The 72,089-nt window shown below is 42.5% G+C and overlaps 2 non-coding genes and 2 pseudogenes across 2 annotated transcripts; 2 read left to right on the top strand and 2 right to left on the bottom strand.

Annotated features, from left to right (window-relative positions):
• Positions 1–21,336: 21,336 nt before the first annotated feature.
• TRNAH-GUG lies at positions 21,337–21,408 on the top strand. Its single transcript has one exon. It is a non-coding gene; the product is annotated as a tRNA-His (tRNA).
• Positions 21,409–28,055: 6,647 nt separating this feature from the next.
• On the top strand, positions 28,056–28,213 carry LOC112614833. The gene has a single exon (XR_003117154.1). It is a non-coding gene; the product is annotated as a U1 spliceosomal RNA (small nuclear RNA).
• A 2,432-nt stretch (positions 28,214–30,645) lies between these two features.
• Positions 30,646–31,910, bottom strand: LOC112618527 (annotated as a pseudogene).
• A 9,959-nt stretch (positions 31,911–41,869) lies between these two features.
• On the bottom strand, positions 41,870–56,148 carry LOC112618536 (annotated as a pseudogene).
• Between the last annotated feature and the right edge of the window lie 15,941 nt (positions 56,149–72,089).

Genomic DNA, 72,089 nt, shown 5'->3' on the forward strand with positions numbered 1-72,089 from the left:
GTGTGTGTATATATATATAATAATAATATCACACCCCATAAATGTATACAATTATGATTTGTCAATCAAAAATAACTAATTTTTAAAATAGTTTTTTTGAAGTTTATCACACTTTGACTACTAATGTCTGTTCTTTGTATTTGAATCTTGATTTTTTTTCTTTAAGAGGTAGGGGTCTCATTATGTTGCCCAGGCTGGCCCTGAACTCCTGGGCTCAAGAGATTCTCTTGCTTCAGCCTCCTGAGTAGCTGCAACTATAGATGCACACTACCTGGGCTTGAATCTTTATTCTTGATTAATTTTTTCTCCATTACAAAAGTTCACATAAAAATGCAATGGTTGATTACTCTAGTTTCTTTCACAGCAATTTCATACATATTTATGATAGATCTTACATCTGCGTGAGAATAGAATTTTGTGGGAGATAATCTAGGGAAAATTACTATCATGGCCAGACTTGAGGCTTCCTGAGGTGGCTGAGTCCAAAAAGTAAGGAGCAAGCAACTTGCATTGGCCAAAAGGTGATTCTCACCTTGGAAGAAAGACAAGGTTGGATGTGTCTGTTAGGGAAAGTGTATGAATGCTTGGAGTAGGAAGGGAGCTTGGTGTCAAGCAAAAGTTTACCTTCCAAGGACGTAACAAGGAGAAGCTCAAAATCTACCTTAAGGGGCCACTTCCCTGGAAACAAGCAAACAAATTTTGAGAATCTGGACACAAAACAGTTATGGCAAAGAAAGCTTTATTTAGCTGGTAGCAGGAGAGTCACAACCTCAAACTCCAGAAAAGATGAAGTAAATTTGCAATGATTTCATACCCCAAGATTCCTCCTACCCAAAGCTGAAGATGTATTTTCGAGGAAAGGCGATAGAAAGAAAAATGGTGCTTACCCAAGAGATTCTTCCATCCAGCAGGTACATACTTTGTCTATCATGAGTCAAGCCCTGATCCAAAGGCTTGTTAACTCATAATTACACTAAGCATGTCTCTTATGCCAAGTAATGTGGCAAGTATTGTGAGGGAAATACAAATGCCCTAATGTAAAATGTTCATTCCAGGGTGGACTGACCTTCTCAAAATGGGGTCTGGTCAGATTCTCCATTCTAGGCTACAGGAAAGAAGGCTGAAGAAGAAGCAACTTTACAACTCAGTTTGCCTACAGTTGAGAATTAGAGCAAATGACTTGCAATACCAGGAGTACTTCAGACCATATCAATCAGAATCTGACTGTCTTCATATCTGTGTCTCCTGTTCATTTATTCTGAAGTTAGTCCTGTCCCACAGTCATTATAACCATCAGTGACCAGCCAACCTCCCAATCTAGCTGTCTTAGAGTAGACATTTGTTCATCCTGCAGGTCCCTCTCTCTCACCCAAGATCCTCAATGAAATCAGAGAGTGAGGACACAGGGATCTGTCTGGAGGGACAGAGATGTATATAATTAAAGTCACAACCATCGGTAAGAAGGACTCAGGAGAAGTTATTCAAGTAAAAGAAAAAGTGGAGCTCATGCAAGCACTCAAGGGAGCAGGGAAGGTTGGGTACAGCTATAGCAACAAGAAGGTTAATCCTACTACAAGAAGGTGATCCAACTACTATAAAGAAACTGTTGAGAACATGACATATCCCAGACAACTACTCATGTCCCCAAGTGCCAAATCCCAAAAGATTTGAGGACGCTCATTTGGGCTCTTCTTATTGGTTGATTCGATGTCTCCTCTTTCTCTTATGCAGAAGACATACAGGCAGACCCAGAAAGCCTCATTTCTTGTATAGTTTTCCTAAAAACCCCAAGAAAGCTGTCACTGGAAAGTCCAGCTGCTTGTGTGGGACACCTACCAATGATTCACTTTCTCCTTAAGAATCATAGGCACACGAGATGAGAGAAGAAGGCTTCAGTCCATCAAACTTCTCAGAGCTAAAGGAGGAATTACGTACCCAGCACAAAGAAACTAAAAATCTTGAAAAAAGAGTGGAAGAATTGATATAATTAAGTAATTATATCAATTAATTAATTGCAGAGAAGGTCATAAACGAAATGTAATTAATGCAGAGAAGGTCATAAACAAAATGAAAGAGATGAAAACCATGACACGAGAAATACGTGACAAATGCACAAGCTTCAGTAACCGACTCGATTAACTGGAAGAAAGAGTATCAGTGATTCAGGATCAAATGAATGAAATGAAGCGAGAAGAGAAACCAAAAGAAAAAAGAAGAAAAAGAAATGAACAAAGCCTGCAAGAAGTATGGGATTATGTAAAAAGACCAAATCTACGTCTGATTGGGGTGCCTGAAAGTGAAGGAGAAAATGGAACCAAGTTGGAAAACACTCTGCAGGATATCATCCAGGAGAACTTCCCCAACCTAGTAGGGCAGGCCAACATTCAAATCCAGGAAATACAGAGAACACCACAAAGATACTCCTGGAGAAGAGCAGCTCCAAGACACATAATTGCCAGATTCACCAAAGTTGAAATGAAGGAAAAAATCTTAAGGGCAGCCAGAGAGAAAGGTCGGGTTACCCACAAAAGGAAGCCCATCAGACTAACAGCAGATCTCTCGGCAGAAACTCTACAAGCCAGAAGAGAGTGGGGGCCAATATTCAACATTCTTAAAGAAAAGAATTTTAAATCCAGAATTTCATATCCAGCCAAACTAAGTTTCATAAGTGAAGGAGAAATAAAATCCTTTACAGATAAGCAAATGCTTAGAGATTTTGTCACCACTAGGCCTGCCTTACAAGAGACCCTGAAGGAAGCACTCAACATGGAAAGGAACAACCGGTACCAGCCATTGCAAAAACATGCCAAAATGTAAAGACCATCGAGGCTAGGAAGAAACTGCATCAACTGACGAGCAAAATAACCAGTTAATATCATAATGGCAGGATCAAGTTCACACATAACAATATTAACCTTAAATGTAAATGGACTAAATGCTCCAATTAAAAGACACAGACTGGCAAACTGGATAAAGAGTCAAGACCCATCAGTCTGCTGTATTCAGGAGACCCATCTCACATGCAGAGACATACATAGGCTCAAAATAAAGGGATGGAGGAAGATTTACCAAGCAAATGGAGAACAAAAAAAAGCAGGGGTTGCAATACTAGTCTCTGATAAAACAGACTTTAAACCATCAAAGATCAAAAGAGACAAAGAAGGCCATTACATAATGGTAAAGGGATCAATTCAACAAGAAGAGCTAAGTATCCTAAATATATATGCACCCAATACAGGAGCACCCAGATTCATAAAGCAAGTCCTTAGAGACTTACAAAGAGACTTAGACTCCCATACAGTAATGATGGGAGACTTCAACACTCCACTGTCAACATTAGACAGATCAATGAGACAGAAAGTTAACAAGGATATCCAGGAATTGAACTCATCTCTGTAGCAAGCAGACCTAATAGACATCTATAGAACTCTTTACCCCAAATCAACAGAATATACATTCTTCTCAGCACCACATCGCACTTATTCCAAAATTGACCACATAATTGGAAGTAAAGCACTCCTCAGCAAATGTACAAGAACAGAAATTATAACAAACTGTCTCTCAGACCACAGTGCAATCAAACTAGAACTCAGGACTAAGAAACTCAATCAAAACCGCTCAACTACATAGAAACTGAACAACCTGCTCCTGAATGACTACTGGGTACATAATGAAATGAAGGCAGAAATAAAGATGTTCTTTGAAACCAATGAGAACAAAGATACAACATACCAGAATCTCTGGGACACATTTAAAGCAGTGTGTAGAGGGAAATTTATAGCACTAAATGCCCACAAGAGAAAGCAGGAAAGATCTAAAATTGACACTCTAACATCGCAATTAAAAGAACTAGAGAAGCAAGAGCAAACACATTCGAAAGCTAGCAGAAGGCTAGAAATAACTAAGATCAGAGCAGAACTGAAGGAGATAGAGACACAAAAAACCCTCCAAAAAATCAATGAATCCAGGAGATGGTTTTTTGAAAAGATCAATAAAATTGACAGACCGCTAGCAAGACTAATAAAGAAGAAAAGAGAGAAGAATCAAATAGATGCAATAAAAAATGATAAAGGGGATATCACCACCGACCGACCCCACAGAAATACAAACTACCATCAGAGAATACTATAAACACCTCTACGCAAAGAAACTAGAAAATCTAGAAGAAATGGATAATTTCCTGGACACTTACACTCTTCCAAGACTAAACCAGGAAGAAGTGGAATCCATGAATACACCAATAGCAGGGTCTGACATTGAGGCAATAATTAATAGCCTACCAACGAAAAAAAGTCCAGGACCAGATGGATTCACAGCTGAATTCTACCAGAGGTACAAGGAGGAGCTGGTACCATTCCTTCTGAAACTATTCCAATCAATAGAAAAAGAGGGAATCCTCCCTAACTCATTTTATGAGGCCAACATCATCCTGATACCAAAGCCTGGCAGAGACACAACAAAAAAAGAGAATTTTAGACCAATATCCCTGATGAACATTGATGCAAAAATCCTCAATAAAATACTGGCAAACCGGATTCAGCAGCACATCAAAAAGCTTATCCACCATGATCAAGTGGGCTTCATCCCTGGGATGCAAGGCTGGTTCAACATTCGCAAATCAATAAACATAATCCAGCATATACACAGAACCAAAGAGAAAAACCACACGATTATCTCAATAGATGCAAAAAAGGCTTTTGACAAAATTCAACAGCCCTTCATGCTAAAAACTCTCAATAAATTCGGTATTGATGGAACGTACCTCAAAATAATAAGAGCTATTATGACAAACCCACAGCCAATATCATACTGAATGGGCAAAAACTGGAAAAATTCCCTTTGAAAACTGGCACAAGACAGGGATGCCCTCTCTCACCACTCCTATTCAACATAGTGTTGGAAGTTCTGGCTAGGGCAATCAGGCAAGAGAAAGAAATCAAGGGTATTCAGTTAGGAAAAGAAGAAGTCAAATTGTCCCTCTTTGCAGATGACATGATTGTATATTTAGAAAACCCCATTGTCTCAGCCCAAAATCTCCTTAAGCTGATAAGCAACTTCGGCAAAGTCTCAGGATACAAAATTAACATGCAAAAATCACAAGCATTCTTATACACCAGTAACAGACAAACAGAGAGCCAAATCATGAATGAACTTCCATTCACAATTGCTTCAAAGAGAATAAAATACCTAGGAATCCAACTTACAAGGGATGTAAAGGACCTCTTCAAGGAGAACTACAAACCACTGCTCAGTGAAATCAAAGAGGACACAAACAAATGGAAGAACATACCATGCTCATGGATAGGAAGAATCAATATCGTGAAAATGGCCATACTACCCAAGGTAATTTATAGATTCAATGCCATCCCCATCAAGCTACCAATGAGTTTCTTCACAGAATTGGAAAAAACTGCTTTAAAGTTCATATGGAACCAAAAAAGAGCCCACATCTCCAAGAGAATCCTAAGTCAAAAGAACAAAGCTGGAGGCATCACGCTACCTGACTTCAAACTATACTACAAGGCTACAGTAACCAAAACAGCATGGTACTGGTACCAAAACAGAGATATAGACCAATGGAACAGAACAGAGTCCTCAGAAATAATACCACACATCTACAGCCATCCGATCTTTGACAAACCTGAGAGAAACAAGAAATGGGGAAAGGATTCCCTATTTAATAAATGGTGCTGGGAAAATTGGCTAGCCATAAGTAGAAAGCTGAAACTGGATCCTTTCCTTACTCCTTATATGAAAATTAAATCAAGGTGGATTCGAGACTTAAATGTTAGACCTAATACCATAAAAACCCTAGAAGAAAACCTAGGTAATACCATTCAGGACATAGGCATGGGCAAAGACTTCATGTCTAAAACACCAAAAGCAACAGCAGCAAAAGCCAAAATTGACAAATGGGATCTCATTAAACTAAAGAGCTTTTGCACAGCAAAAGAAACTACCACCAGAGTGAACAGGCAACCTACAGAATGGGAGAAAATTTTTGCAATCTACTCATCTGACAAAGGGCTAATATCCAGAACCTACAAAGAACTCAAACAAATTTACAAGAAAAAAACAAACAACCCCATCAAAAAGTGGGCAAAGGATATGAACAGACATTTCTCAAAAGAAGACATTCATACAGCCAACAGACACATGAAAAAATGCTCATCATCACTGGCCACCAGAGAAATGCAAATCAAAACCACAATGAGATACCATCTCACACCAGTTAGAATGGCGATCATTAAAAAGTCAGGAAACAACAGGTGCTGGAGAGGATGTGGAGAAATAGGAACACTTTTACACTGTTGGTGGGATTGTAAACTAATTCAACTGTTATGGAAAACAGTATGGCGATTCCTCAAAGATCTAGACCTAGATGTACCATATGACCCAGCCATCCCATTACTGGGTATATACCCAAAGGATTATAAATCATGCTGCTATAAAGACACATGCACACGTATGTTTATTGTGGCACTATTCACAATAGCAAAGACTTGGAATCAACCCAAATGTCCATCAGTGACTGACTGGATTAAGAAAATGTGGCACATATACACCATGGAATACTATGCAGCCATAAAAAAGGATGAGTTTGTGTCCTTTGTAGGGACATGGATGCAGCTGGAAACCATCATTCTTAGCAAACTATCACAAGAACAGAAAACCAAACACCGCATGTTCTCACTCATAGGTGGGAACTGAACAATGAGATCACTTGGACTCGGGAAGGGGAACATCACACACCGGGGCCTATTATGGGGAGGGGGGAGGGGGGAAGGATTGCATTGGGAGTTATACCTGATGTAAATGACAAGTTGATGGGTGCTGACGAGTTGATGGGTGCAGCACACCAACATGGCACAAGTATACATACGTAACAAACCTGCACGTTATGCACATGTACCCTAGAACTTAAAGTATAATAATAATAAAAAATAAAATAAAATAAAATAATAAAAAAAGAAAAAAAGATTCATAGGCACAGTCCATCTAGGAGATGAGATTGCTAAATGGCACGGACAAAGTGGAGACATTATAGGAGTTCCAGTGACTGCTTGTGGGATCACCATTGGTGGCTTAATCTCTGAAGTCCAGATTATTCACTCTTGTAACATGCTAGTTACATCTGCACTGATGGTGGATGGAAACAATGTTTCAGCCTCAAGTTCTGAGGTTTGACAGGGGATTGCTGTTGAAGAACCATCTGCTGATCATTGAGTCACCATGATCTCAGTGGTTTGTCAGGTTGCATAAGGTTCTCTTTGTATAATGAGATTTCACTGACAAAGACCCTTGCTTTGGAAGCATTCCAGTCTTCTTAGAGTTTCTTCCCAAGCAGGTCCTTCACCCTGCCACCTCCCCGAGCAGCCCTTTGATGACTCCCTGTCTTCTGTGGTGCTTTTCAGTTACAAAAAGCCCAAGGGGAATGTGTCCATCGTTTTTCAAGTAAAAATTCTTCTGAAGCTATAGCTACAGAGAATAAATAGAGGCAAAGGTGGGTAGGAAGGGGCAGGAAGCAGAAGAAAGAGATACAATACAAATCAAAGGGCAAATTGGAGAGAAAAATGGAGTGAAGATATGGGTTGGAAAGGGAGCTGGGAAGCTCAAGGAGAATAGGAAGATGACTGAGAAGTGGTTTATATAAAAATATATATTCTCACTCTAAGTCCACAAGGGCTGCAGGAGACCATCAGACCTCAGAAGGGCTGTGTGCCATCCACCCTGGAAGCTCCAGACCCTGACACTGACTTACTTGCTGGTGACTATGGTGTGTGGCCTCCTCCTCAATACTGTCAGTGAACTCAGTGCTTGCATCTTCCGTGTCATCCCCTGCAGCTGCACCTGGAAATAAGTCCAGAAAAGAAAAGTGATTCCCTTCACAGATGGCTTCCAGACAGCAGGTTAAAGTATATTCTTTTTGCCAGCTGCCTCTGATTTCTTCCTTTTCTCCATATACATGGGGAAGAAATTCTCCCTAGCCAGCAGGGCTGGCAAGAAAAATAGAACTTTTTGTATCACAGACACTTTCTTACTCATACTCAAGCCTGAGCCTCACAACATAAGCTGACTTTGCCTGCACAGACCCATTTCTAAGGAGCCGACTGTCAGATACACTGGTTAACCCACTCAAATGTCAAAAAAGCCTGAATTATTCCCCATTGCCTGGCAACATAAAAACTTTCTCTTCCACAACATGAATCCAACATAACTAACCCTTTCCCACCACTGAGTGCCTGGAGATTAGAGCTGCCCTGATTCTCTAAGAGGTATCTATTGTTGGGATCATTTGTGCGTAGGGTGACAATCTCTCTGAGGAACTTCCCTCTGGGAGCCCTGTGTCCTCGTAAGGTTCAGGTCTAGTCAAGATTCAAGACACCCACTGATTCAGTTGTTCCCTAATTTCTTCCTCTAACCTCCCTTCCTCCTCGCCTCTCTCAAACTCTTATTCTATGCAGACACCCTTTGCCTGAAGGGTTTCTTGCACTGTTTTATCCACATGCGATTTAACCCATCCTTTCATTCTCCAAAGATGGACACAGCAACTCTAGGGCCCAAACATCTACAGCTTGCTCTAAGGTACAAGTAGCTGCAGTTTGCGGTATGGGCAAAGGTCTAAGGCAGCACTGACCAAGAGGACTTTCTGCAATGACAGCAGTGTTCCATGCCAGTGTTGCCCAGTACAGTGGACACAGTCATATATGGCTATTGAGCATTTGAAATGTGGGTAGTAGAGCCCACATTTCAAATAACTGAATTTTAAATTTTATTTAAATTAACTTATATTTAAACGACTACATGTGGCTAGTGGCTACCCTCCTGGACAGCACAAATCTAGGGTGTTTCTTCCTCCTTATATTGATTAAAATTAAGACTATTCCTACATTTTAAGACCAAGAGCTATGTTTTACATTACTGTATTTTTTGGGAAGTGTAGAAATTTATTATGATTAATTTATCAAAGAAAATCTACTGTGACACACACTATGTCTTAAAGAACCTCCCCAACTTAAAGAATCTTGAAATCCTTTTCTGATCCTAGCCTCAGAAACCAACCAGTCACAACTCCACTTCTGACCACTGATTAACCTGGATCTCAAACAGATTAGATGGTGAGTCCAAGGTTACACAACTAGCCCTCACAAGAGCTGTGCCAATAAGTCCAGACTCTGGATTCTTAGATAGAAGGCACTCACTTTTTCTTCTGGTGACAAATCAGATCTTTATCTTTGCTTCTTCCTCCAAGACCAAAGAACCTTCCATTGAGTTCAGACATCAGCATGAAAGGCTCTGCTTGAATCATGAGCATTCACTACCCAATGCAGGTAAGGTAAGCGGGGCAGTTCACATCTACATGTTTGCAATGGCCCAGGCTGATCTCATGGAAGTGCTAAGAGGTAGTAAGTTAGTAAGTATGCTGTGATAACAGCTTAGGTTTCCTCATCTACACCATGAACTTTGTGTTAACTTTGGATCAAACAAGGGTCTTGTTCAGTGAAGCCCCTGCCACCTCTACCACTCAGCATCTTTAGAGGTCTGTGGCAGACAGTGTACAAGAGGAATTTCCAATACTTACTCATTCAAACCAACCCCAGAAACCATCTCACTCAGGATGCTAGCTGAGTAGAGGGGTATGGACACATTCCCTAATCTTTTGCTGCTTTAAAAACTTACTGAACCCAGGATACTAATTTACCTAGGACACCCATATCATGTTATGCTTACTTTGGAAAATCTTTCCCTGTACAACAGTAGTGATCACAATCTTTTATGTTTTTCCAGCAAAGGAAATGAATTGTCTCACTCAGTGACAGAAAACAGACTGTTCACATTGTTTTTCTTTTGAACATGGGGCTGGAGAAGGATCCTGTAGTTGAAGAAAGCTCAGCTCTGTGAGGTCAGGATCCTCATCCCCTACCATTGTTGCTGGGTTGTGTAGTCAAGCTGGGCCCACATCCCAGGACCATTCCTGCCAGGTTCCAGAAGTGAGAATTGAAAAGGGTGACTGTCACTGGTCTTGAAGGTTTTTATCTGACACTTTCTGCCCTCCACTTATCTTGGCAGCCTTTCTGGTGCCACGTCTGCATTCTTGGATAATGCTCCATCTCATTTCACTTAAGAGCAGGATGCTATGGTTCTGGCTTCATAAGAAATTAGATGGAGACAAATAAATGTTCATCTCATCTCAACACTCTACTACACAGGGGTTTTGTTTCTTCCCTTCTTTCTCTTTTTTAAGCTAGCTCGCAGTCTTCTTCCATTATGGCAGCTTTAAGGGTTGCTCAGCCTTTTACCAATTTGAATAAATATGCTGAAACTTTTTCTCCCATGTTTGAGGGGTAAAGCTAAAAAATTGATAGAAAATATGGGAATAAAAGAGTAAGTTATCTCATACAAGGTCCCATATATAAGTTTACATTAGACATATTTTATCATTTTCCATTTTTTAAATTAATGATAGAACTTCTCTTTTGTGAGTGATACCCTTTTCTAAACATTTACAGCACAACGAAACATTGTCTTCAGAACTAACTTGGAATACTTTGAATTTCTAATTTAAAGGTACCTATGCTTTTGTATTGATGACTCTTTTGCTTATTTTTTGATAAAATATAAAATAGTCTGCCACCTTTAGATTCTCTGGAAGCTTAAGAATCTGTTCATTTAACTTGCTTCTTCGAGATTAAGTTTTACATGTTAGACTGGCAATTTTATCAAAAACTTTTATTTGAGGCTTCAATAAAAGTTCTCAACTTGTGATTCTTGGAAGTTTCTAGGCTTTGAACAATACAAAATGGAGGTGATACCAAGACATCCCTTATTTAGATTTAGAAAATTATTTTCTATCAGCTATCTAATTCTACAAAGTACACAAAAATAAGCCTCTAAAACATAAGACCATAAAATCCTTGGGTGAAATGTAAGCATTATGCAAATATAAAGTATTCTTATCACTGAGGCAAAAATTCATACTGTTGTAGAACTTTTTAAATTGAGTATGGCATAATAATTAAGAACATGAACTATGGAGATAGACTGTCTAGATTTGAATTGTGCTTTATTTTGTTAGTTATGTCACTTTAGGCAAGTCATAACCTTTCCATAACTAAGTTTCTTCATTTATTAATTAGGGTTAAGAGCATTATCCACTCCAAACTGTTGTGAACTTTAAAGGGTTTGCTGATTTTGAAGTGCTTAGAACAGTGGTTGGTACACACACAGTGTGTACTCAATAAATATCATCCTTAAACAATATTATTATTATTATTGTTATTGTAAGTAAACTGAAGTGGTCCATTGGCTTATAAGTTGAAGGCTGAGAAAGTTGAAGGCCATAGAACCTAAATATCGTCAGCAGAAGGAAGTTTTATACTTGATGTTATTATCTGAAAGATCTTGATGGATTCCACCTGCACTTCTTCATTTCTGAATACTTGTTTCCCCAGCAGGAGGCTTGAAATGACACTCTTTGCTCTCTGCCTCACAGGACATTGAAAAAGTAAAGAGTTGTCAGTAAAGTAGGTTGAACTCTTTGTAATAGGCGCCTAACAAAAAGGATTAATCATCATTAAACTGTCTTAAACATCATTAACTGTCTTAAACATCATTAACTGTTATCATTAATTAATGATTAAACATCATTAACTGTCTTAAAACCCCAACATGCATAAATAAGCCTTAGGGGAAACTTCATGACCTCTTTTTTTGTTTTGTTTTATTTTGCTTTAGAGATGAGGTCTCATTATGTTGCCCAGGCTGGTCTTGAACTGCGGAGCTCAAGGGATCCTCCCACCTCAGCCTCCAAGTAGCTGTGACTACAGTTGCATGCCACCACACCTGGCTCATGACATGTTAATTCTTTAGTAACTAGTCCAAACTGGGTGGAGTCAAGACCATTTCCCCCAAATTCTACTCTGTTGTCATTATTATCTTCCTTTAAGCCATTAATATGGGATCAACAGAAAAGGAGTGATGATTTTCCATATAGTTACTTAGAACATGGCAAGAGATCATATTTTATTAATTTTAAAAGGTGATCTGAAGAACTAAAACTTTAAGCATGAATAAGTTGGCAGTGCCAAGTGTTCTTTCCTTCGGTACTGGGCCCTTGTGTCCAATACTCTCAGCCCCATCTCACTTTCACTCCCAGGTACTCTGCCATGCGTTCATTACAAGAACGCTCACATTTTCATGTCATGAACCAACTATTGCTGACTTTAATATTATGGTGCTGTATGAGAGAATCAAGGAAAAGAGGCCTCCTATCAAACTACAATTGCACACTGCCCAAGGTAATAATTGCATACTGCCCAAGGTAATACTGCCCAAGGTAATTTATAGATTTAATGCCATCCCCATCAAGCTACTAATGACTTTCTTCACAGAATTGGAAGAAACTACTTTAAAAAGTTCATATGGAACCAAAAAAGAGCCCGCATTGCCAAGACAATCTTAAGCCAAAAGAACAAAGCTGGAGGCATCATGCTACCTGACTTCAAACTATACTACAAGGTTACAGTAACCAAAACAGCATGGCACTGGTATTAAAACAGAGATACAGACCAATGGAACAGAACAGAGTCCTCAGAAATAATACCACATCTATAACCATCTGATCTTTGACAAACCAAACGTGACAAAAACAAGAAATGGGGAAAGGATTCCCTATTTAATAAATGGTGCTGGGAAAACTGGCTCACCATATGTAGAAAGCTGAAACTGGATCTCTTCCTTACACCTTATACAAAAATTAATTCAAGACAGATGAAAGACTTCGATGTTAGACCTATAGGCAGAATATTGGGAAAAAAACTGAATTTAAGACATCTGTAACAGATAAGAGAATCTGAAATAGGTTCTGCTAGAATAGGTTCTGCTAGAACTGTGAGGCTAAGGTGTTAAGATTCTGGTTTGAATTAGTATAACAAATGTCTTTATTCTTGGATAGCTGCTTTTTAGGGCTTGATTGCTCTTCACTCAAACATTTGTGTGGTTTGCTCCCTTCAGGTCTTGGCCAAATGTCACCTTATCAGGTTGGTCTTCTCTGCATATCCTATCCAAAACAGCAGTCTTGCTGGCCAAAGGGTACAAGCTTTCAGGTATAAGATGAATATGTTTTGGGGATCCAATGTATAGCATGGTGACTTTAGTTAATAATACTGTATTATTTACTTGAAATTTGCTAAGAGTAGATCTTAAGTGTCTTCACCATACATAAAACGTGTAGTGACGGATGCGTTAATTTGATTGTGGCAGTCATTTCACAATGTGTATGTATATCAACACATCATGTTGTACACCTTGAATATATACAATATTTGTCAATTATACCTCAATAAAGCTGGGAAATTTTTTTTTTTTAAACCCAGCAATCTCTTCTCTATCTCCAACACCCCTTACTGTGCTTAATTTTTTTTAATGCACTTACCGTTATCTAATCTCTCTCTCTCTCTCTCTCTGCTTCCCCTACATGGAATGTAAGTTTCCTAAAGACAACTTGGTGCTGAATCTCAAGCACCCAGTACAGTGTCTGGGACATAATAGACACTCACTATATATTTACTGAATGAATCAATTACACACATAAACATTTTTATCAGACCACATGATTAGGAGGATCTCAACCTCAAAATCACCAAACTCAGCTTGTTTCATTTCAAATCCCAGTTTTCTAAGACAGATGATGACACAATAAGGGAAAGAGCTAGAACATTTTTTTTTTTTTTTTTTGAGACAGAGTCTCGCTCTGTCGCCCAGGCTGCAGTGCAGTGGCGCGATCTCGGCTCACTGCAAGCTCCGCCCCCGGGTTCACACCATTCTCCTGCCTCAGCCTCCCGAGTAGCTGGGACTACAGGCGCCCGCCACCGCGCCTGGCTAATTTTTTGTATTTTTAGTAGAGACGGGGTTTCACTGTGTTAGCCAGGATGATCTCAATCTCCTGACCTTGTGATCCACCCGCCTCAGCCTCCCAAAGTGCTGTTTTTTTTTTTTGAGACGGAGTCTCGCTCTGTCGCCCAGGCTGGGGTGCAGTGGCCGGATCTCAGCTCACTGCAAGCTCCGCCTCCCAGGTTTACGCCATTCTTCTGCCTCAGCCTCCTGCGTAGCTGCGACTACAGGCGCCCGCCACCTTGCCCGGCTAATTTTTTGTATTTCGTAGTAGAGACGGGGTTTCACCGTGTTAGCCAGGATGGTCTGGATCTCCTGACCTCGTGATCCCCTCCCCCCGCGCCCCCCTCTCCCCCTCCTCCGTCTTGGCCTCCCAAAGTGCTGGGATTACAGGCTTGAGCCACCGCTCCGGGCAAGCTAGAACATTTTTAACTATTAATGCACAGAAAGTCTACATTTAAACAGAAAATCTGGAAATCATAAATTGATATTAAAATTACTGAGGGTATAAGATGATGAATCGTAACACCAACTGTCTCTGAGGAAAAGTACTACTGTTTTAAGGGAGAAGCTGACCTCTTGTCACAATTTCTAAGGGAAATATGAAAAAAAAACTTCAATTTTTCAGTAAGTAAAATGTGGGCTCTTTGGAGATTTGAATATAACCATTTTAGAAGTATCAGTATATTATTAAAGTACCTTAATAAAAATATCTGTGAAAACTGTGGGAAAAAAACGTAATAAATAACATACAAGACATATACTGTGCTCTGTCTGCCTTGGTGCTCTTTTTCTGGTAGGATTTAAGAGTTTTTAGCAGTGCTCCTCCAGTGCAGTCCATGAACCTGCAGCATCACTATCACCTGGAAACTTGTTAGAAGTCTTCCTCTGTTGTCCAGGTTGGAGTGCAGTAGCAGGATCTTGGTTCACTGCAACCTCCACCTCCACCTACCAGGTTCAAGTGATTCTCATGCTTCAGCCTCCCAAGTAGCTGGGATAACAGGTGTGCACCACCACCCCCAGCTAATTTTTGTATTTTTTGTAGAGACGGTGTTCGGCGGTGTTAGCCAGGCTGGTCTCCAACTCCTGGTCTCAGGTGATCTGCCCGCCTTGGCCTCCCAAAATGCTGGGATTACAGGCATGAGCCACCACACCAGGCCCTCTTTTCAGCTGTTTTAAAACAGCATAATCACATATTTCCAAAATTGGTTTCTACTGATTACTGATTAGGTCACTTTCACGACGAAAATCTTCCAACTGGTGCAATATTTGTACATATTTTGTTTTCAAGCACACACATGAAGTCCTAACAGTGATACAAGGCTTGGGTTCAAAATTCACTAGAAATTCTCACATCATTTTTTTTATTACCACTTAATCCAAGTGAATGTCACTTAATTTTAATAATGGTAAACACACCTAGGTTGAGAGAAATCCCAATTCATATAATTTTCTAAAGGACAAGGCCAACCTGTCCCGAACATGGAAACTTTGTACCCATATCAGAGTTTTTCTTCATTAAAGTAAAGGATCTGCAACCAATTCAAATGATTGATCGAAACCAACTCAAGTTACTGATTGCATTGAATGTGTCCCAAACCTCAGTCCATGGGTGCCTGAGTCCTAGTGTTCCTGTGACATCCCCTTGGGGTGATGGAACTCTACCTTTCAATGACGAGAAGTCTTGGGAAAGAGCAACTCTCCTCTCCTTGTCTAGTATAGACAGCTTTTGTGTCTAACTCTACTCAGCAGGTGACCTGTACCTGGGGCCAAGGGTAGGAAGTGTTCCTTCCTCCAACATCAGTAGCAGATGCCTTTTGTTTCATGTGAGAGAAGCGACCAGGTATTGTGTACAGAGTACAGCTCTGGTGGTGGCTGATCATGACTTATATGCCTACACCACTGAGGGAAGCTCAGGAAATTCTCTTTCCCTGCCACATGTTTCTTGTTAGTACTCAGGAAATGTGGGAGGAAAAGACTTGGTAAATGGGCAAAAACATGCTAGGTATCTGGGACTCACGTAGATTCTAAGCTGTCACAATAGTTCACACTTGGCCTTTAAGAAATGATGAAAACTTCAGTGATTTTCTCCAACCAAGATTTATGGCTGCCATCTTTTTCTTCCATTATCTGGAAGGAAAATGGTTCATGTGTTTGTCCCTCTTTAGTGGGGTTTCTCATGCTTTGGACTTCAGTTGATCTAGTGGCCTTGCAACTTCAGCTCTCTGGTGGGATCAAAACAAATATGATTTTGCAGACCATACAGCCTTCTCTTGTCATTAGAGTGGAACAATTGTCTCTTACAGCTTTCTACGTCTTAAACAACTGTAGAATCTATTTTATAAATTCTTTATCTTCTCTATTTCTAGACTAATTTCTCTTCAGGATAGTACACAAATTCTGTTAGCTGATCACTTCTTTTGAGGCTATGAGATAGAAATAATGAGCACCTTGAAGATCCCTGCAAAGGAGCATATTCATTTGGTGCTCAAGGGAAACCTGGGCCCAGACCAGTACTGAAACTCACAACTGTCACCTACGGCTCCAGTTAAATTGCGTTTTTTTTTTTTTTTTTTTTTGAGACAGGGTCTCACTCTGTCACCCAGGCTGGAGTGCAGTGGTGTGATCTAGGCTTACCGCAAGTTCCGCCTCCCAGGTTCATGCCAGCTCTAGTTAAATTTTTACAATGAGGCTCCTTCTTCTCAATCAGCCTACTAGTCTTAAAACAAGTTTGAAATAGGGACTGTCTTAAAATAGGCTTCCCAAGAGGCCAAGATTTGCTAGGACTCCAGTTTGTGGTCAAATGGGGACCAGCAGAGTACAGACAGCATTGCTGGTCCAGGAGAAGGCAACAATACAGGGAGATGCCATATTTTTTTATCAATCTCCAAACAGTTAGCTCAGTGAATATTCAAATTGGTGATGAAGTACTTGTTTCTCCAAGCAAGTGACAGGCAAAATTGGAAAAGTTGCCTTGGTTGTATAAATAATTGTGTGCTCAGATTGAATTTGAGGGTACACAGGTGCAGCCTCCAGTGGAGGAGATTCTAAGAACAGAAGATTCTAAGAGGATGCAATTATGGAACTTGATATCTTCCCCACCTTTCTTTTCTTTTTTCCTATTTTCACTAGTCTTGTTATCCTAGCCCCATACGTCAATATACATACAACTAAGAGAGGCAATATCAATGCAAAAGACACAATATCTATACAATGAAATTATATGACGCCTATTGCTAAAGGTACTTTAACTTCACATCATGTAGCCCAATAAGGTGAATGCCGCCCACCTACCAAGGGTATTAGTCAGCTCAGGCTGACATAGAAAAATACCAAAGGTTGGGTGGCTTAACAATAGACATTTTCTCAAAGTTCTGGAGGCCAGAAGTTCTCCTTGAGTCTTTTGTGAGGTTGGATGTGCTAGCAGGGTTGGTTTCTGGGGAGGCCTCTCTTCCTGGTTTGCGGAAAGCCACTTTCTTGCTGTGTCCTCCCATAGTCTTTCCTCTGTGCCTGCCCAGAGAAAGAGAGACATTCTGTGGTGCCCTTCCTCTTCATATATGGACACCATTCCTACCAGATTAGGGCCCCACTGGTATGACCTCATTAACATTAATTACCATATTAAAAACCCTATCTCAAAATACAGTCAACTTGGGGGTTAAGCTTTCAACATGTGAATTCACAGGGAAACATTTCAGTCTATAACATCAAGCAATACGGATGATCCTCAGATTGTCTACCTCTTAAAACCTGTGACATTTGCCTGGTGATGCGGCCAGAAATAAGTTGTTACCAAGGCTGCTATTATTGCTAATTACATGATTAGGAAAGCACACCTGAGCTGGTTTGCATGACATATAGGAAAGAGTGCAGATCAAACAGGTATGAAATAAAAACAGGGGAAAATGGTAGCAAACAAAACAGTGCTCTTTGAGTCATGAATCTAGGAAGGACTGAAATCATGCAATTTCAAGGAAATCCTCTTATCAGGGGAAATGACTTGACAAGGTTCCCAAACTAGGGAGAAAAGTTTGGTGTGGATTAAGGTCCACACCTGACAGTTCAGGATAACGTGAGTTCTTGGCTAATCAGCTATATGGTGTGAGAGACAGATCAGCAGTCAAAGAAAACTCTAAGATTTCTGGACTGAGCATATGTAAGGATGGAGTTTCCATCAACTTACGTGAGAAAACTGCAGGTGCACCATGTTGCAGGAGGAAGAGGAGAGATCAGTACCAGGCCTCAAATCCTTGCTTGAGAGAGGTTTCCATTCCCCCATCTCCATTTCTGCATCCCTTTGGGTCTTTTGTGAGGTTGGATGCAGAGGTGTTGGTGCTTGGCCACTTCTCCCCGTGGACATCTCTCCTCTCACCTCCTTTGACAGCCATGTCTATGGCCTTGTCCTGATGACATCTCCCAGCACGATGTCTATTGTGAGATGTGGCCAGCAGCCTGCAATGCAACAGGGCTCTCTCTTTGTTCCCAGGCAGATGAGCAGGTTGAGAAATAATAGACACACACAAGATAGTGAAAGCTAGGTCCAGGGGGGGTCACTGCCTTCTGGTCCCATGATGCTGCCAGTGCACTGGGTATACCAGCATTTATTATTAAGTTTAGTGAGGGCAGGGGTAGGTTAGTGAGGGATTTAGGATCATTTGATTATGAGGTGAGATGGTCACATGGGGATGAAGTAATTCTTTAACATAACATCTGTATGCAGAAGTACAGTATACAGAGGTAAGAATTTACAATATAGTATATGCATCAGTAATTTCTAACAGAGCCTTAAAACAGAAACACAGTCTTTCCATAACCTATGATTAGCAAGATATTAATCAGCAGTAACAGTTGCAGCAAAAGCTGGTTACAAACAATCCATAGAAACAGGCTGTGAAGCTAGACAACCGGTTAGACCAGAAATTCTCAGAAGGGAGTATTCCTTAAGCCTAAAGAGGCCTAGAAGAGCCGTGGCAAGATGAGGGCGTTTATAGCCCTATCTTTTCCATATGGACAGGCACCCCCCATGCATCCGTTTATAGGCTCTCCACAGGGGTGGCATTCCATTGCCAGAGCTATGAACATCTGCTTTTCTGGAATAGGAATCTTGGTGATGTGAAACCCCGCTGACTGCTCATCCCTTCAAAGGCTCTCTGCAGGGGAAAACACATCACGCACTGTTGGCTCATTCTGGCAGTCCAACCTGGCATTGTCTTTGTCTTTACACAATCCTGCATGCAACTTTGTATTTATAATAATCAGGAGCATTTCATCTTTTATTCCATAGCAATAGTTTCAGGGGCTCTCCCTACAGATGTCGTTTTGCAAAAGTGATCTCAAAATCAACTCTGAGCTGAAGCCAGGGTGAGGTCACTCACTCCTTGATTTGTGTGGCCTTGGTGGGCCCCAGGAGCACTTCACTGCTTCTCAGAAGAGTACATCTTTTGCATGGAGCTCTTCATCTGAGGGAAGCAGGGAGGAAATGGCCTGTGGAGAGGGAAGGGAGGGCTGCACCAGGGAGCCTAGGTGGGCAGATCTAGGCTCTCAAGGCAAAGAACATTTACCACCTGAGAGGTTTTACTCAGTTACTATTGTTAATTTAGGATCTCATCAACAAAAATGGTATAGAAATTTGTTTTCTCATTGGTTATATGTGCACCTACATAATACCATGGTTTTTGCCTCTTGGCTTAGAAGCCTACAATATTTAATATCTCTCTAGCCCTTTACAGAAAAATGTTTACTGAACTCTGCAGAGAACAATGCCGCATGCTTTATGGAAAGGGACACTTAGGAATCTCCTTTGCTAATTTTTTTGTGTTGGATGTTTTTCCTGGCAACAATAAATTTCCTTTCTTGGCTTGTAATGAGTAGTCTCTGGTTGGTTGTCACCTGCAATGGAACAATACTTACGGAAACCTCAAAGTAGAAAAATCCTAGAAGAAAACCTAAGAAATACCATTCTTACTTTTTTCTTTCTTTTTTTTTTTTTTTTTGAGACGGAGTCTCGCTCTGTCGCCCAGGCTGCAGTGAAGTCAGTGGCACTCTCGACTCACACTGCAAGCTCTGCCTCCCCAGTCCACTTCATTCTCCTGCCTCAGCCTCCCGAGTAGCTGGGACTACAGGTACCCACCACTACGCCTGACTAATTTTTTGTATTTTTAGTAGAGACGGAATTTCACCGTGTTAGCCAGGATGGTCTCCATCTCCAGATCTTGTGATCCACCCACCTCGGCCTCCCAAAGTGCTGGGATTACAGGCGTGAGCTACCGTGCCCAGCTGTCTCTCTCTCTAGAGACCATCCTGGCCAACATGGTGAAACCCCATCTCTACTAAAAATACAAAAATTAGATGGGGGTAGTGGCGCGTGCCTGTAATTCCGGCTACTTGGGAGGCTGAGATAGGAGAATTGCTTGAACCAGAGTTGGAGGCTGGGATCGCGCCACTGCACTCCAGCCGCGACGGAGTGAGAGGGAGAAAGAGGGAGAGGGAGACAGGGGGGTGGGGGGAGAGAGAGAGAGAGAGAGAGAGAGAGAGAGATACCCCAGAATCCTGGAGGACCTTGATTTAGGTCCTCATGTCGTAGGCGAGACACCGAAGAGAGGAGGGTAAAGTTGGTCTCACTCTGCGTTTCCATGAGAGCATATGCTGGAGCATGTGCTGGATAGAAGAAACTTGCCAGCGGTTCAAGCATTTTTAAAGTGGAAGAAACCCTCCATAGGACAGGTTCGAACCACTCACCTCCGAACTTGGAAGCAAGTCGCTCCGGCCTCACTTTGCAGAGCACGCGCCCATCCAACGCTAGGCGGAGCCACTGCCTTTTGTAGAACAATTGTGCAGGCTCCAAAGCCTTAGAAAACCGGAGAGGTGCATCTTGCCGGCTACGATTGAAACCCATGCATTGAATGATTCCGAAGCTAGGAGGGCAGCGGAATGGCCTTCGCCCCATCCTGCCCCTCGCCGGCGTCAGAGCCACCGTCCTGGGAAAAGCCCGGGTCCGCGACTTCCCAAAGGAAGCAGAACGCCCGTGGGCTCTAGTGATGGTTCTTCCCGTTCTTGGCTCCGCCTTCACCCGACTCTACGCTGCTTGGGCTCCACTAGCTCAACTCGGCTTTGGTCGGTGGGGCGGGAGAGAGAAAGGGTGAAAAGCAGAAACACGGAGAGGCGGGAGAGAAGCAGAGGAGGTGCGGATGAGGACAGAGAGACCACCCGAGAGAGGCCGGTGCAGGGAGGCCCAGGCTGGAGTGGAGGAGATGAGAATTATTTTCGTCCCGTATTAGGATTGGGAGGAAGGGAGGGAAAAGCAGAGCGGGCATGAAAGGGAGAAAAACGTGAACCACGTGAACCCCCTTTGGCTGGCTGGGAACAAAGCCACCTAATAATCGAAATGTATTGACGTCAAAACTGCTAGAGCAAGCACAGGCATTGCCGCTTGGCCTGTGGCTCGCCGTGATCGTATAGTGGTTAGTACTCTGCGTTGTGGCCGCAGCAACCTCGGTTCGAATCCGAGTCACGGCAAAGTTGTTCGTCCAGGCAGTCACTTGATCCCTTTTGCTCCCCGCAACCAAGCGCGTCAGGGTAAGGCAGAAATGTATTCTGCAACATTCTCTTCCAACAACTTTAGGGTGCCGTTTCAATTTCCAAATCTATGGCATATCAAATTCATCTCCTGACCACAGCAAGCTTAGCATCTACTAATGTCCGGATCCCCAGAAAACTTCTCTATAGTGTAAACACACTGGCAAGAGTTACTTCTCTGCTGTTCAACACCTAAGGGCCCTGTACCTCCCTCCATTTCTTCCCTACTCCTCTCTCACTGTGTCTCCTTCTCTGTCCTTCTCTCTCCCCTCCGGTACAGCTGAGAATCCCAGAGACACCTGAAACAGAAAAGTGGACAGGTGCAGTCTAATCTATGTCCAAGAACCCAGGTTCTGTGTTGAAAATCTATGTCAGCCCTTGCCTGACCTTGGGTAAGTATCTTAAATTTTATGTGCCTCTGGTCGGGCGCGGTGGCTCAAGCCTGTAATCCCAGCACTTTGGGAGGCCGAGACGGGCGGATCACGAGGTCAGGAGATCGAGACCATCCTGGCTAACACGGTGAAACCCCGTCTCTACTAAAAAATACAAAAATCTAGCCGGGCGAGGTGGTGAGCGCCTGTAGTCCCAGCTACTCGGGAGGCTGAGGCAGGAGAATGGCGTAAACCCGGGAGGCGGAGCTTGCAGTGAGCTGAGATCCGGCCACTGCAGTCCAGCCTGGGCAACAGAGCAAGACTCCGTCTCAAAAAAAAAAAAAAAAAATTTTATGTGCCTCAGCATTTTTCTATGGAAGGATGGGCCACTTCCCGAACTCTGCCTTACACTGCTGTCGTCAGACATGCCTGGATTTACTGACTATTCAATCAATAATGTAATCACTAGAATTATAAAAATCATTCTCATTGTTCTCTGCCTTATTTGTGAACAATCATTCTCCAGATTGTTTTCACTTTACCTTTGCTTCTTCTAGAACTTCATGTCGATGAAATCACAGTGCATCTACTCTGTTCTATGTGCTTCTTTCTCTCTGCATAATGTCTCTGGCTCTATCCATTGCTGAGTGCAGCACATGTTCATTCCTCTTTCATTGCTGAGTAGTATTCCATTGCAGGGAAATAGCACAGTTTGTTTGCCATTCCCGCCCCACCCCTACCCCTATAATGAGTGTTTGGGTATTGGCTATTCTGAATAAACCGGTATTGGCTATTCTGAATAAACCGGTATTGGCTGTTCTGAATAAACCTGCTTTGAACATTCTTCCCACAAGAGATATTGAGGGTGTCTGTTTTCATGTCTCTTGGGGGAAAACCTAGGTGCAGAATTGCAAATACCAAAGAGTGGGATATGTTCAAGTTCATAAAAACTGACAAAACTTGTCCCAAAGTAGTAGTGTCATTTTACATTTCCACCAATGAATGACATATGAGAGTTGTGGTTATTCTTCATCTTCTCCAAGATTGGGTATTTCCTCTCCTCATAAATTTAGCCATGCTACTGGGAGTTATAGTGGTGTCTCAATGTGGTTTCAATTTCCATTTTCCTGTGTGTACCTTTTATTCTAAAGTATCTGTTCAAGTCTTTTACCCATCTAGCACATTTGGTTGTTTTTTTTTTTTTTTTAAATTTCCAGTTAGGAAGATCTCACTATACATTATAGTTACAGGGTTTGGGGGTCAGATAGGTTTTGTGACTATTTTCTCCTCATCTGAGGCTGGCTTGTTTCTTCATTTTCTATGTGGCGTCTTCTGATGAGAAGATATGGCTAATGTTCATGAAATCGAATTTATCAAGTCTTTCCTTTTTACATGTTTTTTTCTGTGCCCTGTTTAATAAATCTTGTCTACCAACAAGTCACAAAGTATCCTCAAAATGCTTTATACCTTTAGCTTTTAAGTTTTGGTCTATAATGTGCCTCAAGTTACTTTTGAGTGTAGTGTGAGGAGGAAATAACCTTTTTGGTCTCCCTCTTCCCCCATATGAAAGTCCATTAATTGAAACTATTTCTTTTGCCTCATTGAACTGCTTTTATTGAAAACCTATGGCCAGTCATGGTGGCTCATGCCTGTAATCCCAGCACTGTGAGAGGCTGAGGCTGGTAAGTCACTTGAGCCCAGGAGTTGGAGACCAGTCTGGGCAACATGGCAAAACCTCATGTCTACTAAAAGGTGCCTGTAGTATGAGCTACCTGGGAGGCTGAGGCAGGAGGATCCTTTCAGCCTGGGAAGCAGAGTGAGACCTTGTCTCAGAAAACGAAACAAAATTAACAAACAAACAAAAAACCTATGGACTATATAGCTGTGGGTCAATTTCAGGTCTCCCAAGTCAGTCTGTTGATGTACTTGTGTCTCCCAATGCCGCTTGCACACTGCCTTGTTTATAACAGCTTAGAGTGAGTCTGAAAGTCAGGTTGTGCAAGTCCTCTGGTTTTGTTCTTTTTCACACAGCACAATAACCTTTGAAATAGGTCATAATTCATGTAACCATCACATAGATCAAGATATGCTGTCACTTCATCCCTCTCATTTCAGTGTGGGACACATGTCCTTGCTCACCTATGTTGATTGCCCCCTTGGGGCCAAGGATCCTCTCTTCTACCCTCTGATGAGAATAAATCTCCAGTTGTCTGCAGGGAGGATGAACATGCAGAAAGTCCACAACACTCAGCACAAAGTCCAGATTTTAGTGGTGGGGTTGGTTGGAAGGAAACTCATGTTTCAGGCCTTTCAAAATCTTAGGGAAAGTTTTCTTTATTTCTAACTGTGAAATGTACAAAGCTTTGGGTCATTTAGAATTTCTTATTCTTCTAGAAAGATCACAGGAGGCCTAATGTTTGTGTCCCCCCAAAATGCCTTGGTTGAAACTCTAACCTTCCCCCACCCACCCCTGGAAAGTGTTAAAATTAGGAGGAGGGGCCTTTGGGAGGTAATTAGATCCAGAAGGTGGAGTCCTCCTGAGTGGGATTAGTGCCCCTATAAAAGGGACACTAGAGAGCTCTCTCAGCCTCTTTCAGCCACTTGCAGATGCAATGGGAAGATGGCATCTATAAGCAGGAAGAGGTTCCTTACCATAACCCTACCATGCTGGCACCTTAATCTTAGACTTCCAAACTCCAGAACTGTGAGGAATGTCTGTTGTGGATGAGCTACCCAGTTTATGGTACATTGTTATGGAAGCTCCAACTAAGACAGAGAAGGAGTCCCATGGAGGGTGTCTAATTTTTGATGCTGGTCCTTGAGTTCTTCGAGTGGGATGTTGCAAATTAGAAACTGAGGGAGAGCTGACCTTTCCTGCATATGAAAGAAGAGAGTGGAGAGGCAGGGATACAGAATGGGGAAGAATAAGCTGGTACCAGAAAACTGATTTCAGGGTCTGGCACTTGAACGTCTGATTTTGGAGAAAGAGAAGACACTGGTGGGTATATCCAGAGAAGAAGACCTTCAGTGGAAACAGCAGATGTTTAAAAGCCATTCGATTACGTCTTTCACTTGTTTGTGTGTAGACCCTCTTTTCCTATCTTTGTAAGTGTGGCACAGGTGAACTGGATGCGTTTGTCCAATGTATTTTTGGAATGCACGTGTGAATAAACATGACTGTGTTATACTTCAAATACTCACCCCGGAACCTCATAGACTCCCCTTAGGCTCCGCCAAATGTGCATTGAAAGTACAACAGGCCAGTCGTGGGGATTAATTTTCATTGTGCTTTTCTAGGAAGAGGGAGGAGGAGGAAGAGTGGGACAGTCTCAACAACGGTTGCTCTACTCTTACCGAATACATGCTTCTCAACAGATCTGCCCTTACTTCAAATAAGAGCAGTTGGAACAAGAAAAGGTGTTCAGTTGTACCCTTGGAATCCATGGAAATCCTGGGTAGGGAAGCTCGAGTACCACCAACTGGAAAGAGGGGGATGCCTACTAGCTGATTCGGGGCCCACTGTGGTAGGCTTTGTCCACTTTGGCAAACTGGAGACAGGGACTCATCTCACCTTCGCCAGCCACTGGAGGACCGGGAGGACCTTCAGAGGAGGTTAGATCGACTTCATGGTGACTTTAGATCCTGAAACCTCACAGGATTTTTCTTCTCTTCCCTTCAATCTCTCTTCCACTAACCCAGCGGGACAGGACTGGCCGCCTTTCTTTCTGGTCAGAAAGGGGTCCCTTGCGGACAGGACCGAAGTGAGCAGCTTGTTTCCGCTACGTGTCCTTTTGGGCCTTGGCTTCTTGGGAGCTTATGCTGACCGGAGACCTACCTCGGGGCGAGCGGACCAGCAGGAGCCGGAAAGGGTGGGAAGGGTGCGCACGGGGATGGAGGGTGAGCGCCAGGGGGTCTGGAACCACAGTCACACTCTCCTATCCCCCTCGCACCGCGCACCTGCCCCCTAGGATGCCGAACGAAGTGGGCCCTAAGGCTTCTCTGCAGGCCCAACCGACAGGCCTGAAGTTCCAGGAGGGGCAAGAGGATCCTCCTTGAGCGAACCCAGCCTTCGACCTGGCTGGCCCTGGTCAACAGGCTCGGAAGAGGCCGCTTTGGAGGATAGAACGGAAGGAAAGACCTAAAGGTGGAAACCCAGAGATGTTAAAAGCCTCAAATCCTAAGGTCAACTGTGCTGGGGAGGGAGGGGCTCTCCAGCTGGATCGACCCCTGAGCCTTCATCTGGAAAGTCCTCTGCATAAGCTCAGAGCAGGACTAGGCGCACCAATACTCAACAAGGGGCAACTTCGCCCTCACACGCCTTCCCCATCCCCGCTGAGACACTAGGCCACGAGTGGGGGAAGCGGGGAGGGAGAATGTTAACCCCTGGCATCCATCTAGTTAGCGGAGGCAACGGATGCTGCTAAACACCTTATAATCCACCGGAGGCCCTCCCCCACCCCGAAATAGCTATTCTGCGGAGGTGGAGAAACTCACGTGTAGATCGATGCCCACGCACTTGGCCGACGGGAAATCACGAATTGGTTACCAGTTCGATCTTGGCTCTGAGGAAAAATCTCAAGCGTCAGTTTGTACCACCAACTAGAAAGACGGGGATGCCTACTAGACTGGACGCCTACGGAAAGCAGCCCGTCTCGGTTTCCGCATCCGTCTGAGTCCTTTATTATGTCGGGGATGCCAAGGTCTGAGTCCTTTATGATGTTCGGGGTGCCCCGGTCTCACCCCAGGAGCCTCCTCCCTCCTGCCTGCTCCTGGCTACCCAGTGCGAGGCTCTGGCCCTGGCGACCCGCTACGGTCTCTCCATGCGCTGCCGCTTCGCAAAGGCACATCTGTAGGTCAGTGGTCAGGTTCTGCCCGGACTCTGCAACTCGCTCCGGGACTCGGGACTCGTGGCTTTGGTGAGGCTTGCGGAGTGCCGGGTGTGTCGCCTGCGTGCTCCTCTTTTGGAGAAAGGAGGGAGGAAACGGCCTTATGAGAGGACTCCAGGAGCGACCAGCGACCCCCACAAGTCCCAAGTCTTCCCAGCGCACAGGGAAACTGTCACTTCAGTGGCGAGAAGGTTGAAAACGCCCCATCCTGTGCCTCCCAGGTGGTCTAGTGGCTAGAATAGCGCTTTCACCGGCACAGTCCCCGGTTCGATTACCAGTCAGGAAATCGTTTTGCACTGACCGCCATCCCGCAGAAACCTTCCTTTACGCCGCTGTAAGTGGGCCTTCTCCAAGGGCCGGGGACAGAACAGTCTCCGCAGTGAGGTGCAAACCCCGGCGAAGGAGGGCAAGTCCTGGTGGGTCACCTCTCATGACGCAGCGCTCTTATTTACCTCCGTGTCTGTCATCCGCACAAGCGGCTTTACAGAGCGACTGAGCGTCTCCCTCGGGTGTACACCGCCGTGGAGGGATGCCAGCCCTCCTGGAGCTGCACCCAAGAAGCCCACCGTCTTTGCCGCCTCCGCCATCCCGGAGGCGCAGATGGGGCTGAGCTGCGAATAACTAAGAGAGAGGCCGAGGCAAGTCGTGGCGTTTGTCCGTGCCACAAGTTGTCAGCTGACACGAGACGGTCAGCGGAGCCTCCTCACCTCCGTTCGCAGGTAACGTGCTTCTTAGGCCTTCAGAAGAAGCAACTGGAGGAGATGCCTGCGAGTTTGGAAGTCGGGTGAGCGGCGGGTGAGGTCTTCCAGGACCGCCCGTTTGTACACTGAGCGGTAAAGGCAGGCGATATTTGCTGAGCCAACAAAGACGGCAGGTGGAGTAGGCACAAATGGAAAACTGTGGCCGGTGCCCTAAGCAGAAGGCAGGTGTGAAAATCAGCACTAGGACGTTAAAGCGATGGTACCACAGTCAAATCCCACAGTGTCTACACTCTACCAAGCACTTGCGCACGCTCCCCCTTTTCCATTCAGTACTCCCAAGAGGGGTTTGGAAAAACCCCGCGTCCACTGTAAGCTCGGGGGAGAGCGGGAGCCAGGGAGGTGAAGTGCACAGACTCGGCAGAGGCGGCGGGCAGAACTGCGGGGGTGAGAGGGCGCGGTGGCTGCGGGGCGGGAGCCGCTGCTGAAAGAAAGGTTGTCCGGAGGAGGGTGACTGTCGGTGGAATCTTTGGCGGAGAGTGGTTTGGAAGGATGGCGACTGGCGAGCAGAGGGGAAGGTGGTGACCCTGAGCGTTCGGCCAAGGGAAAGGAGGCTGTACTGTTTCTCCTCTTCCCTTACCTGGCGGAGGACAGACCGTGGTCAGGAAGGGGGTTCTCCCTGGACTAGGCTAGTCCACCGCACTTCGGCTGCGCTGACCCCTGCGATTTCCCCACACGCTGGGCCCTCGTCTGCGGTGCTGTTCGCGCTACCCTGCGGCTGGGCGCGCGCACTCACTCTCCGGATAGGCCTTGGCTCACAGAAGACGCGGATATCGCCGCCACAGACCCTTCCCGCTCTTCTAGGGATCTTGGGTGCGCTTCCTTGGTTTTCTCACTGAAGTTCTCCAACAGACAGATGTGAGCTCTCGGTCTAAACACGCTGAATTTGGCTATTGGCAAAAAAGCCCTGACCCAGAGCTTGGGTCTCCTCCCGGCCTGCACACGACTCTTTGACTCCCGCCTCCAAGCGTGGCTCTTGGCTCGCCGTCTGGCAGCGTCCACCAAGCGTGGAACCGCGGCAGCTGTAGCCCCCGCAGGCTGGCGGGCCGACACTAGCAGGAGAAATGACACAAGGGGTCCGTGGTGGGAAAGCATGGGAGACGTCGCTTTCCCACCGGGCGAGAAGGTCTCCCTACAGTCTTTGGAGACAAGATGGATAGAGGCACCCCTTCTAGGAAAAAGGCGGCTGCTCCTGAGGCCTGGCTCCGCACCGAGGCTCCTGGGTCCCGTGCTCCCTCTTCCTACCCGCTGTAGCCAGAGCTGCTTCACACATCTCGGCTGGCTTCCTCTTCCGCCTCTGCCTCCTCTTCCTCCCCAGCCGTCCTTGGAACAGCAACGCCCCCAGCCCGTGGGAAAGACCTAGCCTCCTCTCCAGCACTTGTAGAGGGAGTTGGATGCACGTCTCTTAACACCAGGAGGACAGAGACCCTGAGGCGGGAGGGGACCCCTTCCCTTGCTGCTTCTCTTGGCACAGCCGGTCCAAGGGGCTGGCTCAGGGCCCAGGACTCCTCGCTCCTCCTGGAGGGCCTGGGTCGCGTGGCCCAGGAGCTGGCCACATGGGCACCTCCCGCACTGCTCCTCAGGGAACGGGAGGCATTATCCTGCAGGGCCCACTCTTACCCATGAAAGACGCTCGGGAAATGCTCCCGCGGAAGCTGGAGCTGTATGCGCTTGACCACTTCGGGGTGAAGCTTCCGTCTGCCCATCCTTCCTTCGGAGGGTCTTGCGGGAGAGGAGAAATGCTCCAGGACGATGCCCTTTGCAGCGTCTTAGCCGAGACCAGAGGAAAGGAGGGTGCGTCTTCCTAGAAGAAGGTGGCCCGAGGCCTGCGGTGGCAGGGAGGCTCGCGGAGCAGGAGCGCCCTCTCTCCATCCGAGCTATCCGGTGGCTTCCTGCATCCCTCTTGCTCTCTCTCCTACTCCGGCTCTTCTATCCTGGTGTTCCTTGAGTGCCTATATTCCTTTTGTGCCACGGAACTTCTGACGCCCGCTACAAGTTACTCATTTCCTTGGTTGTTCTGAACTTTAAATAAGGTAAGGTATGTTACCTTATGCATTTTTCATTGTTAAAAATAGACAATACTGATGATTCAGATGATGTTACTGATGAAAATAATAACAAGACAATTATTGAGCATTTATGGCACTTTTACATACATGGGGTATTGAATATTTTATACTAAAGGAATTTGAGGAAATATTTATGCTAAAGGAATTTGAGAAAACAACAGAAGCAGGAAGGTGACTGTCACCCTCCCCCTGCCCTTATTCCCTGAAGCCGATCATAACACTCTCATGTGAGAGGTGCCCTCTCTGTACCCACAGGAAAGGTGCATTCTGGAGTGTGAAGACACAGGGGCATAGAGAAGAGCCTGAACACAGAGGCCTGGCTACATTTTCCCCAGTTTCTTACTGTTAGGTCATACTTTTTTTGTCTTATCATACTTCTCCATGAGTATCCACTCTTCATAAAACATACTGTTAAAAAACAACAACAACTGAGATTTAGCTGTTTCCACGGGTCTTCATTTCCTTTGAAGGCACTCCTGTCATGTAAAACTTACATTAAATAAATACATATGCTCTTCTCTTGTTAGTCTGTCATATATATTATATTTATAAAAGTATATATACTTATATGTAATTTATATAGATAATATGTAAGTATATATATACTTTTATAAAATTGAGCTTAGACTCTATTTTACAAATATTCCATTTAATAGTGCATGAATTTAACCGAAGACACAGAGACAGAAACAGAAATCAAGGAATTCCTGAACTCTCAATCACCGATAGACACTTTTCTAAGGCTAAACGTACACTAAATTAAGTAGAAGACATTAAGATTTGGAGGTTTTTTTTCTCTTTTCATATACTATGTATTTTATTAGTTTGTACTAACATATTCTCATATTACAAAGGCAATTTAGTGGAAGAATCTTCTGATATTTGAATCATCTGAAATAACACAAACAGAACTATACATTCAAAATAATTCTCATTTAGATAACAAAAAAAGACAAGTTAAACAACAAAAAAACTTTTCCTTTCTCACAGGTGGACATTGAAGTGAACCTAATTCGGTTTTCCTTTTAAAAGCCCCCATAAACAAAAGTAGTTTAAAGCCTATTTAAAATGAATAAAAGATTGGTTTACTAAACTACTGGTCTTCAGCACCGTTTTCTCTTTTCTGTTGTTTGGATGTAGGTTCTTGTTTGTTTCTTCTCTGGCTCTTTTCATAGGTCCAGTTGCACCATTTTCATCATGTTCATCATTAGCAAATTTCATTTTCTTGCCCTGAAACTGAACTTTTTCTTTACCAGACCCAGGATAGGCAGCTTTATTACCCTTTCCTTTTCCTTTAAATCTGCAACCTTTTGACTTCCATATATTTAGGGATTCTTGTTGGTTACTGTTATTTTCTTCAGTGCTTCTTTTTCCACCTTTCCTTCTAGTACTTCCCAAGTCACTTCTTTATTCCATAATTGTAGGTTACCATTATTTGCATCTTTGGCTTTACCCAATGCTTCCTTGGCTTTTTCTTTAAATAGAATTATTCCCTCTTTGGTCCTCTGATGAAGTCTATCCATTTTATTTCACCATGATTTGAGAAAAGGATGTGTAAATCTTCTCTACAGGTCTGATCATCTAAATCACCTGAATACTTCAGCAAGCATCCAATCTTTTTTTCTAGAGATTTCATTTCAGCATCTTCTTCTAACTTTTGATTTGCTTCTTGCTCTCGTTTAGCTCTTAATTTAGCTTCCACTTTATTTTGTTATCTTACTTCATTTATTTATTTATTTATTTAGGCAAAGTAATTATCCTTGAAAAGTATTAGCAGGCCTGTGTCTTTGTACTTCTGGCCAGGGCCCTCTACAAACTTCTTAGTAGATTCAATGCTATCAAACACAACAAAAATTGATCCCTTAAATGTTTTATGTAATGTTCTTCTCATCTGAATATTTAGTACTTGACCTTTATCTTCTAACCATTCTTTTGTGTCATCGAGAGTTGCATCAGTTTGGAAGCCTTTAATATAAACAGATCTGTTTCTTCACATCATTTTTGTACTCATCAGTCACTTCAGGTAGGAGTTTGCTTGGAGACCTTCTGATTTTAGTTTTATCTTCACTAATTTCCATGAGTTCTGCCTCGGATTTGCTCAGTGTTTCCACAATTACATTAAAGTCTGTTGTTAGTTCAACCTGTTGAATTTTATCATTATCTCCAAAGATACCCAACCTTCGTCCAGTTTTATCTGTTCCCTTAAAAGCTTGTCCCGTGGCAAATTGAAGTCTCCAAAATAATATTCAATTTGATGACAGATTTTGGCCTCCAGGGCAGCCATCTTTTCATTATCACCATTTTCAGCCATTGTGGCTGTCTTTAAAGTTCCAGTCCCACAGAGCCATGCCACAGGCTCACAAACAGCAACAGCAACGACTCCTGCAGTGGTTTTCTTATTACTTTTTACAATTAAGTTAATTAAGGTGTGAGTTGACTATGGTACAACGCATCCGTTTCAAGTTTGATGACGTGTCTATTACTCTAAAAGGTCTTTTTATGCGCTTTGCAGTCAGTCCCACCCTCCCCCTGACCCCAGCAATCAATGATGTAGTTTCTGTCACTATATGTTAGTTTTACCTGTTCTAGAAATTCAGCTTGATGGCGCCACACAGGATGCCCTCTTTTCATCACTCAGCATGAGGTTTTTGAGATTATCCACACTATCTCGTGTGTTGTAATGTGTCCCATTTTATTGCTGGATAGTTCCGGTAATTCGAGTAGATCGCAGCGCATTCTGCTGACAGGTGAGACTGCGGTTCTGACCTGCGGGCCTCTCTGAATATGCGCAAGGGCACCTGGGCTCAGAGCCATTCCCATCCACAAAGTAAGCGTGTTATGTCTACAACCAAAGACGGACACAGAGCCCCAAAGACCCTGCTTTCATCCCAAAGAACAGCACCCGACTGCGTAGAGTTTCTACCTGGCTCTGTGAGGTGAGAACACATTCCCGGCCAGCACAGAAATCCCACAAACACCTGTGGGTGCTGCAGTTAGAAGCAGAGGCTGTGTTAACGGTAACTCTAGAGGCTGTGGAAAAACACGAAGATTTTCACAGAGCGTGAGAACCCAGGAGACTGGAGACCATGGACCAATCTCTGCTAAAAGCAGCCCCACGTAGAAAGGAAAGAGTTCTGGGGCCCTCGCGCTAGTTAACTTGTGTTAAACAATCTCACTACGGCTGACCCTTAGAATTTCTCTGGCGGCAAGGACAGCAACGTGTTACTTTCTGTTTCATAGCCTCCTTACTACAAGGAAAACACTTGGGATACCATCCAGGATATAACGCGGTAGAAACTAACAATAACCACTGCGTGCAGTCTATCCTTCCGCACTGAAAACAAACAAACAAAAATATATATATATAATCATAAGTATTCTTTCCAAGGGGCTCAGGAAAGAAAGAAAAACAAGAGTCTACATGGATGGAATTAGCAAACAGAGAGTGGGGATTGTAACCATGGCCCGACTTATTTTCTCTAATTCCCTGAAGTTGATTCCACACCTGGTTACGCCTTAAGGCATTTAGCAATATTCTCAATATCTAGACCAACAAAATTCTGAAGTGAGAGGGACTCCCAAGACAGTAGCAGTGGGAACAGAGCAGAGTTCAGAGAGCAAAGAGCAGATGGGAATGGAAGGACTTGGCAGGGTGGCAGCCCATGAGACACAGAGGTAAGACCAGACAGAGGTGACAGCAGCTGCTGGAGAGAACAAATAGGGAAGAGAACAGCAGTGGGAGAATGAGCCGTCATCATAGACAGAAATAAGGAGCGAGTGCAGCTAACAGCCATAGATGTGATTACCTTCGTAGCCTAAGCTTGCAGGCCAGGGAATCTGCATGCCAGTCTCCACTTGCTGAACGGCAGTTTTCTTTTGATCATCTTTGGTTTTAGGACACTTGAGGCATGAATGTGGCCAATGACTTGATACCCACGTGTGTTGTCAGCTGAGCCTTCAAGAGCATCACCTTCCAGCTGGGGAGGGTTCTTCATTCCGAGGGAAGGCTCTAAACCCAGCTCTGAAAATGAAACCACACCTAACAGCGTTCACTGTCATCCATGATCTTACTGTGACTTTCTCTTCCACCCAAGAGGATCATCAGAGAAGGAAAGTGGCCTTGGGCAAGAAAGTCCGAGGGGTAAAGGGAAGTCAAGGAAGACATTTTGGTATTTTCTGCATTGTTGGTTTTTCATGCATCGCCCAGTAATGACTAGATTGCCAGGAGGAAAAGGTGATCCCAATTGACAAACATATTCAAGAAATTTAGGATTAATAAACACAAGTAGCTTCCAGGTAGACAAGGCAAAGGCAAGGAAGTCACACTGGATACAGGCTGTGTTTTGGGAGGGAGGAGATTCTAAAAATCAAGCAAAATCAACATTAAATGAACATATGAGAGAAAAGAATTGGAAAGACTAAACATGGGATATTGATGAAATGATCATACAGATATGTATACAGCATATATACACATTTTATTAAAAATACATGCCAAATATGCATAATGTACATGACAAATGACGCAAATGCATATATTTATATATAAAAATCTATTGGAAGAAAGTATTACATAGGGATGTGGAGGATGTTGAATTAACATTATAATCACTAACACTATAATCTGGTCCATTGAAACTGGAAAAAAATTCAAAAATATAAGATGAATGAGAGAGAGAAGACATGGTGAGAAACAAATGCCCTATTAGACAGCAGGGAGAAGTCACCACGTAAAGGTGAACGAAACAAAAGGCATTCACTCTGTCCTCTTGCCTGGAGCCTGGTTAGTGCTCTGGACTCCTGGGGAAGCCAGCAGGTGAGAGTGTTGGAGCCAGCAGGGTGAGTCCTGACTGGGAATCCATGGAGAAGCAAAAGAGAAATCAGTTTAAATACTCAAAGTTATCAGGGCACGTGTCAGGGACTGCGCATCCCCCGACACTCAATGAGCATCTTTCATGTGTCCTCTCCATGGACCCAGATGTTGCTCGTTACCTCACGTGACCCTCCTTCCTCCTGAGGACTTGGGTCTCCTTATTCCTCAGCTGAGGGCATCGCCTGACAGATGAACAGCAGGCAGCCCCAGGGGCTCCAGGAGGAGATGCTGAGTGGGATGGAGAGTAGGATGAACACGACCCAGGGTTTTAAGGAAATCTGAGCAGAAGTGGATCCCTGGAAGAAGGAAATTGAGGACATGGCCGTGGACATGAGTGATGATGAACTAAATGGAGTTTCATAAAAGAGACAGATTTGTACACTTTCCAAGAGAAAGTTGCTGTTTTATTCTTTTATTTCAAAACAAGGGGGGAAAAACAGAGCAAGAAACTGAGTATATCAGGAGACTGACTTGTGGGCCCAGGATTTGCACTTTTGCTGAATGTGCCTAATAGGTTGCTACTGAAAGTGCTCGATAGGGGAAAATTGACTTTAAAAGGGACGCTGACGGAGAGGAAGAAAACTGGCAAAAGAGACTTTCTAAGAAAACACAGGAAGGGGGTCCCTAGAAAGTAGAGATCCTAACAGTTACTCCTCCTTAGTTGAAACAACGAATGTCAAGTCATTTCCTAAGTGCTAACTTACCAGAAAGATAACAGAATTAGATAACAGCTATTCATAGATTTATTGAGCAATTTTAACTGAATTAGCCCTTTGGAAATTATCATAATTAATGTTATCAACAATGATTGAATGTAGATATTATTTTTCAAGTCTTTCAGATGACAGAACTGAGATGTAAATGCCAACACCACAAATGACTTGGCTGAGATGAATAATGAGTAAGGATTAAACCCAGGACCTGAGAGCAGATTTGATCCTAAACCCCAGGCTCTTGCTCACTCACTGGGCTGCAACATTGTGGATTTCTACTTGACTCTGAGGGAGCATGAAGAGACCCCATTGCCTCCTCCCCTCACAGCACCATGATCACCAACACCCGGATTAGAGCTTCCTGGTCCCCTTTCCTTCCCTACCTTGGAAGGGCCATTGCTTCCCAGGATCAGCGTTGGCTGTGAAGCTGCAGGTGGTGGAGGAAACGCCCCGCCTGGCTAAGCCATAGCCACAGTCAAACCCTTGATCCAGCTGCAGTCGCAGACAATTGGGCACCAGGGTTCTCGGCTCCAGCTGTGCCTGTGAAGCCTGCACTTCTGACAGGTGGTGGCTCAAGTCTCCACTCCAAGGCCTATAAGGACAGGCTGCCTGGGTGGGAGCTGAAAGGAGAAGGGGCTTCAGTAGGAACGCTCTCAGTTTTCCCTTTATTAATCATGCCCAGAACAGCCATCTCTGGCATTTCCGCCTCTGAGGTAAAAGCTACCCAGTGGCCCAGGCCACAAAGACAGACATCATGTAAATGGATGATGTCACTTCCTGTCTGTGCCTGGGGATGCTGAGATGGAAGGTACCCAGACTGGATGTCACTGAAGTGAAAATCCCCAACTTCAGCCTAGAGGGCTTTGGATTGGCTAACAAGGCCAAGCCAATTATTCTGTTATTATTAATATCCATCCTGCAGCCTAGAAAGAATGTTCTAGAGATCCTTCAGAGCATAGAAAATGCTGTTTTTCTCAACACACAGGAGTATAAGAACAGGGGAGGACTCAGAGCCTCCAGGCTTTGGGAAGGAACCGTAGAAAAGGGTTTTGGGACGCTGTAGACCAGCAGTCTCCAAACTTTTTGCCCCAGGGACTGGTTTCATGGAAGACAATTTTTCCTTCTATCAGGGGTGGGGGACGTGACAAGAGGGAAGGATCATTTCGGAATGAAACTGTTCCACCTCAGATCATCAGACATTAATTAAATTCTCATAAGGAGCGCACAATCTAGATCCCTTTCATGCACAGTTAACAATAGGGTTTGTGCTTCTATGAGAATCTAATGCCACCGCTGATCTGACAGGAGGCGGGGCTCAGGCTGGAATGCTCACTTGCTGGCCGCTTATATCCTGCTGTGCGGCCTGGTGCCTAACAGGCCCAGGACAGGTAGCTGACCACAGCCCCGGGGGCTTGGGGCCCCCTGCAATAGACCAAATACTACATGAGTTGAACATTTTAGGGTTCTAGAACATTTTGAATTTCCGTTGCCTATAATGGTTTTGCCACCTACCCACACATGTACATCTTGTTGCCATATAGTGGGCGTCCACAGCCATAAGCAATGTTGTAGAGGGACCAGTCCCTTCACGGACACTTAGGGGCCACAGGTATTACGGATCAGCGTGTGTGGTTCTGTAGGGAGATAACACTGAGCACGGTCCTCATCTTACCCGCTCCTCCAGTGGGGTCCGGGCAGCACCCCTCATAAAAATTATCGCTATTTCCACAGGAAGAGGAAATCACACTCTCAGAAAGTGGACTAAGGAAAGACTTCCGGTGGCCTCACGCCAGTCCAGATGTGCCTCAGAAGAAGGACGGGGCCTGCAGGGCTTGATCCACGTTGCTGCAGGGCTCCTCTCTCTCCTCCCCTCTGCACATCCTCATTCTCATCAAGATTTCTCTAAGTTTTATTAAAAATGCCTTCCGTGTATCTGTTCTCCTTCATCTTCCTGAGAGCACAGTGTATCAGACTCATTACTGATGCCTGGCTTCATACACACCCCCAACTGCTATCTCTGATTCTGCCATCTCCACACTAGCAATTATCTCTGCAATTTTATTGCCAAGAAGTCCTGTTCTTTCCACATTCCTACTCTGCTTCTGAAACCTCTCTCTCCGCTGCCCACTGCATGACTCCCCACTCACGCTGCCTTTGTGCTCCTTCTAACTTCTGCCCCATGTTCCTATCCAGCATCACCTCCCATCCCTCCCTCATACAGACTCTTCCCTGGAGTCAGGCTGGCCCCTCCCTGGCGCAGCCCTGCATGGAGTGCTTTCCAGCTTCTGGGTCTTTGTCCCTGAGCCCTTTGCTCCGCCTCATGTGGCTTCCTTAGCTGCTCAGGGCACAGTTTACTGATCATTAACCATCACTCAGGACACTCAATGCGACTTCATGGTAGTTCATATTGGGCAGTCGGGGAAACATCTCAAAAGGACAAATCTGGTTGGGGAAGGCTGGTCAAACCCAGGCTTCCCATTCTTGTCCTCTGCATGTGTGATTTAGAATCAATGTCTAAGAATATTTTTAATTCTAAAAACTTAATTTTGTTAGGTCCTTTTATCTCTCTTTCTCAGAATACTAAGTCTTCTTAAGCTTATACTTTTAATATTCTTTGCATTTTCAGAAGAAAACAAAAAACATCTCAAACTTCTGAAACACTGTACATATTATTAGCTGAGCAGGTGGGGAAAAGTCCTAATAAGAGATCAAGTTATGATTTAGATTGTATTCTCGCTGATTCTACTGTGACTTTCCCTGAAGCGAGAGCATGGGTGGAGCACATCAATTCTGGCACCACGACTGGGATCACAGCTGTGCACAGTACAGACTCTTCACAGGTTATCATCGGAACCCACACACAGATGCCTCCTGGTGTAATTGAGACAGTGCATTCATGCATCTCAGCCTGTCTGCATGGATGAATGTGGCCTCTCCTGGCCTATGTTTCATGATGCCCTGGCAGAGCCGGCCCATATCACAGGCGTCTCACTTCTGAGACATGTGTCTGAGCATTTCCCTTCCTCATCCTGGCAGCCTGGTCCTGACTGGGGTGTTCCTGAGACAAAGCCCAGTAACTTTACAAGGGCTCCAACACTGCCATGTTGAGAGCAGAAACCCAAGTGATACAAGGTAGGAACAGACCAGCACCTTTCACCCCTTGAGAAATTTTCCAGTAAGCACCTTCTGGAGTTGTAGGTCCCCCTGGGGGGACTGGAGGAACCACTGGTTCTGCTCACAAAGTGCACCAAGGTGTTTATCACTGGGTTACATGTGTCAGGGAATATAGGAGTTCTTTGTACCAGACCAGCAAATTTTCTGTTTCAGCTTGAAATCATTTCCAACAAATTTGCTACAAAGGGAAAAATCTTGAGCACCCATCCTAGCCAGTCTCTGAGAGATCCCACTGCAGAGAAATGAGAGCAACCGCACCATGGAGTCAGGCAGACATGGGGCCCATGTTCTCACTGTGACTAGTCGGGGCACCCTGGGCAAGCGAAGGGACCTTGCTGAGCCTCAGCATCCTCAGCTCTAACATGGAAATGCCACTGCCCGCTTGGGAGTGCCTCTTGAGCACTGTATGGATTATAGCAAGGACAGAGCTTGCTTGGCCAAGGGCAAGGTGTACAACAGGTGGAAGGGTGATGTGTATTTTACTTCGTTTTATGAATTGCTGTGATCCTACAAAAGCCTTTGCTTCTTTGAAACTGAAGGAGAAATGAAACACAGGAAAGAGGATGGTTCCAGCAGGAAAGGTGCTTACTGACCAAAATAGAATGGAAGACAAAAGTTTCAGTCACTACTCTCATTACAACATATTCAGATGGGGGACATCACAGAGTTACTTGCTCTTCCTACAAGAGTTTTGATGGGTAAAACTACTAACAATCCACATGAAATTCCCAGAATAATGGTATAAAAACCAGAATGAGTGAGAAGAAAATTGTTTTTTTTTCCTTACACACCCTATGAAACTGCAACCTCAGGGGGCACTTGCTCACAGGAAGGGTTTGCTGGAGATCATGGGCATGAGAACCACTGCGCTTTGCTCATCAGTTAGGCCAGCACCTGATCAGGGACACTAGTTGTTGATGGTTTACATGAGAACATAGCACTGAGACGACACATGATTGAAACCACAAACCCACACGTAAAAGAAACCACCGGGGCTCTACAGAGGATGCAAGCCATGGCCATACACGGAGGAAGGGATGCTAACTGCTTCAGTGGAGGGAAGCCACCTCAGAGGAGGTAGTAGAGAATCTGGCTTGAAACACAGGAATCATGAAACAGTCCTCCAAAATAATGGGGGAAAATTGCTGGCACAGGTGGATGGCCAGAGAAGAGAGAAGGGCGCTGTTCAGGATATGTGATGAGAAGGGCACTGTTCAACATAATGTCTGAAAAGAGAGATGCCCTATCTTAAGGAATGAAGTCTGTTATACAAAATTCTCCAGGTGAGCGGTTGCGGCCAAGAGTATGCAGTGATCCCTCATCATTCCCCTCTCTGACCTGTTTTGATACCTACAGCCTGCTCTTGTGAGAAGGAGTGAGTGACAGAGGAATCACCTGGCACAAGAGAAGGCGGTTCTACCCATTGAATGTCTGAGCTTAAAACTGGATCCAAGAACCAGATTCAAAACACTCTGAATTTACAGGGGCTGCCTGCAGCGATGATCCATCTCACCTGCACAAGTTACAGGAAACAGAATATATAGAGGCTGCCTGGGAGAATAGTAGAGCTTTGTGACCTTCGGGCTGGAGTACTCACAGGCTACATCCAGAGCAGAGCAGGCGAGCTGATTCTCCAATGAGCACAACGTGCTGCTGTAAGGCTGCTGGCAGTCAGAGAGGTCAGGGGGAAGTGAAGGAGTCAAGTAAACTTCATCCAGGGAGTCCTGCGGGACGTCCTGCTCCTCCACCTCTGGCAGCTCTGGGCTCAGCCTGGTGGATGAAGAACACAGAAGATAAACACCAGAGGGAACAGAAACCACAGTGCCCAACTGGTTCTACAGAGAGTCTGACAGGATATGCCAGAGGAAGCAAAAAACAGTCCCCTCAGGCAGAGAATGATCCTTCTCTGTCTCCAGCAGGAGAGAGAACAGCAAGTGCTCAGTGTCCTGGGTAGACAGTGAGCTGGAAAGGAAGGAGACGGAATGATTCCTATACCAAAGAGCTATGACATGGCACATGCAACAGGCCCCTGTGTCTTCGTAGACTGACAGAGTTACTGGGACCTCAACATCTCTTGTTCTCAAAATTTTGGCATGATATGAATTATTTGTATTCACATTCCTGCTCTCAGATATTTGCAAATATAATGGCAAAGAGGCAGACATCAGATGAGCATCTCAAGTTCACTTTAAGCCAAAAAGGCAGAAAGGGAAACTGCAGAAAATGTGATTGATCAGTTCAACAAAGTCAACTGAATAAAGATTAGTACAATTTTGAAGGAATTAACAAGAGAAACAAATACAAATACAGGTGTAAAATGAAAAGAGGCAACTTTATTAATATTGTACCAATAATATTAATATTAACTAATAATCCTGTTTAATAATTATTCCACACTGATAATCTTAACATGACTAATATGGCGATTTCATGGTTGGCTGAATGAATGGATAGGTATGTTCCGTTTTCCCTGTATCTGGCATCTCCAGGTATCAACAATAAATTAAATGTCTGCAATTGCTCAAAGTTACCTGGGGCATGGTGGGTCTTGGTCTTCTTCTTCTTCTTGATTTTTTTCAATGTCTGCAACAAAGTGGACAGGGACAGACACATTAAGTCTATTCCTCTATTCATGCAACAATCCACCGTCAACCCTAAAGCAAGAACATCTGTCTTCTCAGCATGGGAAGAGAACTCTGTGAGAGACATACTCCAGGAGGCCTGAGGGTCAGACGTGATACAGATTCCTGGGTTTTCATCTCTGAACCTAAGGGTGAAATGTCCCCTGTTCTGGTAGATCATTATCCCAGTATCATCTCTCCTGAGTTTGTGCCAACAGTTACGCAATATTTTCCCTAGCAATTCAAAGCAAACACCCAAAATAATTTCTGGAAAAAAAAAACTGCAGTATTCAGCCCTGTCTCATCAAATACCTAGCTTATTCACAAAGGTGAGGATGTTAGACACTGAAATTACAATGAGCGAGAAAATCAACAAACCCTTGAGTCAAAAATAAGTCTTTGGTTCTATAAAAAAACATTGGTTATTCATGGCATCAAAAAGTGACAAGGCTCAGTCCTGCTTCCAAAACCAAAACAAAAGGTAACAGACACATCAGTTAAAAAAGCAGACATTGAAGATACAAAGAATGGGGTTAGGTTAATTAAAACCAGGGTAACACCTTTGCATGAGCTGTACACAAAGATGACACTGCCCTTGAGCAGGTGTAGAAGCTCGGAGACTTGCCTACAAAATGAAATCCCTGAGGAACTTTGTAGCTACCCAGAGATATGTGGGTATATCTTTCAAATTAGAATGTCTGACAGACCACTCCCGGCATGTGCTGCATAGTTATGTGAATGTGTCACACCTAACTTGGTTCCAATGTCTTCAGACTGAGCACAGGTTGCCACTGCATGGTCTGAGAATAGAAATAGAGCCATGCCCACTGATCCATCCTATGTCTGGGCTTCCAAATGGAACTAGAGTTTCATTCAAACCTACATGTGCCTATAGGTCCTGCCTGTGGCAACATCTCTCAGTTCAGTAAGGGCTGCTCAGTGCAGGAATATGACCCCTATCCGGAAGACCAGGTGGAGCCTTATCACCTTCATAGTAAGGAACCTACTGATCACGTAAAGAGCCAAGCCAACATGCTGTTCCTCCAATGAGTAAAAGGCACTTTTGTAGGGCTGGCATGAGTCAGGCAGTTCAAGATAACTGGAAGGAGTCGAATAACATATATCCAGTGAGCACTGCAAGACTTCAGGATCTTCCCCTTCCAGCAGCTCCCTGCTGAGCCTGGAGAAGTAGGAAAAACTAAAGAGTCAGCCAGGGAAAATCAGACACCATAGAGCCCCAGGTAGATTTCATGAGTAGCATAAGGAAGTGGTTATAAAAAGAAAAGGATAGATCCATTAATGAGGTAACAAATTATTGGCTATATGTTGGGACAGAACAGGGCCAAATAGAAAAGGATGAAAGAGAAAGACAGACAGCGAGAGAGACAGACAGAGAGAGAGAGAGAAAGAGAGCTCAGTATATTGTCCAGGTGACACACTGATGAGGGAGTAACAGGACACTTTGAGTTAGTGCTCTAAGGACACAGCATACAGTGATCATGAAAAGAATGCACTCAATAATTTTCCATAAAATGTGCTCAAGTTTCCATGCAGTCACCATGAGAATACAGCTTTTGAAGTATGGTCAACCTATGGTAGGTTAGTAAATGATAAGGGGAGGAAGAAATGGAAACCTAAATATCTACTGCCATGAAAATCAACAGCAATGGTTAGGAATAATTCAGGCTTGGTTGAAAAGATGTAATTGATATTGTTGGCCTGCTCTGTTTTCCCTGGACCAGGAGTCTCCAGGTGTCAACACAGAATTAGCTGTTCACAATTGCTCAGAGTTACCTGGGGCATGGGGGCCTTGGTCTTCTTCCTCTTCTTGGTCCTTTTTAATTCCTGCAATACATTTAGACAGGGACAAACAAAATAAGCCAATTCACCTACACCCATAACACTCCACTGTCTAATCCCCACACCGGGACCTCAGGCTCCTCAGCATGAGAACAGGACACTGTGAGAGACATACTTCAGGAGGCCTGAAAGCTGGTCATGATAGAGGTTCTTCGGTTTGCATCGCTGAACCAAGGGTGAAATGTCCCTATTCTGCTAGATCGTTATCCCAGAATCATTTATCCCAAGTTTGTGGAAACAGTTATGCCTTACTTTTCCCATCAATTCAAAGCAAATGTCCCAGATTATTTCTAGAAGGAAAACTGCAGTATTCAGCCCTGTCTCATCAAATACCCAGCTTGTTAATGGTTGCAAGAATTTTAGACGCTGAAATTAGAATGAAGGAGGAAACCTACAAACCTTTGAGTCAAAATCACAGTTCTGTGAATTTTTTACATCTGCCTGGGTCCAATGTGCTAAGAGTGGGCTCAGGTTGCCACAGACATGGCTGGAGACTAGGAGTAGAGCCATGCTCACTGGCCCATCCTATGTCTGGGCTTCCAACTGGAACTAGAGTTTTCTTATAACCTACATACACCTATAGGTCCTCCCTGTGGCAGTGACATCTCTCAGCTCAGTAAGGGCCACTTGGAGCAGGAATATGACCCCTTCTGGAAGACCAGGTGGAGACCTATTACCTTCATAGTAAGGTACTCACTGTCCCCGCCAAGAACCAAGCCAACATGCTGTTTTTCCAATGAGTAAAAGGCACTTCTGTAGGGCTGGCATGAATCAGACAGTTCAAGATAACTGGTAGGAGTTGAATAACATCTATCCACTGAGTCATGCAAGACTTTAGGCTCTTGCACTTCCAACAGCTCCCTGCTGAGCCTGGAGAAGTAGGAAAAACTAAAAGGTAAGCCAGGGAAAATCAGAAACCACAGAGCCCCAACTAGATTTCATGGGGCATAAGGAAGTGGTTAAAAAAGAAAAAGGATAGATCCATTAATGAGGTAACAAATTATTGCCTTTATGTTGGAATAGGCCATGGCTGTGTAGGAAAGGATGAAAGAGAAAGAGAGAGAGAGAGACTGAGAGAGAGAAAGAAAACGAGCTCAGTGAATTGACCAGTTGACACATGATGAGGGAGTAAAAGGACACTCTGAGTTAGTGCCTTCATGACACACAGCGAACAGTGATCATGAAAAGAGTGGGCTCAACAATTTTGCATAAAATGTGCTCAAGTTTCCATTCAGTCACCATGAGAATACAGCTTTTGAGGTTCGGTCAACATACTGTAAGTTAGTAAATGATAAGGGGAGGAAGAAATGGAAACCGAAAGGTCTACTGCAATGAAAACCAACAGCAACGTCAGCAGGAGGAATTCAGGCTTGGTTGAAAAGATGAAATCGAACACACTCTGGTTTCCCTGGACCTGGCGTCTCCAGGTGTCAACACAGAATTAAGCGTCCACAATTGCTCAAAGTTACCTGGGGCATGGTAGGTTTTGGTCTTCTTCCTTTTCTTGGTACTTTTCAATTTCTGCAATAAGTTCAGACATGGACAGACACATTAAGCCAATTCCCCTACACATGTAACAATCCACTGTCTATCCTCACACAGGGACCTCAGTCTTCTCACCATGAGAATAGGGCACTGAGAGCTATACTTCAGGAGGACTGAAGGCTGGTTATAATGGAGATTCCTTGGTTTTTGTCCCAGAAACTACAGGTAAAATGTCCCTATTATGGTAGATTGTTATCCCAATATCATTCGTCCCAAGTTTGTGAAAATGGTTACGTGGTATTTTTCCAACCAATTTAAAACAAATGCCCCCAAATGATTTCTAGGAGAAAAACTGCAATGTTCAGCCCTGTTTCATAAAAAACTCAGCTTTTTCATGATTGAAAAGATTTTAAACACTGAAATTAGAGTAAAGGAGGAAATCTACAAAATCTACAAAATTGAGTCAAAATCATAGTTGTGTGAATTTGTCACATCTGCCTGGGTCCAGTGTCTTGAGAGTAGGATCAGAGTGCCACAGGCATGGCCTGCAACTACGAAGACAGCCATGCTCACTGACCCATCCCATATTTAGGCTTCCAGGTGGAACTAGAGTTTCATTCAAACCTACATGTGCCTATAGGTCCTCCCTGTGGCAATGATATCTCTCAGCTCAGTAAGGACCACTTGCAGCAGGAATATGACCCGTATTCAGAAGACTCGGTGGATCCTTATCACTTTCATTGTAGGGTCCTCACTGTCCACCTCAAGAGCCAAGCCAACACGCTGTTCCTCCAAAGAGTAAAAGGCACTTCTGTAGGGCTGGTAGGAGTTCAGTAGTTCAAGAAAACTGGAAGGAGTCGAATAACATCTATCCAGTGAGTACTGCAAGACTTCAGGCTCTTCCACTTCCAGCAGCTCCCTGCTGAGCCTGGAGAAGTAGAAAAAACTGAAGAGTCAGCCAGGGAAAATCAGACACTGCAGAGCCCCAGCTAGATTTCATGGGTAGCATAAGGAAGTGGTTACAAAAGAAAAAAGATAGATCCATTAATGAGGTAACAAATTATTGCCTTTATGTAGGAATAGACCACGGCTGGGTAGTAAATGATGAAAGAGAAATACAGAGAGAGAGAGAAAGAGAGACAGACAAAGAGAGCTTAGTGAATTGTCCAGGTGACACACTGATGAGGGAGTTAAAGGACACTCTGAGTTAGTGCCCTCAGGACACACAGTGAACAGTGATCATGAAAACAGTGGGCTCAATAATTTTCCACAAAATGTGCTCAAGTTTCCCTGCAGTCACCATGAGAATACAGCTTTAGAGGTATGGTCAACATTCACTAGGTTAGTAAATGATAAGGGTAGGAAGAAATGGAAACCTAAACATTTACTGCAATGAAAAGCAACAGCAATATTAATAGGAGTAATTCAGGCTTGGTTGACAAGATGAAATCGTTATTTTCAGCATGTTCTGTTTTCCCTGGACTTGGCGTCTCCAGGTGTCAACACCAAATTAACTGTCCACAATTTCTCAGACTCACCTGGGACATGTTGCCTCTCAATCCTCCTTTTTCACTTGATCACACTGATGTCCTGCAAATAAATTCAGATGGGGCTTCTTACATTAAGCAGTTCCTCCTTGCACACAGAAACAGTCCTCTGTCCAATCCTAACACAGGGACATCAGTCTTCTCAGTGTGAGAACAGGAGACTTTGAGAGAAATATACCAGGAGGCCTGAGGTCAAGTCTTGAGAGAACTGACTTGGTTCCTTTCATGAGCCTTGGGCAAAATTCCCCTGTTTTGGAATGTTATCTTCCCAATGTGCTCTGTCCTAGGTGTGTGTACACAAAAGAGCAATTTTTTCCCCCCAATAGATTGTAGGCAAATAGTTCTAACACCTCGTAGGAGAGACACTTCAATATTAAGCTTTCTCTCATCAAATACCCAGGATTTGATAGTTTACAAGATTGTGGACACTGAGATTTGATGAAGGGGTGCAATGTACCAGCTCTTGAGTCAAAATTAGTCTTGGTTCTACACAGAAGCATCAGCTATTATGGCTTTTGTGAGTGAAAAGTCGGCTGTTTATGTAGAAAACATACCAGCAAGAAGATGGACAGATGAGCTAAAACAAGCCAACTTAGAAGACACAGAAAATGGGGATGAATTCAGTGAAACCTGGGTTACATCTTCCACTGAGAGGTAGACAAGGGTGACACTGGCCTTGGGCAGGTAGAGAACCGCAAAGACATGCTTGGGGAACGAAACTCATAAGGAACTTTGTAGCTGGCAAGAGACATTTAATTCAGATGAGCTGATCTGACAGACAACTCCTGGGCATGTGCTGCAGAGCTTGGTGTGAGTTCGCCACACCTGCCTTGAGTTCAATGTCCTGACAGTCGGTCAAGGGTGCCATGGGCATGGCCTGAGACTAGGAAAAGAGCAAAGCTCACTGACCCACCCCATGCCTGTGCTTCAGACTCAACTCCAGAGTGATTGAAATCTACACTGATATATAGGTTCAGCCCACAGTGATGGCAACTCTCAGCCCAACCAGGGGCACAAGGCCCAAAGATTATGGGGTCCACCTGGGACACGAACTGGAGCTTTATTACCTTCACAATGGAGTACTCACTGCCTATGTCAAGAGCCAAGCCGACTTGCTGTTCCTCTAATGAGGGAAAGGTGCTCTTGTAAGACTGGTACGAGGCAGACATGTCAGGAGGAATTGAGAGAGTCAAATAACCTTCATCCCAGGACTCCTGGGGGGCTTCCTCCTCTTCAGACTCCTGCAGATTCCTGATGAGCCAGGCAGGACAGAGATGACAGAAGATTAAACCAACAAAGATTAGACAACAAAGCCTTTCAGCTGATCAATGGGAAACAGAATCAAGTGATCACAAAAAGCAAAGGCATTTTTCCTTCAAGAGAAAAAAAGCTATCCTTCTAAATGCAGGGTGGAAAGTGACTGTCTTAGGGAGAGATCGAAAATGCGCTGGTCATGCTCAGTGCATTTGCCACAGATGAGCCACTGCAGAGCACCCAGACTCTCCCTGTAAACTACCATCATGACTTGCAGCACAGAGAACTGACACAGGACTTTAACTACTTTGCATAAATTATGTTGAATTTTACATGCATCATTCAAGTGAACAGAGCTCTTGAGGCAGTGCAGACATACAGCCTGTGTATTAAGGGCCTCCTTTTTCCAATATTTTGATATATGTTTATTTTCTGAATTTCTTCTCTTGCACAGATACTAGCAAACATACTAACAACAAATGGGCGGAAAGCATATATGCATCTCTCCTTGGATTTAAACACGTGGGAGAGAACAGGCAACACCAAGAAATCCCTGTTTGGTTAGTTCACCTGGCTCATCTGATTGCAGGTTCCTATCTTGAGAGGACTACAAAATTAAAACCAACACAAGTGCCATGAATAGCCCCCAACAGTGTTAATAAGGACAATTTGTAGCTGGGTGAATGGAAGAAATAGTTCTATTCATCACTTCCTCGTTTTCTCTGGATCTGCAGTCTCCAAGTGTCACTATTGAAGTAACAGCCCACAATTCCACAGTGTTACCTGGGAGACACTGGCCCTTCTTCCTCTTCCTCTTGATCACTTTGATTTTCTGTAAATAAATTCAGAGAAGCAGGTCACATTAAGCCAATCACACTTCACATATGACCAAATCAGTGTCCAGTCATAGCACAAGGAAATAAATATTCTCAGTGCAAGAATATGGATTCTGACAGGAATGTTCTAGGGTGCCCTAGATTAAGTCTGGTGTGAAGTAGATGAGCCTCCTTTCCAGACCCACAGGCCAAAATCTCCCTCTATGGGTAGACCATAATGCCACATTCCCTGCCTGAGTCTATGCAAGTTAAAATTTTTCCCAAAAAAATCTCCAAAAATTGGTCAAGCTACTTTCTGAGAGTGTTGCTGCAATACTGACTTATCTCACCAGATAACATGGTCATTGAATGTTTAAAGGCATCTATATATGAGACTGGACTGATGGATGAATTCTAACAACTCTGTCTTAAAAACTAATCTGCGATTTGGAAGGCCAAGGTTGATGGATCACTTGAGGCCAGGAGTTCGAGACCAGCCTGGCCAACATGGTGAAACCTTGTCTCTACTAAAAATATAAAAATTAGCCAGGCATGGTAGTGTGCATCTCTGGTCCCAGCTACTCAGGAGGCTGAGGCAGGAAAATTGCTTGAACCCAGGAGGCAGAGGTTGCAGTGAGCCAAGACTGTGCCACTGCACTCCAGCCTGGGTGACAGAGTGAGACTCTGTCTCAAAAAAAAAAAAAAAAAAAAAAATCTGTGATGCTACAAAGAAACATTGGCCATTGATGGGGTGGAGAACTCAGGGCCCAGCCTTGCTCTATGGAGGCATATCAGCAAGGTAAAGAATAAATGTTTCCATCCTGGTTTCAAGGTGACTGTGCAGCTAAGCAAGCTGACTTAAAGGAGATCAAGACTGAAGCTGAGAGCAGTAAAACTGGGGGAACAATACCTCCAAATACAAAGGCAAGGCTGCCAGTTTCCTTAAAAAGGCATAAAAACTCCATGAACTTTGTTCAGGGACAGATGACATAATGACAGATGATGAGAGATATTGGATCCAAGCTAGAAGGCTTGATAGATACCTCCTGTATACCTCCTGGACAAAGGTGACTATGAGTTTGTCCCAATTGCCTGGGGTCCATGACACTGGGGACAGGGAGACAGGGCTGAGGAGGAGAGGAAAATCCCTAAACCACCTGATATCTGTGTTTAGTACCCCATCCTAATTTCTGATTCAAACCAATTTGTTTGTATAGAGCTCTTTTTCAGAGTTGATCTTCCTCAGCCTAGACAGAGGTATGAGGGGGAGAGAATATAGAGTCTACCTGGGAGAATGTGTAGAGCATCCTCCCATTCATCATGAGAGGATTCACTGTCTATAACCAGTGCAGAGTCGACTTTGTCTTCCTCAAATGTGGTTTTGGTGTTCCTGTGTGGCTGGTTGGAGTCAGAAGGGCTGTGGCTATTTGAACAAGTGATGGCACATTCCTCCAGTGAGTCCTCAGGGACTTCCTTTTCTTCAGCCTTCAGCACCTCCCTGATGAGCCAGCGGGGAGAGAGATGACAAAAGATTAAACACAGAGAAATTGGACCCTCAATTGGACCCAGGGAGTCCTAGCCAGTTTTGACAGAGGTATAAGAGAATTGTCCCAAAAAGCAAACGGGTGGCTCCCTGTAAGAGGGAATAGGCACTCCTCCTTTCTCTGCAAGAGATTGTGGATGCCATGGGAGCCAAAGAGGAAGGGAGCAGCTTGTGTTCATTGCACTGGGAAGATAGGAGCTGAGGAGGACGGAGGGTCAGCTATCTCTGTGTGTGCAGACATGACACACACAGAGATACATACATGGAGAACCATAACAGCTGCTACACGGTGTGCCAAAGCTGGGTTGCATTTAAATACTGTGACCAAGGGAATACAGGCTCTTGAGCCACTGTAGGCTCCAGAAATGGTGTGTCTTCTGGGTCTTTTTATAAAAATAATATGTGAAATGTACAATTTTTTTCTAGGTACTTCTCTTGATGTTTAGTTTCTAGAAACTTCCTAAATAATTCCTCTGCTTTTTACCCCTTTACTATTTTTTTGAGACACATTCTCACTCTGTCACCCAGGCTGGTGTGCAGTGGCATGATCTCGGCTCACTACAACCTCTGCCTCCTGCATTCAAGTGGTTCTCCTGCCTCAGCCTCCCAGGTAGCTGGGACTACAGGTGCCCCCCACCACACCTGACTAATTTTTGTATTTTTAGTAGAGGTGAGATTTTGCTACGTTGGCCAGGCTGGTCTCAAACTGCTGACCTCAGGTGATCCACCCACCTTGGCCTCCCAAAGCGCTGGGATTACAGGTGTGAGCCACCGTGCCTGGCCCACCTCTTTGCTATTTATCTTTCTTAACAAGAACCTGGAGACAATCATGTAGAAAGCAGCTTTGCATCTCCTCCTGGTTTTCATTACAGGAGAGAACAGTTCTCCTCTGTGAGTGCAGGAAGTCCCTAGGGCTGGTGACTTCATCCAGGGTCATGCTTACAAGGCCCATGAAGACAATGGACCAGGCCTATTTCCTTGTTGGGTGAGCACATGAAATCAGTGCACTCTGCAGCTTTCTTTATCCTGCATCTGGAATCTGTGACTACCTTCAACTCCTTCATATTCTAAGACCTTTTCCATGGTTTATCCACCCACTACCCGCTCCTGATTGTTCAGTGTAACCTGGGGACAGGTGATTCTTGTACTTTATGAATCTCCTCATCTTTATCATTTTCACTATCACTTTCATCATTCTCTGCAAACAAATACAGAAGTTTCCATTTAGATATTCCTCACTTCACACACTGCAAGCACAGTGAGCTCTATGTGCACAGAGACATGAACATCTATGCATGGGTCAGTGTCGGACTGAAAGCTTTCATGTTTTATCTTTAATAAAATGCCCTGGCATGGTTTCCTGATCCATCAGGCAATGCATTTCTGATCTGGAGGGCCACCATCAAGCTGTGGCCAAATATTGAAAAGATGTTTTGGTCCCCATATCACTGGAGGCTTGTCCAGCATCTTTCTGGACTTTGGCAGCTGTCTCCCCCATCCAGCCACAGATCTGATTCCCAGACACAGGCTTGGTGTCCTGTCACAGCTCTCACATTTAGAATCTATTTCTTTCTCTTAGGGGAGGACAAACAACCTTATCCCACCTTTCTTCATGCATTGGGAGACTTCACAAGCCCTCCAAGTTGGCTTCTGCTGTGTTATTCAGGGACATTCTCTCCATGGGGAGGGCTCCACTCTGAAGCACTTCCTACCACCAAATGCCCCCACATCAAGTGCCTTCTCCAACACCACACGGTGAGGGGCTTCATCTCATTTTGAAAGGTAATCATAAGTATTCCCATATTTGAATGCTGTACCTACCATTGAAGAGACAATTTGACCTCTTTGCAGGTTTAGACAAAGAAATCCAGAAAGGATAAATCAGTCACTCACCCATGGTTACTAAGGACATTGCTGAAGATACAGCCTGGGAACCTTCATTCTTAGTCCTGGACTCTTTTTACTCTAACAACTTGCCTTCTGTCATAGCCTCCTTCCTGTCCTTTAAAACTGAATGGATATGGCCTCTTGCTCCAAAGACATGACTATCAAGGAGGAGGAGACATTTGCAATACTGTGACCTCTAACCCCATGGACTTCTTACCTCTGTTCCTACCCAGGAAGTCCTGGTCATGTCATGGCCATATATGTTTAATGGAAAGAAACACCACCAATATAACTGTCATTGTGAAGGTATGGAGGGTAGAGTCTCTCATAAGCCTGGGCTTTGTGTCATCAGGGCCTGTGGTCACCTTACCTGGGCTGAGCTGGTGGACAAGGTGCTCTGCCAGCCTGCTCTCAGAGGTCCTGCCCCTGGGAGTTGTCAGAATCATCAGGAGTGAGGAGGACCTTGAGATGCTGATTCAGTGAGAGGAAGGCATCGCTCCCTTCCTGTAACATGTCCTGTAACTGGGCCAGCTCTCAGGTCTGAGAGTGAACAGAGACTTTATATTGCCTAAGGTGGAATAGTAGAGAAAATTTAATAGTGGAAAGGGATGAGTGATCCGTTCTAATATTGCAACAAAGGAGCCCTCCATGCAGAAAGTCAGTACATGTTAAGGGAAATGCCTGTGGCAAAGGAAAGAAAAATATATTTTTAAAATTAAAAACAGGTCTTCCCCTCTGCAATAGAGAGAGAGAGCTCCAGGAAGATTTTTCAGCATTCCATTCATCTTTTTCTTCTGTAACCAAATGAGTTCCAAAAGGATTTTCCTTCGATTTCTCATTTTGGTTGTGGACATTTTCATGTTAAAATACACATAGTGCATTATTCAGTGACTGGACACAAAGCCGTGCACAGAAATGTGGCCAGGTACAACTGGAAAGATGAAAAAAGAAAAGAATGACCGGGTCGAGAAGGCAATATTGATTGAACAAATGAGAAGCCCAAGTCAGTCAGGAGGTGATTCTGACTAAGAGTAAATGCAGTGGTGATCGCACAGCATTTTGAGTATACTAACTGCTGCTGGGTAGTTCACTTTCCTTTGGTTACTTTTGGGTTATGCAAATTTCACCTCAACAATTACTTGTTTGAAAAAGAGAAAACGAGGCAACCCATAACTTACTATTGTTGTTCTCTGTTTTATAAATATTTGTGTGACACGTGCCTGCCGTGGCAATTCCTGCCCTTCCCCTGGCCCAGCTTAGCTCTTACTTCTCCCCGCTGAGCTGCTGTACAGAGATTCACACACCTGCCCACCTGCCTGCCCCCACGGGGCCCCCTCAGCTGAGCTCCTCCGCTTGCCTGAGCTCCTCTGCCAGCTTCTCCTCCTTGAACTTTAGTTCATCCCTCAGCATAGATTTTATCAGGTCTTTGCACTCTTCATATTCTAAGACAGACACGCCTGCCTCAGTGGAAGGCTGGACATGCTGCTGTGGTCACTGCCTACAGGGCAGGAGCCAGGTCCATGCTAAGGACAAAACTGTCCCTAGTTCCAGGCTGTAGGCAGGGATGTCCACATCTTTACTCTTCAGCCTCCCGACTTTCTGGCATCTGATCCTCCCCACTTAGATACAGGAAAAAAGAAGCTCAGGGGCACATCAAGCAACTCGACAAGATGAGTCACCTGGAAGGAGGCAGGGTCAGAATTCACGGCCCCTGAGGTCTGACTCTGAATCATGGGATGCTTTCCCAAGGCTTGCAGCCTCTCCTGCACTGGGGAATGAAGTGGTGATTTTCTGTACAGCTAGGAAGGCTTCTAGGGCTGTGAGACTGCGAAAGGAAAATATCCTGGGCCCCCAAAATCACTAAGGAAAACTCAAGCTGGGAACTGCTTAGGGCAAACCTGCCTCCCATTCTATTCAGTCACTCCTCTGCTCACTGAGATAGATACATATCTTATTTGCCTCCTTTGGAAAGGCTAATCACATACTCAAAATAATGTAACCATTTGTGTGTCACCTATCTGTGACCGGGAAGCTCCCTTCCCTGGTAGCTCCCTCTCCACTTTGAGTTTTCCTGCCTTTGCTTCAAGTTTTCCTGTCTTTCCAGAAAGAACCAATTTACCTCTTACATATATTGATTGATGTCTCACGTCTCCCAATGTATGAAACTAAGCTATGCCCCGACCACCTTGGGCACATGTCGTCAGGTCTTCCTGAGGCTGTTCTGGCGCATCCTCAACCTTGGCAAAATAAACCTTCCAAATTAACTGAGACCTGTCTCAGATTTGTTGGGTTCACATTTCGGTAACCACCACTGGGGGATTCTGAGTGGAGATGCCCCTGACCTTTGACAAATGTATCAGTGCTTGGTACCAGCATGAACTAACTTTATGGCTCAAGCCAACAGGACAATTTGCTGAGGTCTGAGAGCACCCCCTCCAGAGAATCCTTGATGTACCCAAATTTGGTCGAGATCTTAAATTTATTTTACTGTACAACTCTTCTTTTTCTGGAGTTTCGCTTGCTGTCAACAGGAAGGCAAGTTTTCCTGCTTCCGTGACAATGGAATGCAGGTAACTGCTTTATGAAGTTCGAGCTCGCTTCTTCCAACAGGGAAGATGAGTTGTTTTTCCTGCTTCTAGGATGGTGGAGAGCAGTCCACAGCCTGAGACCAATCACTGTCACTAGGTAAGAAACTGGTTTGGGATTGTATCTTGCAATTTCCTTTTAAACGACTAAAATAAGCGTTTAACCGGCTGGTGTTAATTTCTGCTTACACTTAGAGTGCTCAGAAATCATATAATTTGGGTCTTCCTGCCTTTGCTTCAAGTTGTCCTGCCTTTCCAGACTGAACGAATGTACTTCTTACATACATTAATTGATGTCTCGTGACCACCTTGGGCACCGTCAGGTCTTCCTGAGGCTGTGTCCCGGGTGCATCCTCAACCTTGGCAAAATAAACTTTCTAAATTAACTGAGACCTGTCTCAGATTTTCTGTGTTCACAGGACTGATTTTTTTTTTTTTTTTAAACTGGGAATTTTAAGCACCAATATGTTCAAGATTTTAAAAATCATATCTGGATATAATTGCATAAAATATGAGGCATAAGACCATAAGGCCATGAAGGAAGCATGCCCAAATACTAATCAAATTTCTGTTAAGTTAGAAACAGTAGAATGAAGAACTAATAGTGTTTACTCTGTGCCAACAACTGTTCCAGGAGGTTACAAGCAATAGGTTGTGTAATTCATTGCAGCAATTTACCGAGGTAGGTATTATTATAACACCTGTGAACAGATGAGGAAACTGAGGCACAGAGAAGACGATTAACTTGGATGGAACCCAGGAAACTGGCCCAAGGTTCCTGCTTTGCACACTGCTACCTCCACGAAGTCTTGGGGGCTCTCTTTTTTCCTCTTTAGAAATAAGAGCCTGGGCCAGGTGCCGTGGCTCACGCCTGTAATCCAAGCACTTTGGGAGGCCGAGGCGGGTGGATCACCTGAGGTCAGAAGTTCGAGAGCAGCTTGACCAACATGGAGAAACCCCATCTCTACTAAAAATTCAAAAATTAACTGGGTATGATAGTGCATGCCTGTAATCTCAGCTGCTTTGGAGGCTGAGGCAGGAGAATTGCTTGAACCCAGGAGGCGGAGGTTGTGGTGAGTTGAGATTGGGCCATTGCACTCCAGCCTGGGCAACAAAAACAAAACTCCATATCAAAAAAAAAAAAAAAAAAGAGAGAAATAACAGCCTGTGCCCCAGAAAGCAGGACTTTCCTCTCACCAGGGTACTCCTTGCTCTTGATGCTGTCACTTATGGATACCACAATTTCTATTAGGTGCAGACTCCTCTTTAAGCTACTTGGAGTTGGTACTGTGTGCTATCATCACGTTTCCACCAGGGTTCTCAGCATGGAACTTGGCCTGAATTGAATGGAAATTCATTAGTCCCAGATATGTAAAGCCACAGATTAGATGCTATTTGTCTGCAGGATCTTTTTTTTTTTTTTTGAGACGGAGTCTCGCTCTGTCTCCCAGGCTGGAGTGCAGTGGCCTGATCTCAGCTCACTGCAAGCTCCGCCTCCCGGGTCCACGCCATTCTCCTGCCTCAGCCTCCCGAGTAGCTGGGACTACAGGCGCCCACCACCTCGCCCGGCTAGTTTTTTTTTTGTATTTTTTAGTAGAGACGGGGTTTCACCGTGTTAGCCAGGATGGTCTCGATCTCCTGACCTCATGATCCACCCATCTCGGCCTCCCAAAGTGCTGGGATTACAGGCTTGAGCCACCGCGCCCGGCCTGTCTGCAGGATCTTATATGGTACAGAGAGAATTCTGGCAAACACAATTTAGCCTCTTGCTGAAAAAAACAGGTGGTTCTGTTCCTATGTCAGACACCAGTAACTGGCATTTTAACTCTAGTTCCACCCCACACCAAATTACAAACATGGAAAAGCTGCTGAATACTTTGTGCCTCTGTTTTCCATCTTTAAGAAAATGAGGTGAAAATACCCTCTTCTTTTTCCTAGAAGCATGGAAAGGATAAAATTAATTTTGATTAAGAGAGCATTTCACCTCTCAGGGAGAAGATGGGTAATCATTCATCATTTTTGATACAGTGAACCTGTAGAACTTACTGTACTTCTTCAGCTGGTTGGCCAGGGAGTACGTAGTAGTTTGAGGTATAAGAAATTTCTCTTTGAGGTTTCAGAACTGCTGTTTGCCCTCTGCCAGCTGTAAGCGCAATTCTTGGTTGATTTCTAGGATGTTCATCTCTGCCTTTTCACTTGACAAAAGGCTGGCAGATACAGTCATGCTGACATTTGTGCCAGAAGAGGTAGAGCCAGGGACTAGGGAGAAGAAACTCAAACACATCATGGGTTGAAAACTGGTGAAATCAAATAGGTTTGATCAGGACTGAGGGATGACAATAACTGGAATTGTTATCTTACCGCTGAGAAAAACTTGATCACTCGCCACAGCACTTTAGAGTCCTTAACCACAAAAACAGGGTCTGAGATGCCAGACATTTGAGCCAAAGGCACTGCCTGTAGCTCAGACTCTGATAAGAGTGAGGCAGATAGTGGCCAGTGTGCCAGGTAATGGCCTGCAGTTGCAATAACAGAATTAGAAGGAGGGAATGTCATGGAATCTTAGGAGCCCTGCATTACAGTTGCCCAGGCTTTGCTGAAACACAAGGCCCCTTGGTCTTACCTGAGGGTCAGCATTGAGGGGGACCATTTGTTCAGCAGTCATTCTCAGGATTTGTGTACTTTTGTGACAACGCCACAGACCCATCTCTTTCCCAATACATCTAAGCATATTCCTCATTGTTCATTTCTTGTGTGTACCAGTCAGAAACAGTTTCCCAACGGGTTATATTTTCTTAATGGTAGTCATGAAGTCACCACACCTTCTCTTTCAGTTAAAACAGATCTGAAGGCTTTTCCACAAGTGAAAGATATCAAACTGTTAGACTGCCGTGATATTCTCTGGGTCTTCTGCAGTTTTTTTCTGTATCCACTAAAAAGTGAATGAATAATTCATTTTTAAAAAATGTTTTCTCTCCTGTCTCAGTATTCTTCTTGCTGCATCTCATAGTCAGGTTGATTTCTGTTCTCTTACTGGATCGGAATTTTGGCTTTCCATTGCACTTAAGACAAGTTTGACATCATTATCTTCAAAGTTTTTCTTCTATGCGTGGGTTGATTTGTTTTCTAATGTCAGTGAACACTACATTTTATACTTGTCACTTATCGATGTCATTCTAGTCCCACAAGAGCTCTTTTCAAGGTATCAAGTAATCCAGATTATTTATACATATATCTCCTGAAAACATGTGTGACCATCTATCTTGGGAAGTTTTGTAAACCTGATACTATTTTGCTGTTTTCATTCAGTTTTCCCATATAATGAACAGAACAGGGTTATGAGCAGTTCTTATGGAACATCGTTTGACATACATATATTTTCTGAGTTTGTCTAACACCATTGAAGTGTGGTTGCATTCCACTAACAGAACATGGCAAGATCAAGGGGGCAAGACATGGTTAGGGTTGGTTGGTGGTCCTCAGTGTTTCTGTGCAGTAGAAGGTGAGTTTGAGGTGAGAGGAACGAGTAGGAGAGAGTGATACCCTGAACCACCTACTCACTTTCTCAGCTTTTATCCCCACCTAGGTTTTGTGAGCCTGGGGCTGGGGAGATGGTCCCATAGCCCAGGTCTCTTTAGTTTGGCTGCTGGACTTGAGTGATTTGAGGGTGCAATGAGCATGACCCTGGGCTACTCAGCATTCATTTGGAAGTGAAGGACAGAGGACTGGGTCGATCTCATTTGAAAGCATACCTCTCAGCAGTCCCCACCATCCTCCAACTATGCTGTGTAAGGACATTGCTTTGAAATGTATCAATGTAAATAAATTTATTTTCTGGTGTCTATGAGACCTGACATTATATGGCAGGAAAAAAAATTTGTAAAATTTCTTTATTTTAAAAATGGTGAAGCCCGGGTGTGATGGCTTACGTCTGTAATTCCAGCACTTTGGAAGGCCGAGGCAGGTGGATCACCTGAGGTCAGGAGTTCAAGACCAGCCTGACCAACACGGAGAAACCCCATATCTACTAAAAAAAAAAAAAAAAAATTACAAAATTAGCCAGGCATGGTGGCACATGCCTGTAATCCCAGCTACTTAGGAGGATGAGGCAGGAGAATTGCTTGAACCCGGGAGGAGGTGGTTGCAGTGAGCTGAGATTGCACCACTGCACTTCAGCCTGGGCAACAAGAGTGAAACTCCGTCTCAAAAAAAAAAAAAAAATGGTGAAACTGCAAGTCACAAAGTTACATGACTTACTTGAGGTCACACAGGGATGAGTTCTGAGCACTGCCAATAAAAGCAATCACAATAATTATTCAATAATTATTCATAGAATTCATATAATTCAGCAATATTTATATAATTATTCAGTAATTATTCGTTGACCAATTCGTACCAGACATTTTGCTTAAAATTGTGCACACATATGGGCATTGTATTTTCATCATAATCCTTAAGGTAATGTTGTTATTCGTAAAAAACAGATAAGAGACCTGAAGAAGAGGGAAAACAAATTATTTATTTGACCGTATTTCCATGTTTTTTGTTTCTGTGATTCTGAAAGAATGAACAGAATGAGTCAAGGGAAGAATATTCATTCCTGTGTCATTTTCCAGGACAGAGGTGTGACCTCCTAGAGTATTGGGACCAAAATTCAGAAGTGTCTGAAGCGTGAGACTTGGGTCTTCCCTTGACTGTGTTTAATTTACTCTTCTGTTGAACACCTATGAGTCTTACTAAGATTTTTGCCTTTTTATAACCACAATATATGTTTTATGAAGAGGATTTTACTATTGGTTCTATTTAGAAAGAATACATATAAGCTATTGTTTAAGTTTTATGCACTTCATATTTTTCTGATTTCTGTTTTGAGATTAAATTCTCATGTAAAAAGAAAAATAACTGTTATTACTTTTAAAGAACAAATTACTTATTGGTTTGAGTTTTTGAAGATGAAGCACAAACTTCTGATTTTATCTTTGTTTACCCCCATCGGCGCCACCCATTGTCTCTCAGAATGACCCGGCCTTGCTCCTGCACTTACCCGTGCAGTGCTGAACCATCTCCACGCACTGTCCAATTCACTCAGTGATTTGGGCTCCTCTCAAGGCTCCCTGAAATGGGTACAGGTCTCAGGATGTTGGACACATTTTAGGTGCAAAAGCAACCCATACTGTAGAGTGCACAGCTGTGTTCTTACTTCCCTGAAGTTAGCAGTGATGTCTTAGGACAGGAAGGAATGCTTTCCATTTTTAGAAATGCCTCTGGACAACTCTCCTGAACATGAAAGAAACTGCTAAATTTCTGATCTCATGTTAGATAGCTAGAATAGATTTATAAGACCTCCTTACTTTCCCATGTCTGCTGAAGTGTGATTTCTTAGCAGTATGATTCCTTTTCTTCTAAGCTGAGCAGCTTAGGAAAGATGGGCCATGTTGCTGTGCAAAAAGAGGTAAACTTAATTTCTACTCAAAGCATGCCTGAATTTGAAACTAGGGCTTCCACTCTTCCAAAGTTGGACTGTCACTGCCTCAGGTATGTGTCCCGAAGGGCTTCTATCTCTGCTGTACTCAGGATAAAGTTTAAATGGAGCCCAGCAAGCCAGGTCTCCTTTACTTCTAGGTTCCCCCAACAGTTTCTGCTCTGCTTTAGGGACTGCATTGAAAATATTCTTGTTCTGCTGTTGTGTTTTGGCTTTGGAATGATGTGATGCAGCTCAATGGGTCCTACCCCCAAGTTGACCAGAGTAAGAAACACCTGGGAAAGTCAGTGCAAATACAAGTTCATTGTCCTTCTGGCACGAATTTTGATTCTGTGGGCTCAGGTGGGGCCTGGAATGTGTTTAACATGACTGAGATGTGCAGTCAGTTTGGGGACCCACTGATACCATCGACCTTACAGTTTATGGGATGATTCTTTCTGTTTTGCTGATGAAAAAACCAAGGCACAGAGAGTCTGTAACTTGCCCAAGTTCCCCTTGCTGTAAGCCCTGGAGTCAGATCTCAAGTAGAGCACCCTCTTCCCCATCCCCTTCCCACATTTTCCAATTTAGTTGTGTCAGTTCTTTCCAAGTAGATGTTTCTCTTCCCTTATTTCTACAAACAACAACAACAACAACAACAACAACAACAACATCTTTTTGAATTTAATTTGTTTCATCTGATATATTTCATCACAGCATGCTGTCAGCATCATATTCTGGTCACTTACTATGAATGCAAGATGCTTTTTTTTGAGATAGGCTCTCGTTCTGTCCCCCAGACTGGAGTGCAGTGCTGATGATAGCCAACTGCAACCTCAAACTCCTAGGGTCAAGTGATCATCTTGCCTCAGCTTTCCAAGGAGCTGAACTGTAGGCACACATCACCATTCCTGGCTAATTTTTTAAAATTTTTTATAGAGATGAAATCTTGCTATGTTGCTCAGGGTGGTCTAGAACTCCTGGCCTCAAGTGATCCTCTCACCTAGGCCTCCAAAAGGGCTGGGATTACAAGAGTAAGCCACTGAGCCTGGCCCTGAGATGATTTTTTTTTTTCCATGAAAATACAGGGCATGGAGATGTGGAAAGACACCTCGCTTTATTATTGTTGTTATTATTTCTAAAGTATAATTCACAAATCACAAAATTCACCATTTTTAAGCATACCATTCAGTGTCTTTTACTATATTCCAAAGGTTTTGCAACCATCACCACCATCTAATTTTAGAATATTTTCATAATGCCAAAAAGCATGCCTGTACTTCCTGCCAGTCACTCTCAAATTCTCCCCTTTTTGCAGTCCCTGACAACCACTAATCTACTTTATCTCCCTGTGGATATACTTGTTATGGACATTTCCTGTATATGGAATAATACAACATGGCCTTTTGCACATGCATCTTTTACTTAGCACAATATTCTTAAGGTTCATTCTTGTTATAGCTTACATCAGTACTTCAATCCTTTTTATGGCTAAATAATATTCCGTTATATAGTTATACCACATTTTGTTTATCCATCAACTAATGGTCAGTTGGGATGTTTCCACTTTTTAACTATTATGAATAATGCCGCTATAAATGTTTTTGTACATGTTTTTGAGTGAACATGTTTGTAATTTTTTTGGTTGTATAACTATGAGTGCAATTGCTGCATTGTAAGTCACTTTATGTTTAACTATTTGAGGAACTGACAGGCTGTTTTCCAACCTCAGTGGCTATACCATTTTACATTTCCACTAGTAATGTATGAGAATTCCATTTTCTCCATAACTTTTCAAACATATGTTGTCTTTTTTTTTTAAGTAACACTAGTGGGTGTGAAGTGGTATCCCATTTTGGTTTAAATTTATATTTTCCTAATGATGAAAAAATTGAACATATTTGCAGGAGCTTGTTGGCCCTTCATATGTACCCGTTAGAGAAATGTCTATTCAATCCTTTTTTTCTCATTGTTAAATTTGGTTGTTTGTCTTTGTTTTATGAATTATTTATACACTCTACATACTAGACCCTTGTCAGATACATGACTTGCAAATAGTTCCCCATTATGTGAATCATCTTTTCACTTCAATGACAGAGTCCTTTGAAGCACGAAATTTTAAAATTTTAATTAAGTCCATTTATCTATCTATTTTCAGGTTGCTTGTCCCTATTTCAGAAATGTCTGATCCAGAGTCACAAAGATTTATACCTATGTTTTCTTCCAGACATCACTTTTGGAATGAGAACTTTCCTGGGTTTTAGTGGAGGATGGATATTGTTTATTTATGCCTCCTGTCCATTACAATATTTTCCCTGATAGGTATTCATAAGTCCACCACCCCTCCATGGAGCATCCCATGGGCTGTAACAGAGCTCTGGGGACTGGTATCCTTCCACTAATTTTGATGCTGGTGAGAGCCCTGCTCATATATTTCAGCCTGAACTTAACCCAACCCAGTTGCCATCTATAGCTCAGGGCCATTAGAGTTGAAGTCAAGAGCCACTCTGAGAATGCTTGGCAGCCTGTGCTGCTCTGAGACTGGAGTGGGCTTTCTCAGTTCATTCGGGACAGAAGAGACCACAGGGATTGGACCCAGTTAAGATTTTCATCTCTGGTGTTAGAAAGTAGTCCTGCTTCAGGGTTTGGGGAAGGTTATTTAATGCAAACTAGATCCTCTCTAAATGTTTATACTGCATGTGTGACTTCTTTCTAGAAACAATGGAAGAATATTTATGTTAGAACATTTTGTCTATTCTTTGTCAATTGTTGTTTGTCTACAATTTTAAAGAAGATAAAGGAAAGCTCAGTGTAACTATATTCTTAGCACTTAATTAGGGTTCATGTCCACTGCAATGTGATCATATTTAATTCTATAAACTATCTTATTACATAGATATTATCTGGTTCCTCGTGAGAAAACAAACTCAGACAGATTAGAAAATTTCTCTAGGTCACAAATCTAGTAAGAGGAGGAATAGGAATTAGAAGCCAGTTCCTTTTGGCTTTCAAAGCTGACCTTGTACCATTAGATCAAACTGAATGACAGTACTTTTACAGGAATTGGCCTCAGAGTTTGTGGTTCTACATTGATTTTCCCAAGGAAACAGTGTGTCATTTTTTTCTTTCTTTCTTTTTTTTTTTGAGACGGAGTCTCGCTCTGTTGCCCAGGCTGGAGTGCAGTGGCACAATCTCGGCTCACTGCAAGCTCCGTCTCCTGGGTTCACGCCATTCTCCTGCCTCAGCCTCCAAATAGCTGGAACTACAGGCGCCGGCTACCACACCTGGCTAATTTTTTGTATTTTTAGTAGAGACGGGGTTGTCATTTTAATATTATTTCAAACTTTCAAATTTCAAACCTTTTTAAAAATTATACATTTTTTGTTTGTTCTGTTCCATTGCTTTTGGTTTCTTCTCAATGGATCCCTATTATTTATATGCTGAATATTTGTTACCTATCTTTTGTCACTTTTCACTTTTTCTTGAGTGTCTGTCAAGACACTTTATATTAACAGTTCTTCACTGAGGTGTAATTTGCATAGAGTAAAATTAAAAAAACATAAGGGCACAGCTTAATGAATTTTAATGTAATTATGCATTGTATAATAACACCCAGATCAAGATAGGGAACATTTTCCCCTATGTCAAAAAGTTCTGATGTGCTTTTGCCAGTCAATACTCATCCCCCAAATGAAGAATACAATCTGAATGTTGTCACTGTCTTAGTCCCTTTGTATTGTCAGAAAGGAATACCGGAGACTGGGTAATTTATAAAGAAAAGAGGTGCATTTCATTCATAGTTCCACAGGCTGCACAACAAGCATGACACTAACATCTGCTCTTAATGAGGGGTAAGACTGCTTCCACTCATGGCGGAAGGTGAAAAGGAACCAGTGTGTGCAGAGATCATATGGTGAGAGAGGAAGCAAAAGAGAGCGAGTAAAGGTGAGAGGCACTTTTTAATAACCAGCTCCTACAGGAACTAAGAGAGTGAGAATTCACTCACTACCTTCTCCCAGGGTGGCGATTAATCTATTCATGAGGGATCCACTCGCACGACCCAAACACCTCCCATTAAGCCCCACCTCCAACACTGGGGATCAAATTTTAACATGAGATTTGGAAGGGACCAATATCTAAACTATAGTAGCCACCATGGATGAATTTTTTTTTATTATTGTGCTTTATAAAAATGGAATCATTTAGTATGTTCGCCTTTTTTTGACTTCTCTTACTCAGGTGGTTATATATGCTACTAATTTGTTTGTTTGTGTTTTTCTCTCATTTTATATTGTTTTGGCCAAGTAATATCCTATTTATTGTAGGATTATCAAACAATTTGATATCATTTTTCTTTTTTCTTTTTTTCTGAGACAGGGCCTCACCCTGTCACCCAGACTGGAGTGCAATGGTGTGATCTCGGCTGACTACAACCTTCACCCCCCAGACTCAAGTGATTCTCCTGCCTCAGCCTCCCAGGTAGCTGGGATTACAGGCATGCACCTCCACACCCAGGTAATTTTCATATTTTTACTAGAGACGGGGTTTCACCATGTTGGCCAGGCTGGTCTGGAACTCCTGACCTCATGATCAACCCATCTGGGCCTCCCAAAGTGCTGGGTTTACAGGCATGAGCCACTGCGCCCGGCTTGCTATCGTTTTTCTAATGGTAGACAGGTTTACTTGCTGACTATTATGCATAAGTAACTATGAATATTCTCATACAATTCTTTCTGTGAAGATACACATTTCTCCTGGGTATATGTAGCTAGGGATGGAATTGCTTGGTGAAAGGGTAAAAACTGACACAAAGTTTTGGGAAGTAGTTGTATTATTTTACATTTCTATGGAAAATATAAGCCATTTCCTGTTGCTCTACATTCTAACCCACTTAATATTTTCAGTCTTTTAAATTTTGGCCATTCTACTAGGTGTGTAGTGACATCCTATTTTGGTTTTCACATGCCTATTGGTCATTTAGATATATTTTTATGTAAAGGATCTTTTCAAATTTTTCTGCTCATTGATATACTGGGTTGTTTGTCATTTTCTTTGTGATCTATAGTTTTTTATATATTTTGAATGAGTCCATTTCAAATGAATGAGTCCATATGTGTGTGTGTGTGTGTGTGTGTGTGTGTGTGTGTGTGTGTATGTAGCAAATAATTATTCCTGGTTTACAGATAGCTTTTAACTTGTTAAACAATAACCTGTAATAAGCAGAAGCTTTTTAAAAATAAAGAACAATTTAATTTATTTTTCATTGTGATGAGTACTACAGTATCTGGTATAAGAAATATTTTCCTATGTCAAGTTCACAAAAATATTTTCTATTTTTCTTTTACAAGATTTCTAATTTTAACTTTCACATCTTAAATTTAATGTATTGTGGAAAGCGGTTGTTAATATTAAATTTTTTTTTTTTTTTGAGACGGAGTCTCACTCTATCGCTCAGGCTGGAGAACAGTGGCGCAATCTTGGCTCACTGCAAACTCCGCCTCCCAGGTTCATGCCATTCTCCTGCCTCAGCCTCCTGAGTAGCTGGGACTATAGGCGCCCGCCACCAAGCCCGGCTAATATTAAAATTTTAAAGCAACAAATATTATTTTACTGAAGAACTTTTTTATTGAAAAGTCTTTCTTTCCTCAATTAAGGGCATTAGCATACTTGTTTTTAAAAAATTTAAATAACTGTACATATGTGGGCATATTGTTTGAAACTGTATTCTTTTACTTTGATATATTTATGTATACTTACACCAGTAGTATAATTTTAAATCATTGTAGCTTTAAAATGAGTTTTAAAATTTAGCAGAATAAATCCTCCAATTTATTGATTCTTTAAGACTGGCTTGCCTGTTATAGATTCTTTGATTTTTAAATACGTTTGGAAATTAGCTTTTAAATTTCTCTAAAAACTGCTGCTAAAGTTATTAATCAGAATTATGTTGAGGTAATAGCCTAACAAAATGGAGTCTTCCAATCCATGAACATTATATATATATGTATTTAATTTCTGTCACCAATATCCTTTAGAGGCTTTGTATCTGCTTCAGTGTATGTATTCTTAAGGATGTAATGATTTTGGATACTAATTTCTATTCTGTTTTATTGAATTTCATTTTCTAGCTGCTAACTGCTAGTATGGAAAAAATAAGATTATGAAATCCACTTTATAAATGTATAATTTAGGTACAACAGGCTGCACCACTTTAAAACGTGTAATTCAATGCATGTTTACAAATGTATACACTAATGGAACTACTGCCACAATCAAGATTTAGGAATTTCCCTATATTTTCCTGTGCCCCAAAGTTTCTTGTACCCCTTTGCAGTTCATCCGTCTTTCAACCCTCAGCCCCAAGGAGCCACTGTCACTTTAGGTCAGTTTGCAGTTTTGACCATTTTCTATAAGTGAAATTATACCTGTTTCTTTTGTGTCTGCCTTCTTTCATGCATCATCTTAATTTTAAAATTTATCCAAATGAGTATCTGCATCAATAAATAATTCCTTATAATTGCTGAGGAGTATTCTTTTGTGTGGCTTTACCATGTTTGTTTATACATTCACTTGTTATTGGACATTTGTGTCATGCCATGTTTGAGCTATTATGAATAAAGTATAATGAGCATCCACATACAGAATATAGAGCAAACATAGTGTGTAAATTCCTAGGAATGGAATGACTGTCCAACTGATTTGTATATGTTTAACCTTATAAGAAACTGTTAGCCAGATTTTCAAAGGAGTTGTACTACTTTTTATTCCCACAGGTATAAGACTTTTAAGTGCTTTATATCCTGACCAACATGTGGTATTTTAAATGTTTTGAATTTTAGCCACTCTCATGGATACATAATGGTATCTCATCCTGCTACTGATTGATCTTTCTGATGACTAAAGAGTTGAGCATCTTTTCATGTGCTAATCGACGATTCAAGTATCTTCTTTTCTGAAGTGTTTATTCACGTCTTTGGAGAAACTGTTTTATAGTGCTGTTTATCTTATCAAACTCCATTTTATATATATATACTCCAAAAATCCTTTGTTGGAGATAAATATGATATCTTCTATATTATGGCTTCTTTTTATGTTCTATTAATGCTCCCCATTTTGGACATAAAGATAAATAATCTTCAAAAAGGTGATTTTACATGTACATATATAAATTCATGCCTAAGAATCATTTATCAGGCATATACGTAAGGATCTATTTCTGGATTCTCTCTTCTCTTCCATTGATGTATGTTCTATTTTTTTCAACAATACACATGATATTGATTTCCATAGCTGTATAGTAATTCTAGAAATATGTAGTGAATTCATTCACCATTGTGTTTTTATAATATTACTCTTTTATTATTCTTGATCATTGACATTTCCATATAAATGGTAAAGTCAACTTGTAAATTTCTACCAAAATGCCTGTTGGAATTTTTACTAGAATTACATTGGATCTAGAGATCAGTTTGGGAAAAACTGACTTTTAAACTATAACAAGTCTTTTGATTCTTGACAAGGTTTATCTCCCCACTAATTTAGTTCTTTTATAATTTCTCAAAGCAATGGTTGGTAGTTTTTAGAGTACCAGCCTTACATAAATTTTGTTGAATTTATTTCTAAGCACATCATGTATTTAGAAGTTACTTTAAATGAAATTGCATTTTTATTTCATTTTCCAAATGCTCATTGCTAATATACAGAAACACAACATACTATATTTATATTGAACTTATATTCAGCAATACATTGCCAAAATAACAGTTTTTGTACATTTTTGTAGATTTCTAGGATTGTTTACGTACACAATCATTATCTGTGAATAAAGACAGCTTCAATTCTTTCATTTCAGTCTTTTCAATGCCTTTATTTATTTAATTTTTTTTTTTTAACTTCATTGCATTGGTTAAGATCTCTAGTATAATGCTGGATTAAAAGAGTAACGGAAGATATTCTACCTTTTTTTCTCTGATTTTATACAAAAGCATTTGACCATATGCCATTCAATATAATGTCACCTGTAGGTTTTTCAAATTTGCCCTTAGTAGGGTTGGAAGTGTTGCCTTCTGTTCTTATTATGCTGAGAGTTTTGAGGGGTTTGTATTTTTTCATCTTGAAAAAAGTTTTCAATTTTACCAAATACTTTTTCTGTGTATGTCAAGGCAATCATATGATTTTTCTCTTTTGTCCTGATAATATAGAGTATTATATTGGTTTTTTTAAAAGCATAAAAAGATTTACTGAATCAAGCTATGACAGTTTTTAAAAAATATTTTAAACTGTTTTAACAACTATATTGAGACATAACTTACATGCAAGAAACTACACATAATTAAAGTGTTTCATTTTAAACGTTTGAACATAATATACATCTGCAATCACGAGAGTGGATATAGGTCGGGCACAGTGGCTTACACCTGTAATCCTGGCACTTTGGGAGACCAAGGAAGGCAGATTGCTTGAGCTCTGGATTTTGAGATCAGCCTGGGAAACATGGTGAAACCCCATCTCTAAAAAAAAAAAAAATACAAAAACTAGTCAGCCATGGTAGCATGTGCTTGTAGTCTCAGCTACTTGGGAGGCTGAGTTGGGAGGATGGCTTGAGCCCAGGAGACAGAAGTTGCAGTGAGCCAAGATTGTGCCACTGCCGTCCAGTTTGGGTGACAGAACCAGACCCTGTCTCAAAACAAACAAACAAACAAAACAAAACAAAAAAACCCATAGAGGATAGATCTACCACTTCCAAAGTTTCCTTGTGTCCCTAGTAATTCCTTCTTCACCTTTCTCCCCCCACCGCAGGCAACCACTGGTTGTCTTTCTGTCATAATAGATTAATTTAAATTTTCTAAAGTTTTCTATAAATAGAATCATATAGTATGTACATTATTTTGGTATGATTTTTTCATTCAGAATAATTATTTTGAGATGTAGACACGTTGTCAGGTGTATCAATAGTTCACTCTGCTATACTGCTGAGTAATATCCCATGTGATGGATGCATCACAATTTATTTTATGCATTCACCTGTTCATGGATTTGGATGGCTTCTAGTGTTAAGACTAAAGCTTCAATCAACAAATTTGCATGGACATATCCTTTCTTTTCATTTGGATGTAATAGCAGTATCATATGGTAGGTACAGGTTTACTATTTTAAGAAGCTGCCAAATTGTTTTATAATGTGCTTGTAAAATTTCACATTCTCATCAGCAGTGTATGAAGTTTTAATTCCCGTACATCTTTGCCAGTATATGGAATGGTGAATTTTTTAACTTTAGTCATTTTACTTGGTAGGCAGTGGTTTAAATTTGCATTTACCTAATGACTAACGATGTTGAATACCTTGTCATGTTGTTATGTGCCTTCCATATTTTTTTTTTTTGCCCAAGTATCTTTACACATCTTTTACTCATTTGAAAATTTGATTTTTTTGTCTCCTTATTAATAACCTTTGGGAGTTACCTTAGTGTTATAGACAGGAGCTCTTTATCAGATATGTAATTTCCAAATATCTTTTCTTAAGTGTGGCTTGCTTTTTCATTCTCTTACAAATGCCTTTTTTTTATTATTATTATTGAGACAGAGTCTCACTCTGTTGCTCAGGCTGGAGTGCAGGGGCATGATCTTGGCTCACTGCAACCTCTGCCTCTTGGGTTAAAGTGATTCTCCTGTCCCAGCCTCCCGAGTAGCTGGGATTACAGGCACTGCCACCACGCCTGGCTAATCATTTTTGTATTTTTAGTAGAGACAGTTGTTTCACCATGTTTGCCAGGCTGAGCTCAAACGCCTGACCTCATGTGATCCACCTGCCTTGGCCTCCCAAAGTGCTGGGATTACAGGTGTGGGCCACCGTATCCAGTCACAAATGTCTTTTGAAGAGCATTTTTCTAAAAGTGTTGTTGAAGTTCAATTTATTAATTCGTTCTTTTACCAGTTCTTAGGGGGAATTCGTTCAGCTTTTGCCCATTCAGTATGATGTTGGCTGTGGGTTTGTCATAAATGGCTCTTACTATGCTGAGGTATGTTTCTTTGGTGTTCAGTTTGTTGAGAGTTTTCACATGAAGGAATGTTGAATTTTATCAAAAGCCTTTTCTTTATCTATTGAGATAATCATGTTGTTTTTGATTTCAGTTCCATTTATGTGATGAATCAAATAACATATGTTGAACCAACCTTGCATCCCAGGAATGAAGGCTACATGATCATGGTGGATTTGCTTTTGGATATGCTGCTGGATTGGATTTGCTACTATTTTGTTGAGGATTTTTGTGTTCATGTTCATCAGGCATATTGGCCTGAAATTTTTGTGTGTGTATTGTGTGTCTTGGCCAGTTTGGTATCAGAATGATGCTGGCCTCATAAAATGAGTTAGGGTGGGTCCTTCCTCCTTGATTTTTAAAATAATTTCAGTAGGATTGTTATCAGCTATTTTCTATATGTCTGGTAGAATTCAGCTATGAATCTGTCTGGTCCAGGCCTTTTTCTGGTTGGTAGGTTTTTTATTACTAATTCAATTTCAGAACTCCTTATGGTCTATTCTTGGGTTTTATTTTATTTTTTTCTGATTTAATTTTGGGATTGTATGTTTCCATGAATATACTCAATTCTTGTAGGTTTTCTTACTGCTTTCATTGAGTTTTGTATGTAGTTTCACATCTCAGTTTTATTCAGTTCAGCTCTGATTTTGGTTTTCTTCTGCTAACTTTGGGGCTGGTTTGCCTTTTTTTTTTTTCCCCCTAATTCCTCTTGGTGTAATGTTACGTTGTTAATGTTCTTTCTTTTTTTCTCTTTTCTTTTCAGCACAGAGTTGTTGATCCATAGATTGTTAATTTGAGATCTTTCTAACTTCTCCAAAAATGCCCACTCTCACCACTGCTATTCAACATGGTACTGAAGTCCCAGCCAGAGCAATCAGGCAAAAGAAAAAGAAAAGGCATTGAAATACAAACCCAGGAAGCCAAACTATCTCTCTTTTCTGATGATATAATTCTACATCTAGAAAATCCCATAGTCTGTCCAAAGGCTCCTGGAACTGATAAACAACTTCAGTAAAGTTTCAGGATATAAAATCAATGTACAAAATTCAGTAGTATTTCTATACACCAATAACATCCAAGCTGAGGGCCAAAACAAGAATGCAGTCCCATTCACAATAGCCATGAAAAGAATAATATTTCTAAGAATACAGCTAACCAGGGAGGTGAAAGATCTCTACAGCAAGAATTACAAAACATTGCTGAAAGAAATCAGAGACAAGACAAATAGAAGAACATTGCATGCTCCTAAGCAAATTAATGCAGGGACAGAAAACCAAATACCACATATTCTCACTTATAAGTGGACATGGGCATGCAGATATCTCCACTAGGTCTTGATCTTATTTCCTTGAGATATATAACCAGAAGAGGGATTGCTGAGTTATATTTTTGACTTCTTGGGGAACCTCCATACTGTTTTCCATAAGGACTGCACCAGTTTACATTTCCACCACCAGTATACAAGTGTTTCCTTTTCTACCCACCCTTGCCAACACTTCTCCCTTGTCTTTCACACAATCACCAACTTAATAAGTGTGAGGTAAAAATCTCATCGTGGATTTTACCTGCATTTCCCTAATGATTAGTGATATTGAGCAATTTTCATATACATGTTGGCCATTTGTACACCCTCTTCGGAGAAATATCTATTCAGTTCCTTTGTACTATTTTTAGTCAAGTTATTTGTGATTGAATTCTATGTGTTTCTTTATAATTTGGATATAAACCCTTTAACAGATATATGGTCTGCAAATATTTTCTCTGAATGAGTAGGCTGCCTTTTCATGTTGTTGATTTTTTTATTTTTATTTTTTTGCTGTGCAGAAGCTATTTGGTTTGATGTAGTCCCATTTGTTTATTTGTTTATTTTTGCTTTTGATGTCCTATCAAAAAAATTATTGCCAAGACCAATGTCAAGGAGCTTTTCCCCTATGTTTTCTTCTAGAAATTTTATGATTTCACATTTTACACAAAAGTCTAATCTATTTTGAGTTGATTTTTGTGTATTTTGTTTATGTGTCCAATTTCCTTCTTTTGCATGTGGATATCCAGTTTTCCAGACACCATTTTTTTAAGAGACTATCCTTTCCCCATTTTGTGTTCTTGGGGGCATGGTCGAAAAGTAGTAGACTGTATGTACCTGGATTTATTTCTGGGCTATCTATTCTGTTTCTGGTCTATGTGTCTGTTTTAATGCCAGTCCCATACAGTTTTTATTACTAAAGCTTTGTAATATAATTTGAAACTAGGTAGTATGAAAGCTTCAGCTCTGCTTTTCTTTCTCAGGACTGCTGTGTCTGTTTTGGGCTTTTGATGATTACATACAAATTTAGAAGTTTTTCTTTTTCTGTGAAAAATGCTGTTGGAATTTTGATAGGGATTGCTTTGAGTTTGTAGACCACATTAGGGCAGTACAGGCGTTTTAACAATATTTATTCTTCCATACCATATCTTTCCATTTATTCATATCTTCAATTTCTTTCAACAATGTTTTATAGTTTTCAGTGTGTAGGTCTTTTGCCTCCTTGGTTAAACTTATTGCTGATTTTATTCTTTTTGATATTATCATAATTGTATTTTTAGATGTTTTATTGAATAGATCATTATTGATGTATGGAAATCCAACTGCTTTTTATTAGTTAATTTTATACCCTACGACTTTACTGAATTCATTTATTAGTTC

Source organism: Theropithecus gelada, chromosome 1 (genome assembly GCF_003255815.1).
Source record: "Theropithecus gelada isolate Dixy chromosome 1, Tgel_1.0, whole genome shotgun sequence".
Taxonomy (NCBI): Eukaryota; Metazoa; Chordata; class Mammalia; order Primates; family Cercopithecidae; genus Theropithecus; species Theropithecus gelada.